Source organism: Coptis chinensis, chromosome 8, assembly GCF_015680905.1.
Source record: "Coptis chinensis isolate HL-2020 chromosome 8, ASM1568090v1, whole genome shotgun sequence".
Lineage (NCBI taxonomy): Eukaryota > Viridiplantae > Streptophyta > Magnoliopsida > Ranunculales > Ranunculaceae > Coptis > Coptis chinensis.
In genome coordinates, this window is record NC_141463.1 from 13,959,010 (window position 1) to 14,030,500 (window position 71,491).

Genomic DNA, 71,491 nt, shown 5'->3' on the forward strand with positions numbered 1-71,491 from the left:
TAGATCCATTTGTTCCTCCTAAATTCGCTCCCGAAACAGATAGTGAATTGGTACATGAATCAGATGATAGTCCTGAAGTTCCCGATATGATACTATCAGAGCCAATGATGATCTCCGATGAGCAAGATTGGCGTCTTCCTTATATCCACTATTGGCAAGTTTCTCGCTTCGCGCGGAACCAAAACTCATTTGAAAGAATCAAACGCGATGCATGGAAGTTTTGGTGATATCATTCTTGCATCGACGGAAGTTTGCAATTATATCGCAAAGGCTCAGACTTAAACCCTATGTTGCGATGCCTCTCAAAACAGGAAGGACTTCAAATTTTGGAAGAGATTCACTCCGGCTTATGCGGAAGCCACTCCAAGGGACGAAGTTTAGCTCATAAGGCTATAACACAGGGCTATTGGTGGCCAAAGATACAACAGGATGCAAAACACCTATCTGAGAGGTGTGAGCCATGCCAAAAGCACGACAATATGAGTAAACTCCCTGTTACTGAGTTGCATCCAATGCTAAGCCCATGGCCATTTGCCAAATGGGGTTTAGACATTATTGGCCCTTTACCTAAAGCTCCAGGTAGTATACGATTCCTTCTTGTGGCAACCGATTACTTTACCAAATGGGTAGAAGCAAAGCCTTTAGTCCAAATCCATGCTTCCAACGTCAAAATGTTTTTATGGAGAAATATTGTTTGTCGTTTTGGCATCCCTGCGGCACTTGTATCAGATAATGGTAAACAATTTGATGTTGAAGAAATTCGTCAGTTCTGTGCTAATTTGAAAATACGGCATAACTTCTCCGCACCTTATCATCCGCAAGCCAATGGGCAGGCCGAAGCCATCAATAAGGTGATTTTGGCCAACCTAAAGAGGCGTTTGACTGGCGTCAAAGGAAATTGGGTCAAGGAGTTGCCAGCTGTCTTGTGGGCTTATAGGACAACGCCAAAATATTCAAATGCATTATCACCTTTTAACCTTGCATATGGTGCTGAAGCAGTCTTACCTACATAACTGATTTCCAGTACATCTCGGTCAGTTGCGGTTGAAACAGGTTCCAATGACACTACTTTGGCTCAGTCAAAAGCTCTTATTGATGAGGTTCGCTCTGAGGGACTACAACAACTTATTAAGTATCAAGCTGACATGAAACGGAACTACGACAAGAAGATCCGTCCTAAGTCTTTTGCTCCTGAAGACTGGGTTCTCTGTAGAAACCCAAAGCTTATAGAATCAGGAAAGTTTGGGGAAAATTGGCAAGGACCCTACATCATAGATCGTCCAGCATCTAAGGGGTCATATTTCCTCCGTACTATTTCTGGAAGAATGATAGAGAAGCCATGGAATGCTTACCACCTTCGCAAGTTTTACCCTTAGGAAATTTTTTGCATTTTTTACATTACTCCATCAATAACAAATCTATCCATCTATGTAGTTCATTCTATTTTATCCATCAATAAAGACATTCAACTTCCATTCTCTTAGTTTGGTTGTCATTTTACATTACTCTATTCTTCTGTACTCTTACTTTCAACAATGTCATTCATTAACGTTCATTCCAGAAAGGTCATCCATATTATGCCTTCTACGGTCAAAGTAAGTCGCATTCATGCCTACTTGACGGAAATCCGAGTCAATAAGATGGTTATTCTTGCTCGAAACAATTATTGCAATACTCCCAAATTACAATATCCGTGCACATTCCACTACTAAGGCAACGACGTTGTTTTGGTCCCAATACAAGGGTGACACCCTTGCATCCGTGACAATTCCAACGGTTGTCGGGGCCTTGCCCTCACGCGTTAAATTTACAACTATTTTGACACCTGAATCGCTACGTTCATTGAGGGGACGATCATGTCCCTTTGCATTTCAATAACTTTAAATAGTAATTTTGTATTGGGAGGTTTATTTCTCTACATGGGGCGTCTCATTCTTTTACATTCATAAATCAACAACACTAAGTTTTATGCGGGTATGTTATCTGACATCACAATGATATTCAATAGCCAACACATACTTTATTTTTATTTTCATAAAAAGAATTTTTAGCTCTATGGTATTACATACTCACAATCACATGATCGTAGGTTTGGGAAAATCTAATGGTTCCTTCCCAACTTTTCGCATATACAACTCATACAAATCTTTGTAATTCATCTTCTCACGTTCTAGTTCATCACCCGTTTCTATTAAAGTCTCTATCAATTGTCTTATAGACGATTCACAGTGTGCCATTTGCACATGATCTTGGCCGAGCCGCTCGTTTAAATCTGTCATTCGCTTGTTATTTTTCTCTACCTCTTTTTACGCACGTTTAAGTTCCTGATCTTTGGTCGCCATGAGTGACTTCAATTCTATCACATCTGTTTTTAAGTGTTTGTGTTCCTCCATTATCTCACAGGCTTTCCCAAATTCTTCGTATGATCTCTCCTCTGCTTCTTCCGTCCGCTCGGTTAAGTTTTTGTTTTCGTTTTCTAACTCTCTGATGGTTCCGCTTAACGCTTTGTTTGCCTCTTCCAATTTTTGGTTGAGTATCTTCACTTTCTCTATTTCTTCTAAGGCATTGACTTCATTCGGAACGATATTTTTCTTCGCGACTTTTTCATGAATTTCTTTGGCCCGTACTACCGCCGTTTTAACCTGCGGCGAAAAATATCTGATTTCATCATTTTTCAGACTTAAACACAAGTTTGCAATAACTGATATAAAATACTATCATACCTGGTTCATACTATCAAAAATTATTGACCTTTGCTTCTGTCATATTCTCCGATGTTAAGCCATATTAAGTCCGCGGTTTTGATATTTTTATCCCTCCATTGGCGTGGTCCATGGCGAGACCTTCGCTTCATCTTCCAGACTTGACAATCTCTGTTTCATCTACCAATTTCATCGGATTAGTGTTGGACACAAATTTCTTTACCGTCCTAACGCAATAGTAAAATTTAACGGTCAACTTACTGTTAACAGATTCTGTGGTTTTCCTCCATGAGTAGTATTACCCCTGACAGTACTTGCCAGTGGTGGTTGGATTTTTTGCTCCTGCATTTTGTTTTGCCGTTTGTTTTCTTTCACCAACTTTGTGTTCTTATTTGCACTATCTTTTGTAAGTATCAATTGTTTTCGTTTTCTTTTCCCGCCATTCTTTTCTGTATATACCAAACCAAAATGAGATATTACATTTCACCACACTTTTACATATCTATGTTTTCTACGGTACATACCTTTTCCTCTTGATGTTGCGTATGTATTATATTTCGTCGGGATGTTTGGTGCATTGTAGTCTTGTCCCTCGAGGCATCATACATTGTAACGTTTGGTTGTCTCTCTTTGTCTTCGTTAAGCCCGTTTTCTTGTAGCACATCTTCTTTTGTACACCCGCTTTTTGGCTTGGCAAACTCAAGACTAGTTCTCGTTGTTGTGTTAACTCCGTTCCATCTTCTTTTTTTCACTATCGCTATCGCGCTGCCAAATATTGCATTTTGAGACTCTTACTCTTCTTCGCCATTTCACTATGTGTCTCCTTGGACCTATTGGGCCGTTGTTCGATACCCCATAATGTCGGAAATCAACGATATCATCAAAGTAGCTCGGATCTACCAATCTTTTCGTCGAGCATTCATGAAAGAAGAAACGAAGATTGTTCTCCACTTCCTTGTCCATTTTTAATGCGGTAGTGTGTTTCGCGTTCTCTGTTTGAATCCTTGAATTCAACTTCAAATTTTATGTACCCTTTTGTTCGCACTTTAAATGGCTTTTCATAAGTGGTACAGAAATCTATCCCAACGAAGATTTTTTGGGAGCCCGTTTGAACCTTGAATTCAACTTAAATTTTTATTTTGTATGGCGGTATCAACACGAAGATTTCTTCGAAAAGATTAACCAAAGCGATATTGGCGGTTGTCCGGTGCTATTTGCCACCACTCCAATAATTGTGCAATTTTTTGCTTTCAACGGAATTGCATTCCCGCAATTTAATTGTGTGTGTAAGCCATTACTACTTCATCTTCTTCGACTTTTCGTTTCAAATTCATTACACTTCATCTATCTTAAATTTCGAGTCCTAGTATTTTCGTATTTCCTTAAGCGACCATCGACGGCGGTTCCGTGTAGTCATTTGTATATCGTCACCCTCTTTCCACCTCACTAAGTCTGCGATCGTCATCGAGTTTTCTTCTCGAGTATTTTTCGCCCGTATAGTACGGTAGTTGTACCTGCAAAAATAAAATAAAAATAAAATAAAATAAAATAAAATAAAAAAAAAAAAATCGGGTCAGATTGCTCGAAAATCGGGTTCACTGAGTCCACAAGGACGAACCAGGCCAACTCAATGGGACACATGTACGGTGCCCTTCCTTAGAGGGCGTTTCACCGTATCATGTTTTTTTCTAAATCTTCCGAATGCGCCAAGCCAGATTATGTAACAGCGGTTACGATGCCCTTCCTTAGAAGCATTGCACCGTATCATATTTGATTTATCTTGGTTTGCATAGCAGCGCCATCAATTTCACCATCTCAGTCCGTCTTCCACAGCAGCTCTTGATGAAGTTCAATACAAAAACCAACGTAAGTATTTTTTGTCACCACCATCTGTTCCATGCGGAGGACATCATGAGGAAAGGGTTCAAAAGTTCAAAGCAATGAAACAACAACAACAGCATAACGCGCAAAGTTTACTTACCACAGTATAATTGAAATCCAAGATGACCTGAAAGGTGGATGTTTGATGGATGCGGCTGTTTTTTTTTCGGAGTAATGGTCTACAGAGGGACATCACTTTGCAAACAAACTCACTAGATTTCAAACGCTTGAGACCGGAATCAAGATGACCATCAGCACCACCATGCGATATTTGATCGTATTTGATCGTGCATTGATCTGAAATCTAGATCACGTGTGTACCTCGTTCACGCTAAACTTCATGGCGAGAGCACGTCATTATGAGGCACGAACAACTCTCTACCACCAAAGGACCGTATAATAATCAAACACAGTACTAACCTTTTTTCGTCTTCGAAACCAGCGACGACACCGTATGGAAACTCGATGATCCCTGTCACAATGGTGTACTCGTAAAACGGTGGTGTTTACTGGTTTTGGTTAAGGTTTTTCTCACGTTCCTTCTGTTTATATTCTTTCTCTTTTCCTGATTTTGTGCTGGTTCAGTATTTCAGTCGATGTATAATTCTACCATCCAAACCGACTTAAGATGGGAGACTCGATGATAAGCATTATCCAATCCGGATTTACTTGTGGAGTCCTAATTTTCTATGGTGTTTTCACGTGCACCTCTTCTAGTTATTTTGGAACAAATTTTTGACTCTTGTACATTTTTTGAATTCCAATTATTCCGTTCACAATAATTCGCAAATTTTTCTCAACAGTTTTCAACGGTATAATCCAAGTATCGTTATTCCGTTGGCACGCATCGTCGAATTCAAATTTCGTATTATTACGTGACGCGGTCGGTACAGTTTTCGCCAATCGAATTTTTTTTGCAATTTTATTTCTGTGCATCTTTTGTTTTTTCTGTGCATTTTCGGACATCTTTTATTTAACTACGTCATTGCGTCCCGTACACGTTAATTTGACATTATTTCGTTTCCGATAATTCACGAATTTTTTCCGATTATCCATTTTCCTATCGTTTACGTTCACACGACATTTTATTATACATTTCGCTTACTATTTTCGTATTCCATTTTTTCCTTGCTTTTTCTTCTCTTCTTTGCCATGTGAACTTTGTTCGCATGACAAAGAGGGGGCGGTGTTTCGACCCCCACATACGTGGCAGACGTTCATTAGTAGGGGTCTCCATTTTATTCGTTTAATCAACAGGGCTAAAGCCCAATTTGCAATGGCATGGATCAATCTACAGGCACATTAACTCATGTGGCTAAGAACCTTAGCCACATGGCTTACCACTAATGTACGTTGATTTATGTCCAGATTCATTTATTATCAAAGAGATAGTTATCAATTGACAGTTATATTATATCACAATTACTCAAGATACAAGATTACTTGAGTTACAAGGACTCTTTAGTCTACCTCTATAAATACTACATTATTTTTCATAAGGAACTACGTGGAAACTTGATCCCTAGATAATAGATCTTGGGTACGTAGGCAGCCATTATATTAGTTTAGTTTCATCTCCCCCAACATCAAATTCCTCTGTTTCTTAGTGCACTCTTTACCATTGCTCTCGTTGTGTTGAAGCAGTTTATTGCCGAAACAGTTACGTAGTGCAAGGTGCATGGTACTCATGTAATGCAAAAAATGACATCTGTACTCGAAATGTTGATGAAATTTTATTCATATTGACCTATATATCTGGAGAAAAACTTATTGATAAAATCGCTTTAGGAAAGTTGTATTCCAAGGTTGGGGAAGCATGTCACCGAGCTGAGTTTTGATCCAGTACGCTCCGTTTCTAACAGCTCTGTCAACTATGTATGGTCCCTCCTAAGTTGGGTCGAGTTTGGATGGTGCTAAAGTCTTTTTGAGGACTAGGTCGCCAGCTTGGAAGGATTTTGGGACGACCTTCTTGTTGTATGATCGTTGGATTGTCGGGTGGTACCGAGCTAGGGATATTGCAGCTGTTTCTCTTCGCTCTTCTAGGAGATTGACTTCTTTGGCTAAGATGTTGTCATTGTCTCCCGATTCGACGATGTCTGAGCGTGTAGTTGTGATTAGGAGCTCTGATGGTATTACTGCTTCTGTTCCGAAGCAAAGTATGAAAGGAGACTCGTTGGTACTAACTCTGGTTGTTGCTCTGTATACCCATAGAATGTTCTCGAGCTGCTCTGGCCATTGGCTTTTCTTGCTCTCTAATTTTTTTTGGAGATTTTCATTGATGGCTTTGTTTGTGGCCTCTGCTTGGCCATTGCTTTGTGCATATCTAGGTGTAGAAAATGCTTGAGTGATGCGCCATTTTTGTAGAAAAGTCTTGACTTGTGTGCCAGCAAATTGGATTCCGTTGTCCATGACAAGAGTGTTGGGTAGACCAAATCTTGTGATGATATTGGTCTATATGAAGTTGATGACATTGACTTTCTTGACTTGGACTAGTGGGATTACTTTAACCCATTTGGTGAAGTAATTTGTGGTTGCTAGGACGTATTTGAGCCCTATTTTCTTTTGTGGGATGAATGGTCCCATGATGTCTAGCCCCCACATGTGGAAAGGCCATGGGCTGGCAATATTGATTAATTCCCTTGCTGGACTTAGGTGGTTGTGGCCAAATGTTTGACATTGGTAGCATTTAAGAATGTACCTTTTTGCCTCGATATGCATGCCTGGCCAATAATACCCTTAGGCTATTGCTTTATGTGCTAGAGATCTTTCTCCTGCATAGTTGCCACATTCACCTTTGTGGATTTCATCGAAAATGAGCTAGCCTTCATGCGGAGTTATGCACCTTAGGTGGGGTCCTCCTACGGATTTGCGGAATAATCATCCGATGATTACTATATATCTTGGGGCTTGGAATTGTATTGCACGAGCATTCTTTGCCTATGCCGGGAGCTCACCCTGTGAAATGTACTTCAGGAATGGGCCTATCCAAGATTGAGTGATTTCTTCTTCTGATGAGGGCTAAAAGTCAGTGAGGCTGTTGACACTTTTTTTTTGGTATGTGGGTCTTTCCAGGATGTCAATGTAGAGTGTGTTGGGGCAAACCTCTTGTGCCTTTGAGGCTAAGAAAGCTAGACTGTCAGCATGTCTGTTATCTTCCCTGGGAATGTGCTCCAATGAGAATGTTGTGAACGATCTGATGAGGTCATTGACAACCTGAGCGTACTTTGCAAGGTTTGCTCCATTCGTGACATATTCTTTGGTGATCTGCTTGACGATTAGCTTGGAGTCGTTGTAAGTTTTAAGCTTTGGGACTTGTAGTTGCTGTGCCATGCGGAGGCCTATGATCAATGCTTCGTACTCTGCTTCATTGTTAGACATTGCGAAATCGATCTTGATTGATTTTTGTAGCTGGGTGCCTTCTAGTGAAGTTAACACAGCCCCCAGTCCACTGCCGTTGTTGTTGCACGCTCCATCTACTTAAAGGTGTCATGTGTCTGGGGTGGCTGGTTGATGGAGTGAAGTGATTGGCTCGGGTTCCCAGTTGATGTCTTCAACGGGAAAGTCCGCAAGGAAATCAACAACGACCTGTCCTTTGCGTGACGTTCTAGGAACAAACTCTATGTGGTGCTCTCCGAACTCTTCAGCCCACTTTGCCATTTAAGCAGTTTTGTTGTTGGAACTTAATACTTGTTTGCTGTGAGATTGGAAGTAAGGTCGGAACTTCCGAGCTGAGTAGAGTAAAGAAAGCATCGTTTTCTTTATCGGAGAATAGTGCTTTTCTGAATCTGCCAACGTCTTGCTGGTGAAGTAGACTGGCTTTTCGACTCCTTCGTGTTCACGAAAAAGAACTGAGCTGATTGCAAAGTTGGTTGTTACAAGGTAAAGCCCTAGTGTTTCTCCTTCCTCTGGTTTGAACAGGACGGGCGGCGTTGATAAGTAAGCTTTCAAGTCGGTAAAGGCTTTGTGGCATTCGTCTGTCCATGTGAATGTTGCGCCTTTTTTGAGTATTTGCAGGAATGGTCTGCATTTGTCAGATGCTCGTGAGATAATCTATTGAGTGCTAAAACCATGCCTGATAACTTGTGAATTTGTTGCTTTGTAGTTGGTGTTGGCATTTCAAGGAGAGCTCGTATTTGTTCTGGATTTGCTTCAATGCGCCTTTGTGAAACAAGGTAACCTAAGAATTTTCCCGAGGCTACTCCGAATATGCATTTTGCTGGGTTGAGCTTCATCTTGTTTTGGCGAAGTCGTTCAAATGCTTCTTGCATGTGGGAGATGTGATCGCCCGCCTTTTCGCTTTTGACCATCATGTCGTCTATGTAGACCTCCATAGTGTCTCATAGCAAGTCTTTGAATAGTTTGGTGACCAATCTTTGGTAGGTCGCACCGGCGTTCTTCAAGCCGAATGGTAGGACATTATAACAGAACATTCCTTGCTCAGTTATGAAGGATGTCTTTTTCTGGTCTTCTTCTGCAAGCGGTATTTGTATCCATTGTATGCGTCCATAAATGATAAAAGCTTGTGGCCGCACGTTTGATCTACAAGTATGTCGATCCTTGGTAGGGGAAGTTGTTCTTTGGGTAGTGCTTGTTGACGTTGGTGAAATCTATGCAAAGTCGTACCTAACCGTTCTTCTTTGGAATGGCTACAATGTTGGCTAGCCAGGTCCGATACTCGACTTCTTTGATGAATCCAACATTCTTGAGCTTTTCTATCTCTTCATTGATGGCTTTTTGAAATTTGAGTGCTAGTTTCCTAGGTTGTTTGATAAGCTTGACGGTTAGATCTACATTTAACTTGTGGCAAGCGACCTGAGGATCGATTCCTGGCATATCGATATACGACCAAGTAAAAACATCTTTATTGAGAGATAGAAATTTGACAAGTTGCTCCTTGAGCTTGGGGTCTAAATCAGCCCCTACATAAACAAACTTTGGGTCATCATCTGTGCCCAGATTGACTTTTTCTCCTGGTTCTATTTGAGCTTATTTCCCTTTGAGTTTGTTTGTTGCAATTGCTGGAGGGCTTGATGCTTAGGGTTCTTGCTTCTTTGAGACGTCTTTGTGTTCGACGACCTGAGGCTTGGGTAGGTCGTTGTGCTAACGTGGTTGGATCGGTGAGCTTCTAGTTGGTTACTTTTGAGCTCCATGATGCCTTAGGGTCCGGAGAACCGTAGGACTTAGTGCAATGTTGATGGAATTGCTTGGATCTTGTGAATCCATCTGCGTCCTAGGATGGCAGTGTAGGATGACTTGACATCTATCACACTAAAGCGTGTTGAAGTTTTGACCATGTCTTCCTTTTCGCCAATGAAGACTGGTAGGATAACGTCTCTGATGGCATCTGTGCGATCTCCGTTGAACCCATAGAGTGGTGCATTTGATTCTATCATCACCGAGTCTGGCAGGTGCATGTCTTTATAAGTTTGATAGAAAAGTATGTCACACGAGCTGCCCGGATCGATGAGGACTCTTTTGACTGTCCACCCGTTGATTTTGACGTGCATTACCAGGGCATCATTGTGGGGTAGGCACACCTTGTCTAGATCCTCTTCAGTGAATGAAATTGTTGTTGTTGTTTGAGGGTTGATGGGATTTATCATCTTAGCTTTGTGGGAGAGGTGATTAATTTCTTGAAGCGCTCCAACTCGTCGGCACTTTTCATGACCTGAGGTTTCGTCATTGGAGGTGTCTGTAATCATGTTGATTACCTTTTCCTCATCATGGTCGGAGGAGTGTTGTCTCCTGTTCATGGCTGCGACTCCTACTTCTGTGTCGCTTGGCGTCTAACTTATGCTTGAGGTCGCTGTCTGGCAGGAACTCTTTCAATTTGCCCTCTTCGACCAAGTCTTGGAGGTAGTGCTTCAGGCTCCAACAATCATTGGTGTCATGGTGGTGGAGTTTGTGGAAATGGCAGTATGGACATTCTGGAATGGCGATCACCTTGTTGATGTTGGGCTTGAAGTATGGTGCTGCATATATCTTCTTCAGGATCTGGCTTGGCGTCCTGGAAAAGTTGGAGAATTCCTTCTTTGTGTAAGAGGGTTTGTGGGAGCTGGAGCTCTTGTTGTTGTTGTTGTTCCTAGAATAGTGGATGCTTTGCTTGGGCTCTTGTTTGTCGCTCACCGCGAGGACTTTTTTGCCCTTGCGCTGGGCCAACCATTCCTCAGACTTGATGTACTTGTCTATTCTATGGTATAGGTCGTCTAAGCGTTCCGGTTTGTTTCGCATTTGCTAGGTCGGAGTCATCCAGGAGAGCGTTGGTGAATGCAGAAGTTGCAAAGCTGTCCTTTAGGCCTGGCTCCATTGAGAGGAGCTCCTTTTTGAAACGCCCTAGGAAGACGCGGATCATCTCGCCATGTGTTTGCTTGAGCTGAAACAGGGAGTCCAGGTCAGCTTGTTTCTTCCTGTTGTGGATGAACTCTGATGCGAACGACTCAGCTAGTTTGTCAAAGTTGCTAATTGAATCAGGAGTGAGCGTGTAAAACCATTCCAAAGCTCCGTCTTTCAGGCTGGTTGGAAAGAGTTTGCACTTCAAGTAGTCGTACTCTGTATTGCTGTATAGGGTGAGGATCTGGGTGAAACGAGCTACGTGCTGGTCTGGACACGAGCTGTCATCGTACAGCGGGAACTTTGGCTGGATAAACTCTGAGGGAGGCTATTTGTCTCTGATTTCAGTTGTGAATGGTGGCGCCTTGTACGTTTGGAGGATCTTCTGAGCGATCTGGAGTGCGCTGGCTTTGTCATTCGACTTCTCCAATCTTTGTTCGAAGTCTTCTAACCTTTTGTTGGTGGTGGTGGTAAGGGTTGTGACGACGTTGTTCTCCACTGCGTCTGGAGTGCCATTGTTGTTGTTAGAGGTGGCTTGTTCTCGCATCGTCTGGTTCTCTTGTTGCAATGTGAGGAAGGCTTCTTGGAGCGTCTTCATCTGTTCTGCCAACATTTGAAGTGAGGGGTCCATGGCGGTCTTTCTGACCAGCTTCGTGGGCTTGAGAAAAGAATGGTTGTTCTTTTCTTAAGGAAATGAACCGGCAGACGGCGCCAATGTAGATGTTTGCTATTCACTTGAAAATGACCTGATGATTTGTGTGGTAGGGAATGGCTGCACTCTTCTTGGGATAAGAGTTGCCTACGTATCAAGTTTCTAGGGGTCAACTTGAATCAAGCCTTACGTAGTTCATCTCTCTCTATTTATAGATGTTTGAGCTGACCTTCCATATTTGCTCTGGACCGTAATGAAGTGTAGATCCACCTTGTGTGCTATCTTGATGGTTCGTCATTACTCTGCTGTTACAAAGTTAATGTCTCCTTGATTGTGGTGTTGATTGAGCTCCAAGATTGCGCTAGTTGATTTTCTTCCATAAATGGTTGTAATTGATGTTGTGGACGACCTGGGTGTTGGGTCGTGGGTACGATCTGATGGCGTGGGATGAGCTAAAGGGGATAACCTGGTATGTAGACACGTGTACTGTAGTGTGGAGCGGATGATACTTACAATGCACTAACCTCAACTTAAGCTGTTATGGCTTTGATACCAAAGAAAAAGAGAGATCAAGTAAAACACCTGATTAATGCGGAAGTGATATTTAAAATACCATTAAAACAAAGGGTATTAGGAAGTCTCATATTATTATAAGAACAAAGATTCTAGTAAAGTCATAAAGTTCTGAAGAAAATTAAGATTATAAATCTTATCCTGTGGATTAATCTTGAATTTTCTTATCTTCAAGAGATTTTTATAATCTTGTGGTAGTGTAGAACACTGACCATTATTCATAACTTTATGTAGAAGCAAACCAGGAAGTATCTACATCAGATGTTGTTTATACTTTATGTTTGTCTACTTTCCATCATTTTATGGGACCTGACGGTATGATTGCTGAGAAGAACAGAGAACTTCTCCAAAATCTTAGATGTTCATCCCTATCTTATTTTAGATGGTATAAGGATGTGTTTTTAACCAAAGTACTTCAATTACATGATGCTAATAATAAGCATTGGAAATCTAAATTTATTGATGGTCTCCCTAACTTCTTTGCAGAAAAGGTTAGGAAAAAGCTTAGAGACCTAAATGGAGGATCTAATATCCCTTATGATTCTCATACATATGGGAGTCTTATTAATCATGTCATTCAGGAAGGTCTTATCCTTTGTAATGATTTAAAGCTGCAACATCAACTTAAAAAGCTGAATCTTTCTGGCAAGAAAGAGTTAGGAGAATTTTGTGAGCAATTTTCTTATGATATTCCTCCTGAGAGGAAGACGAAGATTTCTTCTCATCAAACCCAGAGACCTTACAAAAGAAAATATTCTCGTAAGAATAAAAAGACTTTCAATCAAAATTGGAAATCTAATAAGGAGTTTTACAATAATCCACATAACAACAATAATGTTACTTGTTTGAAATAATGTGGAAAGATTAGTCATTATGCCAATAGGTGCCAAACCAAACAGAAACTTAATAATTTAGAGATTGATGAAGATCTTAAATTACAATTAAGTTAATTATTACTTAGTACTAGTTCATCTTCTGAATCAGAAAATGAATATAATGATCCTTATTCTAGTTCTTTAGATAAGGAATCACCATGTCAATGTAACATGTTGCAATCAAAATGTGATAGCATGGAAGCTATCTTACAGATGAATGGTTTGACTATTAATGTTTTAGCCTCTGATCAGCAGTCTGTTTTAGATCTTATAGATACTATTACAAATCCTGAAACTAAGCTAAAGTTAATTAAAACTTGCTTTAAATCAGTAAAGGATGATATTGTTGATCCCTCTGAAGGGTACAATCTTAAAGAGGTTTTTGATTGCCTAGGAAAAAATAAACCTAGTTATTCAAAACCACTCTTTTCTCCTGACCTGAAAACTGAGGTCTAGAATCTTAACCAGGAGATAATTCAATTAAAACAAAAAGTGTTACAGATTGAGAAACACCAATTTGAGGAAGTTACAGAAGAAAAGTAAGATAAAAAGACTTTCAACACTACAATTTTATTGCCATTATATTTTCCAGAAAATGGAATTTTTTATAACTTTGATTATTAACAAAGAATATATTCTTACTGATTATATTGCTTTAGTTGATAATAGTGCAGATATGAATTGCATCCAAGAAGGATTGATTCCTCAAAAATATTTTGAAACTACTACTCAAACTATGACCAGTGCTAGTGGTAGTAAAATAGCTATTCAACATAAATTAACTAAGGTTGCTATTAGTAAAAATAAGGTTAATATGTCTCTATCCTTTTTATTAATAAAAAATCTTACCCAGCAAATTATACTGGGAACCCCTTTTCTAAATACCATTTTTTCTATTAATAAAATTAATAAATATGGTATTTACACTAATTTCGATAATCACCCTTTGGTTTTCAAATTTATTTCTACTTCTTTGCAGGACATGAAGAGCCAAGATTGTGAAAAATAATTCACAAACAGATGTTTCTATGAGTATCCAAATATTTTGGAAATGACATACTCTTCATTATTATTTAGAGAATATTTCTCTGGGATTATATCCTATGCATCTAAGACATAATTTAATGTCTTTTACAGAATCCAAAATGCTCCATTCATTGGAGAATCCATTATATGGACAGCCCTCAAAGCAACCACCAGTGGCCTTTGAATCCTTGCAAGATGCTGCTGATGTTGGAAATACCAACAACTTTGAGGACAATATAGGCCTCCCTAACTGGGATTATTCCCAGGAGCCTATTAGTCAACCTAACAGCAACAACAAGGGTAAAACCTTAAAGTCTGATTATATCAGCACCATTGCGAGTTCTTCGTATAATCTTTTTAGAAAGTCTAACAGTACTGGTAAAAGAAAAGTATGATTTGATAATCTAGAGTTACCTTATGTCTATGATAACAGACATAAGTTCTTTACACATCAGAAGTTTCACAGCTTTCAGAAGTCCATTTTGGACAATGTTATTAATTATTTTGACCAGAATGATAAAAAAGAGTCTTATCCAGACCCTCAAGATTACTGCTAAATATTTTAGCAAGACTAACCAGAATGCAATTAAAACTTGGTATGATCTCACAAGTAAGTTTAATAGATCTCGTGATTTGAAGAGATCCCTTGATTGCGTTTCTTGGAGTACTCTCTCCAGAGACTTTGTAGAATCCTTTTGGAATAAAGCCAAAATATCCCTTCCATCACCTTTACCAAGAATTATACAGAATCTCCTCCCTTCATATTATCATAAATGGATTCAAAATTGGAACTCAATTATTTTGGGGACTTGTCCGTTAATTATTAAAGGCATTGCTCATATCACAGCATGCATCCAAATTTGCATGTGTTTCTCCCTAGTTCATTTTGGTAGTATTTCAGGCGGTTAGATATGTATCTAATTGATGAACTATTAGAAATATGATTTATCAAAAATTAAACCATCACAATCAGTCCAGCGGTATCTTTGGGAGTAGAAGCTGACACCAAAACATTCTTGGCTTTTCCTCTTGTTCAAGCTATAGATAATGCTATAATGAAATGGCATTCTGATGTTTACTATGAATTTACCACAGCATGTCCAGAATATACAGAATATGAAACTTATCCTTCAGTCCATTTGGTCCAAATTTATAGACAAAGACCAGCTGATATTTCAAAGGTTTTTTCCCTTTCGGAAGCACAAGAGAAGTTTCATACTATTACGACTGAAGACAGATTCAAAGAGATGGCAAATATTTGTGCTATTGGTCTTCAACAGATTAAATGGTCTATCAGATATAGTTATGCACAAAAGAATCCAAGGTTCACACTTTTATCTGAATCTGATAGATTTCTTATCCGAACAGAATCATTAGATAATTCTAATAGAACCAGATTCTATGAAAAGTTAGGCCAAAAAAGTTCTTTGGCACTTAGCCCAGCTGCTCTAGAGACTTGGCAACTTATTAATGAATAAGGCCCTTATGAATTCATTACTCATCTAGGTGGCTTTACTTCAGACTCAGAACTTGAAGAAGGAAAATAAGATTTCAATTCCCAAATTGATGAGCTGTTAAGCAATAAACTTGGCACTCCTGATCCTATTTGATCATATTAGCAGACATCATGGCCCATGATAAGGACCAGAAATAGACTCAGCATTATTTTCCTTTGGATTCTTAACCTTACAGCTGGAATCAAAACAAGTAATGCTTTGTCTAAACAAAGGCATCCTACCTTTTGCTTTTCTCAAAAGCCAAAAGTTGAATAGGATTTTAGTATTATAAGGATTCTTATCCTTTCAAGCCAGAAGTAAAAGACAAGTATGCCTTGTCATGGTGGCCCAGTAGACTGCAACTACTTTAGCACACGTAGCCACTTCATGTGCGGACTCCAAATTATATTTTGAGATCCGACTAGTATATAAGGGATACTTTACCCTTGTTGAGGAACATCTTTCATTTTAACTTTGAATTTTCTTTTTGTTTGAGTGATAAGTGTGCTTTCTTTTCTCCCCCCTGTAATATAATTCCACAAATATAAATAAAAGTTCAGTTTATATCAAGTGTTCTTGCTGCTGACTGATCACTTCCGCATTAATCAGGTGTTTTATATGATCTCTCTTTTTCTTTGGTATCAGAGCCATGACAATTTAAATTGTGGTTAGTGCATTAACGGTGAGGAAATATTTTACAATTATATTTAATTGTTTTATTTCCTAAGAAATATGCAAGTAAGTGATAGCCCCGATATGATTAAGGAAAAAGGCATGAGGGTTACTCTTAAAGACTACTTGCTAAAGGTTCGGTTTTCCGACCACAAGATTATCCGCTTGGATCCTAAAATATTGTTGACTCTTCCTTACCAGTATTATAAATAGTATCTTGTTAAAGATGATATTATGATTACTTAATTTCATTCTCTATGATACAAGACTATTGGGTTAAGCAATAGATCATTGTTATTTCTTTCGTTTATGATGGTAACTCTGGGACATCACCCAAGTCGCGTAGGTATATGCAGTGACGTTTAGCAAGATATGCATTTTAGGCCGTTCGCTCCCCGTAAAGCGTTGACAGATGTGGTTTTACTATTATAAACACTTAAGACTTTATTTTAATTTTACTATTTATAATACTTGGTGAAGAAGACGATATATCAATGATTACATCATGAATAGTTTTAATACTGTTTGGTATGATTTTAATTCATTATACTCTACCTGTTTTTGCACTAACACCTCAACACCCATGACACAGTCATCAAATGATGATTTGAGTTCAATTTAGAACACAGAATTAATTGAGTATGATCTCGACACGCAGGATAAAATGAACAAATGGATGATTCCTAATATGGATCCCAAAACCATATATAGATATGGTAACTGGATTGAAAAATTGACCAGTAAAATTACTGTAAAAACTATGGAACAAATTATTAGTTTACATTCCATGAGTAATAATTTGTATCTTTTAAGTCCTCATGATTTATATCCTTATAAGAAAAATTATAAATTTATTCATGTAAGATTAATACAGATTTGGGTATGAATGCTTGTATTCAAGCAACCCTCAGAGATGCAAGATGTCTCAATTATTTACCATCCCTTATGGGAGCAGTAGAGACTAGTCTTTGTCATGGACCAGTCTATTTTGATGTCTATCCTCATTTAAGTTTATCTTTATCGGATAGAAATCTTTATGATTCTTTATCATTACAAATTCAGGCTAAAGGTTACAACTTTTTACCTGGATTTGAAGTGATTGGAATTACTTACAGAATTCACTATAAGGTGTTACAAACTTTAACTCCTAATGCAATGAATAAATCTACACCAGGAAAAACTGTGTTAATAGATACAAATCTTTTAACTTCTAGTGTAGCAACCCCTAGGATGATTCCTTAGAGTGAAATCCAATTTCCTGATTCATGGACTTGCAGAAACGCTGTTCAACCATAGACAATCATTAATAATGATTTAGATCAAATAATTAATCTACTGAAGGTGAAGTTATATTAAACTTTAAGAAACCTTTTGTTAGTAGAAGTTTGTCTTCGAGATCCTCTTATAAGATCTCCATACCACAATCTTCTAGGCATTCAGTTTCTGAAGCTGAATATATATCTCAATATAATCAATCTGTAGAAGAGATTTGTATCTCTAATCAACAAATACCACATGGTATCTATACACATAAAGCTAGGGAATCTCCTACAACTTCATAAATGGAATTTGTTTTATAATTGATTACACATCTACTGAAACAAATCAATTTTATAAATTAAAATATGAAGAGTTGAGTAAATATTTTTCTCCTATAGAGTTGCAACTTATGGTTCAAGCTTATAATGATTATTTTCAATGGTACTAGAAGAATCATACTACTCTTGCAAAATGGTTTTGCCTTAAGTATCAGAATAATAATATTCTTAATTCTAGAGTTAATCGTGCTACTTTACAAAAGGATATTAGTGATTATTTAAAATCAAAAGAACAGGTAAAATTTAAGTTACTTGATAAGATGATTAATTTACCTAATAAAGAGGTAAGACTTAATCAAGTACAGGAAAATATTATTTCTCAACCAGTAATTTCTGGGGTAAAAAAAAATATTACTATTAAAAAATATACTTTTACCCTGTAGACAATTAAATTGGTGTCTTAGAATTTCATCAAAAGAAGTGGACTACTTCTAATGAAAAGGAGATGACAGCTGTTCATCCTCCAACAACACCTTTAAGGCTGAAAGATAGTCTCGACACTGTGGCTTATATCAAAATACAAGATGATCTTAATAAATCTATTCGAACAGATGATGTTTATAAAATTTGTAAACAAAATAATTATACTAATTTATGTTTACAAACTATTGGATCTCAATTAATTAGAATTGAGAATAATGTCGAAAATATCCTTAAGCATATCCCAAGGATAGATCCTAATAAAATTAAGGATAAAGAACATTTAAAGAATATTTCTTTAAAACAGTATGGTCATATCAGACCATCTATTCAACCTTTGGATATTCCAAATTTTAAGTTGGATCAATCATCCTCCAAAAATGATTTCATTGAAAAATTATATGGTCAATTAAGTAAATTGAACCTTAATACACTATCTCAAGAATCTAATTCTGACGATGACATTAAGCCAAATGATATTTTTGATATTGAAGCAAATTTTGTTTCTCTTAATATTAACAAAATAACATATGATAAGAATACTCATAAGATGGGACATGCGAGTCATAGTAGGAATTATTATCCTCATCCCACTCCCCAAGATATTCTTTACGAAGAAGTTTATTTTAATGACCAAGTATCTTATCATGCTAAAACTATTTATACTTGGAATATTAATGCTAAATCAGAATATCAAATTTATCACATTTTACAGGAGATGCTCATGTATGCGAGTGTTTGCAAAGCTCATGGTAATACAGATGCTGATGTTTGTAAGTTTATATGCCATGGTTTTGTGGGAACCTTAAAAGGTTGTTAGGATAATGTTCTCACTAATGAGCAAAGATATGAGATCTTTAATAGTTTAACTTAGAAGCAAACCAGGAAATAATTCAATTAAAACAAATTATTTGTGTCATAATTAGTACATGCCACATGTTATTTAGATTTTAAGGAGTTTGAATCAAATTATAAGTGACATGTGGTATTTGAGTTCTGAAATTCCAAGTGATTTTTAGAGGAACACCAGATCTAATATTAATGTATTCAATTATATCTAGTATATATCAGGAAAAGTAGGTTAATATGAGTCGGGAACAAATATTGTTTTTCCGATTTTATCGAAAACTATTAGGCTACATCCAAACAAGAAACATTAGTTTAATCTAAATCCTTCCTTTTACTGTGATGGTTACAGTAGATATGTGAATGTAAGGACACACATTCTGATAAAGCCACAAAAGTTTGGCTTGATGTTTCCTCAAATGTTCAATCATAATACTCATCATATATTCTAGATAAAACTTTTGGTGTGGATGCTGTTTAGATTGCTGGATCCTTTTAGTGTTTTCTGGAGTCCATATTCTCTAAGATGTTAAATTGTAGTACTTCGACCTCCCATTACGTTAAATTAATTGGTTGTCTAATATTTTCTCCATGGTAGTTAGAGGGCCTTTATTAATCTTTCATTAGACATGAGTTGTATAGATTATGGTTTCAACAGCTGCTCACCTACTATTCATGTATCGGCAAACCATTGCCTGTGCTTTTTTATATATTTTATTCTTCAGGAAATATGTAATTTTGTTTTTGGCTTTTGCAACTTGGCACTGAGGAGGCTAAGAACTTCAGAGAAAGGAACATTTTCCTTGTTTTACATCCAAATAAAGCAATTCAACAAAGAATTCAAGAACAGCCAAAAAGAAAGGAAAAATCAATAACAGATGAAGTCTCAAAAAAAAAAGAGTAGAAGATGAAGTCTCAACTAATGTCTGACCTCTCAGCCTTTATTTGTTGTATGATGTTTTTTATTCTTATTTTAAAAATACCTGATAGGGTAAAGATTAAGCAATCTGTGTATATAATTATTGTGATGCAATGTAATATCGGGATAATTGTAACAGAAGCAGTGCTTTCAAAATCAATAGTCGAGACTCAAGAGTGCCCACTTATTGTTCCTCTAATTACTCATTCATCTATGTTGAGAGAACTATCTATGTTGGATTGCTACACTGGAAGTCTGGAACATACCCAAGCATGGAAATGATTTTCGTTATTGAATATTTATCAAACCTTCAACACATGCTGGGGACAAAAACTGATTCTTGTCTAACATATGAGGTCTCCGATTATTTAAACTATTGTCTTTTTTATATAAACATAAGGGAGGGGTTCTAGGGACATATTTTATCTGACATGTAAACAAACTCAAAATTGTTAGGATATACTATCAAAAAAAAAAAAAATCGTTAGGATATTTATAAGTTTTGGATTAGGCTAATTTTTTGTAGATATGATCTCCTAACTATTCTAAACATTGTAACAAATAATCAAAAAAATAAAAATAAAAAAATCCAAACTTGCCAAATGTAGTTAACAATTTGCAAAATTTGGCTAATTGTAGACCGTTCATTTTCACCATTTTTTATACTATATTTGGCAAGTTTTGAAATTTTTATTTTTTTGATTATTTGTGACAATGTTGAGAATAGTTATGAGATTATATCTACAAAAAATTAGCCTAATCCAAAATTTATAAATGTCCTAACGATTTTTGTTTGCTTACATGTCAAGCTAAAATATGTCCCTAGAACCCCTCCCTAAACATAAATGGTTGCTTGGGGTGGGATGTGAGGATAGTTTAGGCAGAGTTTGCTATGTTTTTCACTTTTTCATTTGAACGAGAAGCCCAATCAACAAAGGTGCAGTTGATTTGATTGAAAACCATTGGGTTTGACTTTTCTTTCTGAAAGGTGGTGGTGTCTTTACATCGGGTGGTGGTTGACTTCAAGCTCTAAAGTTCTATTGATGCTACATGAAGCCATGTAATACGTGTCCTTTTTTGGTTGGTCTAACACTAAGCGTATGTTTAAATTAAATTAATCCTTAATAGCTGTAGAAGTCGAACACCAGAAAGAACAAACAGCAGCAACCTTTTCAGTATAACAGAAAATTTATGAAGGACAAAGAACTAAAGCTTTCCCCAACCCCAATTATTTTAGCAAACATCCAATACCGCACCCCCAAAAATTTTACAACTACAGTGAGAATATAATTAACAAAAAAAAATAGTATGAAAAAAAAAACTAATAAAAAACATTCCAATAAACCAATATTTTTTTTTACTCTCTTTTTGCCTTTACAAAATTATCATTTATCATTTATTTTGAGTCCAAAACCATTAAAGAGAGACAAATGTGTCTTGAATGTTTAATGAGTTAATGAGACTAAAACAAATAGTCAAAGGCCCAAAACCTAACCAGTTAGTTCCTATAATTTTAATCACATATAACAAACCCGTAAGCTCTCCCTCTCAATCTCTCCCTGCGTTCTTTCACTCTCAATTCTTAAACAAGCGTCAGACCTCAACCCAAAAAAAACAAAACAAAAAACAAATTCAGAAAGGACTTGCGGCACAGCTTGTTACACGTTTGTTCCTAATTATTTGTAAAACTCGTTATCATTATCAATCAAATTTCCACTTAAAAAAAAAAAAAAAAAAAAAAACAAGATAATTTTTACTTTAAATATTAATCTTTTATAGTTTTCTCTACATGATAGTAAGGTTATATAGACTTATAGCATTATAGAAAGTTAACAATTTGTTAAATTATTGTAGACTTGTGGACTAGATTGTGTAGATATATATAGACATTTTTTTTTTAATATGATACGATTATTTCATTTTCTTGTTTTGTCACTCTTGCTCTCCATTTCTTCTGCAACTTCACCATATATAGAAACTCCTTTCTCTACATGCTTTTATTTCTCTCTTTTTACCCACTCATTTATTTACTCCTCCGATCCCTTTACTCAACCACCACCCTTCCATCCCATTTACTTTTCACCCTCCTCCAACACAACACAAAAACTCGGTTTCACTTCATTTTCTCTTATTCTTTCAATTTTTCATTTTCAAGACAAAAAAAGGAGAGAGCAAACAATGGTCGAGCTTCTAAAGTATGTAGCAAAGAGAACAAGACGTGGGTTGGATCATTATTATAGTGAGTTGTCAAAAGCAAATAAGAAGAAACAAGGTGGTACTCCTGCTGGATCATCACATGGTGATACTATTGAGTTGTCGGATGATGATGAAGAAGTTTGGAAGAAGAAAAAGAAAGGTGGTGGGTGTAACACCTCTATTTTTATTAATGTTCAAAATTAATTATTTCACAAAATTTAATATATTATCGACTATGTCTTAAGTTGACTATTAAATTGAAGTGAATATGTATGTTTGACTTTTTGAAAAAAAAAAGAGAAAAAATAGTTTGTTTATTTTGAAAATGGTTTAATAGGAAAGTTTTTAAGTTTTAAAATAATGTGTGTATATATATAGGGTCAGGCTACCTTAACATCTTATTTTGACACATTATCTTGACATCCAGTGGCGGAGTCAAGGGTGGGCAAATGCACACCCTTAACTTTCCCAAAAAAAAAAAAATACAAATTATATACTTAATTACTTATGTGCATTGGTTTGTTTTTTTCAAAGGTGTTCGTAAAACTTTGTTATGGTGCTACCCAAATGTGATGTTTGGATGTCACTTGATTTAATTAAGATTTACTAATTGGGTTGGACTCTTACTAACTTTAAAGCACCTTAGCAAAACTTCTAATTAATTAGAAATAAAATAAAATTTTCATTTTTCCTACTCAAAAATTTGTCAAGTGTGGCTTGTGTGTCATTGATTTATTGAAAAACTATAATCTTTCGTAAGTTCTTTCGTAATCTCTAAACAACTGTTGAAAAAGTATTTTAAGTTTTGCATATTGTAAAGAATCGACTTCGGAATCGTATATGAGATTAGTAGTTGAATTAATTCCTAGTAACATATATTGAGAATGAGATATTTAAAAGTATTGATGATGAGGCGATTATGCATCGCTTTCAGAAAATGGGTACTCTTCATAGAAACTAGTAATTTTTTTGTTTGATTTCGAGCTTTTAAAAAACTTCATTTTTTTGGATAATTAATATACACGTGTTTGGATTTTTCAATTTTTGGTGTTAAGAATTTTGAGTTGCTTTTCTATGTTAATTTGCCCACCCTGAACTAAAATTTTGGCTCTGCCACTGTTGACATCCACAACTTACACAATGAACTAAGGGCTGATTTTCTGGGAATATGTTCTCCATACAATATAATAGATATCATCTCCAAAAAATCTTCATTTTTCCTACTCAAAAATTTGTCAAGTGTGGCTTGTGTGTCATTGATTTATTGAAAAAATCTAATATTTCGTAAGTTCTCTCGTAATCTCTAAACATTAACTATTGAAAAAGTATTTTAAGTTTTGCATATTGTAAAGAATTGACTTTGGAATCGTATATGAGATTAGTAGTTAAATTAATGCCTAGAAACATATATTGAGAATGAGATATTTAAAAGTGTTGATGATGAGGCGATTATGCATCGCTTTCAGAAAATGGGTACTCATCGTGGACACTTGTAATTTTTTTGTTTGATTTCGAGCTTTTGAAAAACTTCACTTTTTGGATAATTAATATGCACATGTTTGGAATTTTCAATTTTTGGTGTTAAGAATTTTGAGTTGCTTTTTTATGTTAATTTGCCCACCCTGAACTAAAATTTTGGCTCTGTCACTGTTGACATCCACAACTTACACAATGAACTAAGGGCTGATTTTCTGGGAATATGTTCTCCATACAATATAATAGAGATCATCTCCACAAAATCTTCATTTTTCATACTCAAAAATTTGTCAAGTGTGGCTTATGTGTCATTGATTTATTGAAAAACTCTAATCTTTCGTAAGTTCTCTCATAATCTCTAAACATTAACTGTTGAAAAAGTATTTTAAGTTTTGCATATTGTAAAGAATTGACTTCGGAATCGTATATGAGATTAGTAGTTGAATTAATGCCTAGTAACATATATTGAGAATGAGATATTTAAAAGTGTTGATGATGAGGCAATTATGCATCGCTTTTAGAAAATGGGTACTCATCGTGAAAACTTGTAATTTTTTTTGTTTGATTTCGAGCTTTTGGAAAACTTTATTTTTTGGATAAATAATATACACGTGTTTGTAATTTTTAATTTTTGGTGTTAAGAATGTTGAGTTGCTTTTCTATGCTAATTTGTCCACCCTGAACTAAAATCTTGGCTTTGCCACTGTTGACATCCACAACTTACACAATGAACTAAGGGCTGATTTTCTAGGAATATATTCTCCATACAATATGATAGAGATCATCTCCACAAAATCTTCATTTTTCCTACTCAAAAATTTGTCAAGTGTGGCTTGTGTGTCATTGATTTATTGAAAAACTCTAATCTTTCGTAAGTTCTCTCGTAATCTCTAAACATTAATTGTTGAAAAAGTATTTTAAGTTTTGCATATTGTAAATAATCGACTTCGGAATCGTATGTGAGATTTGTAGTTGAATTAATGCCTAGTAACATATATTGAGAATGAGATATTTAAAAGTGTTGATGATGAGGCGTATACATCGCTTTCAGAAAATGGGTACTCGTCGTGGAAACTTGTAATTTTTTTGTTTGATTTTGAGCTTTTGGAAAACTTCATTTTTTGGATAATTAATATACACGTGTTTGTAATTTTCAATTTTTAGTGTTGAGAATTTTGAGTTGCTTTTCTATGTTAATTTGCCCACCCTAAACTAAAATCTTAGCTTTGCCACTGTTGACATCCACAACTTACACAATGAACTAAGGGCTGATTTTCTAGGAATATGTTCTCCATACACTATAATAGAGATCATCTCCACAAAATATCAAAACATTTGAACATGTCTAATCTTGTCAAAAGTTGTGTTTAAGTTCGATATTTATCTAACAGTCTACAATTTTATAACTATTTTTAATAAAACTAAACATATCCAATTAATTAAGACGAGTTTTGGTGGAGATTCTATCAATGGTAGGAAGATCTTTTCTATAAAAAAAATCAACCCTTAGTTTAATATGCAAGTTCATTTATAGGTTTTGGATGTCAAAATAATGTGTCTAAATAAGATGTCAAATTAAAGTAGCCTTCCCACATATATGGGGTAGGTTCCGTTTACAACACTTCTTATACAACGTTTTATACAATACCCCCACCGAACCCTTCAAGATATTTTAAGGGCTAATTTTTTGTAGATAAGATGTTCTCACCATGGATATAATCTCCACAAAAAATTGGGTCCTTTGAACATTTCTAAGTTTGCCAAAAAAAAGTTACAAAATCGATATTTCTAGACCGTTGATAAAAATTCATAGGTTGAGAGCAATTTTTCTCATGGTTAGGAGTTTCCAAATGAGCTGAATTTTTGTGGAGATGATCTTCATGGTGTGGAGATCATATCTACAAGGAATCCAGGCTTAATTCATATTTTCAAAGGGTATTGTATAAAACGTTGTATAAAAAGTGTTGTAAACGGAACCTACCCCTATATATATATATATATATAGAAAATTGAACTACGGAAATGACATACGCATTCCAAAAGCGAACTTGCACATTGAACTAAGGGCTGATTTTTTATAGAGATGACTTACCTAGCTACCATGGATAGTATCTCCACAAAAAATAAGCTCAATTGGATGTCTCTAGTGGTGTCAAAATATATATATAACAATGAAGCCCTCATGCTTTGATGGGGCCGGTCGGTCGGGCCAATACTTAAATCTCGAAGCCTTTACCCGCCCTCAAGATCGAGAGAGCTTGAAGGGATATTTTGAGGGCCAATTTTTGAGGGGCGAATACTATGCTATACATTTGATTTACAAAATAAATTTAGAAACATTAGTTAAAAAATGATAAAATCGAATGCACTTCACAATTAAACCTTCAAACTACTAAAAACTTGTTAAAGTTGTATTAGTCAATTAAGATCAATTAAATTCATTTCATAAAATATTATAATGAAATTATAAGGTTGGCAAACTTAATAGATAAACGCGTTTTTTTAAGTGATTTTTAGCATATTAATGTTAAAATGATATATATTGTAAATCTTTTTATTAAAATATATGTAATAAATGTTGAGGGCCTAATGAACTTAAGGGAGGGCTTAAGTTTGAAGTCTAGGAGATTACCCTCCCCTCAAAGGCTTGATTTTTATAGAGACCATGTGAGGGCCTCATTTTGAGGGCTTTTATCTCCTATGGGCCGATTCGGGCGGAGGCGGGCTAAGGGTTTGAGGGCCATTTTGACACCCCTAGATGTCTCTAGTCTTGGCAAAAAGGTGTTTCAATTATGGACCAACAAATAAATTTCTAACTTGGATTCAATTTTTGGTTGGGTTAGACGTGTTCAAAGGAGCCAATTTTTTGTGGAGATGGTCTCCATGTTGTGGAGATCACATCCCCAGAAAATCAGCTTTTAGTTCATTGTGTAAGTAGGTAGGATTGCATATGTCATTTTCATATGTCAATTCTGTATGTCGACGTAGCTAGCCCGAAATATATATTGTGTTTTTTGGGCGCGACTACCACACGTGGCCCATGCCAGAAAATTTTTACAAAGTCGTACCTAATTGGCTGGAAATGATTATGTGGCGAGAAAATGCAAAGCCTAGGATTGGGATGAAAAAGTGAAAAACCACCTCCCTTTTTTCTCTCTCTTCCATCACTTCTTTTTCTTTTCCCTTCGGTCTTTTCATATTTTCTCTTCGGCTGAAAACCACCATTGTCATTTACATGTATTTGGAATGAACTATCATCCATCAAGGAGAAACAAAAGTTTCATTGTCTTCTTCACAAAAAATTGGCTCTATTACTCATAGTTCGTGATTCCGAACGAAACTCCGGAATTCCGCCAGGAATTTCAGTTTTTCAAAAAAACGGAATTCCAAATATAGAGTCGAAATATCCGAAATTCCGAATGTAACAAGGGTCGAAATTTAATGAATTTCGGTTTTTGAATTTGTCGGAATTCCAAAAATTCCGAAATTCTGAACTATGCTATTACTTGAGCTCTTTATCACCATATTCACTGTCAAAATTTTATTTTTCTTCATTTTCTTAACTAATTTACAAAAAACAATAAGTCTTCTCAAGCTAATTTGTATGATTGATATCGAATTATTAAACCCAAATTTGACAAGTTGCAGTATAGATGTGGATTGAACAAACCAAATCAATTTTAAGTCCAAACCCAATTCAATTGCAACAAATCGAGTTTATTTTTTATACAAAAAACCAATCTGAAAAAAATATATATAAACTTGAACCCTGACACCAAATCCTAATCAACGAATCAAAATTTATTTGAATTTTAAATGGTTTAGTTCTTTGACTTTAAAAATTCCATTACCAATGATATTTACACTCTTCATGTGATATCAAATTCTGGTTAATTTCAATTCTTAACTTGGCATAAGTGCTTAATCATTGAACGAGTGATCGGTAATGACTACAATCATTTTAATCCATGGAATAAGTTATTTGGGTTGATTAATTTGAGGGAACAAATCCTAACTTGTTGGCATAGCGAACTCTTCGGTCGGGTTCAAAAGTCACATTAAATTCCACTTTGTTAGTGACCATTTGTTTAGCTCTCCCCTTAACCTCTCTCTACTTCGATCCTCTCTCTCTCAATTCTCTATCTTCTCCACTTCCGCTACATTCACACCCACTGCATAGCAGTAAATCTAATAAATATATATTATAGAAAAATACAACACCAATTTATCTAGATGGAACCCATTGCATAACAGTAAATCTAGTAAATATATATTATAGAAATACAACACCAATTTACCTAGATGACTAGATTAATACATACATTCACATTTACATAAGAAAAAAAAAAAAACTCCTATAACTTATAACTTGGAGTCTCTAAAAAAAATCTAAATATTCATATGCAATTCTCACTTCACCATATATTGTTTATTTTTATTAAATTAATAAAAATGGAAATGAAAGTGACAGCTGTGGGATTTGAACCCACGCCCTTTCGGACCAGAGCCTAAATCTGGCGCCTTAGACCACTCGGCCAAACTGTCTACTTATTATTAAATTGTCGCATGTATATTATATTTTCTACTCCTTTTAATCGGATGACTAAATTCGTGGACTTAATGCCTAACTGCCCGTATGGCCGTATGTGCCTATGTGGTATCGCTGGCTAGTGTATTTTGGGCAATTACATAAACAACGAGTCCAGTCCATGCAACATAGGTGTTGTTTTAGCTAAAAGAAAACATAGGTGTTGTATTCAAGTACACTTAAAATCCAAATACGGTAGTGTAAAACCGGAAAATCCAAACTCAAAATCAAAGTCAAAGACACTGAACTGAACTTAGGTGTTTGGGATAAAAAAAAGTCAAAGTTGAACATAAAACCCTAACAAAATGTGTCAATACAGCATTGGTGTGGTATTCAAGTCTAGTTATCGAAAAAACGAAGTGCAGGCATTCAAGTACACTTAAAGTCCAAAGTGAAAACTGTAAACTGAAACTCAAAAACTCGAATTGAAAGACACTGAACTGAACTAATAATCCCAAACATAAAATAATAATAAGAAACAAGAAGAAGAAGGAAAGAGAGGGGATGGCAAATGTGAGGGCAGAAGAGGAGGGTATTTCAGTACATTCACCTTGTCAAGCTCCACCTTCTTCAGCTTCCTCTCTTCCCAAGGTTTCACTCTTTGACTTAGTTTTTCATTTTGTTTGACTTGACCTTTTAATTGTTTGTTTGGTTTTTGTGTTTGTAGGAACAGTCAGAGGTTGATTTAGAACTGAAATTGTTAGAAGCTCTTGAAATTTATCCTCCCAACAAATTACAAGGTAATTTACATTATACAATTCTTAAATAACTTTACTTTTACTAACTTTATAGAAAGAGGGTGTGTTTGTTTACTTTTTTTCGGGAAATATCGAGGGGTAAAACATTCCTTGGAAAGCTGGATTTGGATAGATAACCACTGTTATAGAATTCTGAAATATAGCTCAAGTTTTAAATTGTATAGCAAGGAACACAATTGAACAAGTTAAAAAACCGCAATTAATTGTAAGTTTCCCAAGACAAAGAAAAGATTTGTTGTCATATTTTTTTTTTGGACACTCTTTGGGACCCTAAAGCCATTTGAAAGACAATGCATAGATATTTTACTTCACCTTTTTGTTTTCTGATATAGAAGCAAATGGAAGGAATTTTACTTCTTCTGCAGTGTGGGTTATTTACTTCGTCTTTTGGCTTCCTTTGATTTTTCGACATTTTTTTTCTTGCTGTGTAAAACTTGTGCATGGAATTATAGTGACAAAATGAAATATTGAAGTTTAAGATTTAGCTGAAGTCTGTGATTTTTGTACTGAGGAACTTCACTATCTTCTAGACCGCCTTTTTTCTTATTTGAATTTTGTTCAAAAAATTTCGTCAGAATCTAAAATAACCTGACAGCACTTTACAACTCTTACCTATCCATTATATAAAGAAAATACCCCTTCATTTTCTGCTTGATCAACTCTCCATGAAATTTGTGGGTTGAGGCAAGGGTATACTCTGTCCAAACTTTGTTTTGTTATCAGGCTGAGGTAGACTCTTGAGCTGGTTAAATAGTCGTCATTAGTTGGATAACTTCTGGGAAACTTTTGATTGGTCATTAGTTGTTTCACCGATAGTTTGATGATCACATGCTGGTGTACGTAGAAAACAAATCCCAGCTTCAATTGCTTACTGGTCTCTTGTGCTGCTAGGAGAAAATCACCAATTTTGAAATTGCCTATGCAAAAGCTAGGGGTTTGGGGTGGAGCTATAGAAAACACTTCCTGCGGCGTCCTTAATTACTAACAGTTTAGATTTTGTTGACTTGTATCAACTCCTTGATACAAAAATTAATTAAATTTATGCAAGCGTGCAAAACATTAACTGTTGAAACTTCTAACAGAAGTAGACTAGTAGGCGAAGTGGTGAAGTGGTGAAGAAGAGATAAGGGTTTAGAAGCTAATGAAAATTCCTTTCCCCTTGCCATGTGCTGTATAGGGGAGCATTTTTTTAGTTGTCAGTTTGTTAGTAGTGTTGGACTCGACTCTACAATCTTAACACCCTGAGGGCCTTCAAAACATAGCTCTCACATATTAGAGTATCCAGTTTTTCTGGTAAAGCAAGTGAAGCACTACAGTCAGTCTTTGACCGAAAAAAAGGTCTCCTCACTGGTAATATTTTGGCCAAGGGGAATTGTAATTTTCCTTGAGTTTACATCCTAGGATTTTAAGGATGAAACGTGTCTATATTGTAGCCCTAATAGGCTACAAGCTAAGTCTTAATTTGCCTTGAATTATTATTTTAAAAATTATAGTCGAATAGGTGAAAGGAAAGTTAAGTAGTATATTTGTTTGCTGTAGATTGGTGGTTGCTCTTCTGCACTTTTATTTTAAAACACGAATTATCTTTATCATCTCTTTCGTTCGGCAGGTATACATCGCCACTTTGTTCTTTATGGTTTAATGGAATACTTGAGGAGGAGGTTAGTTCACCGTACTCCATTTGATTTTTTTCAGACTTACACCAGAGGTTGTATGTTTGCTGCTTTTGCATTCCCTGATCTTCGGAGACTTATTTGGCAGCTTTGATCGGCACTTCTCTTCTGATGAGGTTTTGCAATTGCTGGATCGTTTCTACAACTTAGAGATGTTGGTATGTTTTTTCCTTGTTTTTTTTGCCTCTGACTGGCCATTCGTACTTCTGCACATAAGTTTTGTGGATTCTGAGTTTCTGACTATACGTGTATCTATTTTTTGTCAACATTCAGAAACCGGATGATGAGGAGCTGGAACTTCTAAATCAGGAGGAAGTTTTTTCGTTGCCACAAAGCTTCTTTGTCAAGGAAGAGTCTTAAACCTTAGTCCATATGTAGATGTTAACTCTCGAACCTACATATGTGTAGTCTTAAAGCCGTAAATATAGATGTGATTTCTCTATTTATGTTAAAATTATTTGTAAACAACATTTCTTTTGTTGTTAGATCAGTTTTTGATTAGTGCAGATTATGAGGGGCAATTATAGATCCTTTAATTTTTAGAAGCCAAGTTTTGGATATTAAGAACTCAATGTGGACTTTGCGTATTTCAGCAACATCTAATCTATAAATTATAAACAACTAAGTGCACTCAAAGTAGGGAGCGGAAATCCCCCCCTGCTCGGGGATGGTTTCTGTAAGCTAAGCAGGAACTATTGGTAGGGAAAGCTGAACTATCCAAACGGACTGATGACATGTTATCTTGTGCATGCGATTGCCTTCTTTGAATCATACATAAAAGGCTCATTAGAAGCAGGTGTAGGGATCCCAAATCATTTTAATAAAAAGCACTCTAGAACTTTCTGAAATTTTCTGAGCCTACAACACCTTCTAGCATTCCTCTTTTTAGTATGAGGATTTTCACAAGAGTTTGACTTGTAAATGCTAATGGCATTCTCACTGGTTCACTCCTTTTGAATGTATCGTGTGGGATTATGAAAGTGTCATTTGGTGAATATGTTTAATTCATTTCTGAGTATGTAGAGTCTGTCGCCATATACTTTCCATGGTAGAACTATGAGAAAGTCTATTTTTTCCAAGGAATCTGAATTCGACCGTTGAGCACTACAGCCCCCACCACATGGCTCCACCTCAAACGGAACTCTCAAACTCTTCTTTAAAGAAAGGCGCACCCTTCACTTTCTTTCTATCTGCACTACAAGTCTACAATGGACAACAAATTACTCCAAACACAACTTTTAAACCAAACTGCACTAATGGAGAAAACACCACCCAGTCAGACTTTGAAACCTGATCAATCTCCAAGTTCTCTTGAAAATTCCAGTAAAAATGGTATCCCAGATCCTCTTAAAGTTCCCATAGCTTTTAAGTACCCTGAAAGGTAATATACATCTTGTATTATTCAAACATAATTTAATATAGTTCTTTCATGATTGGTATGGTTTGATTGTTACTTATGATTGATTTTGATGCATTTGGTAGGTATAGAAGTCCAACTGATCAAATGGTATCTCCCGTTTCTAAAGGTCTTCTTGCAAGAAGAAAAAAATTGAATTCAGTTTTACCTCCAACCAAAACTCCCTCCAAGGTATAACTCCTTCTATGTGGCCAGTTATGATACATTGATCCTTGTTCTTATGTGATCTCTTTATGATTCTGACTAACTTTTCCTTCAGATAGCTTATGTTTCTTTACCAAAAAAAGAGATAGCTTATATTTGGAGATACTTTTTGTACTTGCAGTTTCAAGACCAGTGCTCTCAAGGCGTAGGTCTTTTTCAAAGTTGATCATGCCCAATGAGCATCAGAATCAGATGGTCGCCGGTTTTGCTACATTTTTTTTACTTTTATCTTGTGTTACTGTGCATCTTTCCAATCTCTGTCTCGCCCTACATGCAGAAATTAAATGTTATTGTTGGTTTATATTTAAGATACAAAATTCATTTATAAGGGAATCTTTTGTATCTTCTCTAAAATAACGGTGAGATTTGTGAATAGAAAAAAGATGAATAAGATGCTCTGCTCTCTAGTACTCCCTCTGCTGTGTCTGCTCACACTTTGTTAATGTATTGGAAAATATGGAACCGAAGAGGGTTAACTCGAGGAGACACACAATAGGCCTTCTTTGATAGCCCTTTGTGAGTGAAGTGGCCCTAGGGATCCTATATGTTATGCTGCCAGGCTTTACATGACTAGAGACCTCAAAACGGAGAATGAAAAAACAGATGCAAATAATTTTTCCAGAAATATAAGGGAAATGAAAAAGAAAGAAATGCAAATAGCATCAGAACTGACAAAGATATATGACTATATAGCAACAATGGGCTTGACCAAAATGCTTGCTAGCTTCACTCTAATCGAACTTCATACCATTGGATTGAACCAACATCTCCATCGATCTCAAGTTCGCAGACAGACTTTACAAGATGAGAAACAGCATCATCAATCGTCCTATATCTAGCAAGGTCTGGTGGCAAGGTACTTCCAGGCCAGTTTTCTAGCCAATTTTTCAGTCTTGACTTCAGTTCTTCCTCAGAGACGAATTCCTCGTTCTTTCCAGGTTCTATTAGAACATATGTATCAGTCTGTACATTTGACCTTCTCCTCCTTATTGCATAGACCTGTTCTTCCCAAACACGAATTTCACATTGTAAGGATTGTCTGCATTTTGCGACTGGTACTGATCAGGCTGAATGGATTGTGATAATACTATCTAGTTCTGACTCTTGGGAAAAGTAATTCGAATGATTAATATTAGTGCACAAGACGTAACATAATAAATCCTTTGCAATGATCTTCATGCTCAATTCTTTCTCTTAATAGATCTCTCTATGAAAAGTAGGAAAAACTTCAATATATTGAACAATTTCATAAAATGGAAAACAGGGAAATCTATGATTTGAAGTTCAACAAGAGAAATAATGGACTGGTGGTGTAAAGCTGAGGAGTCATGTTTACCTGATGCTCTTGCTGTTGTATTCTAGGATAAAATGGATACCTTGTATAGCCATTTTTACCTATTCCTCTCGGTTGGAAATGCGTAGTTCCACTAAAAGATCTTGTTGATTGTTTGCCTGGTAAAGACAAAACAGAAGGCAATCTATTTTTGCTTTAGTAGGCTTTCAATCTACAAGAATAGTTAGACTTATGTAACGCAAGTTTACCCTATGCTTGAATTCCCTGGAAATTCACAAAACTTTCCTGGTTAGAAATCTAACTAGAACAGGGGTGGTTCAAGAACTTGGTAAGTTATTACGCTCTTCAGAACTATCACCAAAGAGGATGCCAGTTCAGTTAAGTAAAACTATTGATTCCATCCAAGATATAAAGATATAAAACTGATTCATGAGCAGAGGTTTATTTCGCCTTGTTGGATGATCTACAAATACTTGTAGTGATATCAACCAAAAACTACAACATCAATTACTGGTGTTGTCTTCCCATGATGCAATCCAATATTATTAATATTTTGTCCGTGTCAAGAAAAACCAGGTCCATGGGATGCCTACTCTACTCTTAAACAGAACATCTTATGCACTTATAATTAGAACGAACAGTTATCTTTGAAGTTTTTGCATTACGGTTGTGTTTGCACTGTGAGGCACATAATAAGTTCAACACATTGTATATTGAAATTAGCTAATTTGCGAATATGGTTCAATCAATACTTAATTATAACCAAATCATGCATAAAGCAATTTGAGTAACAAACTTACAGTTGAAGCAGTGAATTCCAGGATTCAATAAACTAGCCGCTCCTTCCCTTGAAATCGGATTCCTTGATATTTGCAGCATGTTATGTCCACAACCAATTAAGTTTGTGTGACTGAGAGTGTATGTGCTATTATGTACTTTATTTATCAGTTATCTACAAAATGGTACCTTAGCCTCTGGTCTATGGGTCCCGACCAAGTGAGCCAACATGGCTCGACCGAGCCATGCTGATATATATATGACGCGCGAGTTAGTTAAGTTAGTTAAGAATGGCGCGTAGATAACAATATCAAAGAAAGAGAGTGAGACAAAAATGGCGAAATCATCGCTCTACCATTCTCAAACCCCAAGAAACAAGAACCAACAAAACTGGCCTTTCTTTTCTTTTCATTTTCATTATCATTATCATCCACTCCTTTTCTTCCTCTCTTTTACTTCTTTGTTTTCGACAAAAACTTTGGTTTTACTCTGTTTTTTTTTTTTTTTACAGAAACCCCACCTTGTATTTCCATCTTAAGTTCAAGGTAGGTTGGTTTCTCTTTCTTCTTTGAAAACTAATAAGAATCATTGCTGGAGATATGAAAAGTTGATGGCCGTTCAGGTAACTCTCTTTCATTTTCATTTATATGAGCTTATAATATCTAAATATGTTAAATTTGATGGTCTAAATGAAAATTGCTTTGATGGGTAGCATTGTTTTTCGTATATTACTAATGTTGATTCAGTTGTTTAGGATGTTTGAGAAACTTTTGTTCCCAGTGTGTTGAACATGAAGAGGGAATTGTTTACATTCGATTAATTGCAAAATTATAAGATTGAGTTAATCAAATTGGTAGCATAATGCGTGAACAGATGCCTATTTAGGTGGAAAAAGAGGGGGAAGAAAGAAATTTGCATGTTTAGGTGTCAAGATTAGAATGTCAGAGGACAATTAGCTAGAATCTATACATGTTTTGTGTTTTCTTACATTTTAAGCGCGTCTTCCTCTGATCCATAGAATCATTTCTCTGTCGTTTTGGTGGTTTTGTTTTAATTTTTTATTTTCGCCATGATATCATAGTGTTGCTTATTGGGGAACGATTAGATTCTTAGCATCCTCTTTCAGTTGTGGGCCTTGTGTAGCCATTCCTAGTGGCTATCTCATACTTTGTGCTAAGTCGATGTTATGCCATTTGCCAGGGGAAACACCGCTCCTTGGATTCTGTTGGTGGGATGGCTGTTAGTTTAGTACTACGTAGTGTACGCATTCAGGCATTTGATGGTCAAGCCCCTGCTCTGGTTCATTAATCTCATCAGAAATTGAGCCACAAGGGCTGCGGGAGGGAACACTTTCAAGATACATAGGTGATAGATCGTGAAATCTCTTGGCCTTGTAATGCTGTACCATCCACCCAATCTATCTGCCGACCACTTTCACATGCACGTGGAATGTATTGTCATAATGTTGATGCTTCCAGTCTTGAGAGCCATGGCAAAATTGATGGTTACATACCAAGTACTGACTGCGATGTTTTTTTTTTTTTTTTTTTTGACCCCCACCGGTTTATATTGCAAAAGGGTAAACCTTACAAATCTCCCTAAGAGTTTGATCATTAAAAGGAGGTACACATAGACGCAAATCGACAGACTATAAGCCTAACACACCTGAGATCACTAGATATAAACCGTAAACTGCGATGTTAGTGTTAAAATAAACTGTAAACTTAAAGTGTGCTGTCAAGCGGGGAAGAGGAGGGAGCATAGGACACACCTTGCCAATTGGCCCTAGATATACATAGATAGAAGTCTCACCTAGCTCCCTATTACTCAAGCGTAAATGGTGATCCTAGAGCCTAGCCCGTTACCTTCTATAGAGTTGCGTTTGATTTCCCTCGATGTCAGTATCATGAGAAAGTTTCTCTCTCTAAAGACCTCTGGGAATATTGTTCGTGTACGGTCCGATCAATCTGAATTGGCATGATTTTCTATTTTATTGCTGCATGCCGGAAACAATGCTAACTCGGACATATTTGGATAACATGGTTTCGATTTCTTTTTTTTCCCCTTTTGTTATATATTCTGTCACTTGCATTGTACTCATTTTTCTGTTAAACAGACCATTTAAGCATTTATAATGAGTAACAAATGTATAGCAGAAACACAAAATTGCTAGACTTCAGGTTGTATGTGCTATCATTACTTGAGCAATTTATGCATTCCATGTGTAACTCTTATATTTTTCATCTTCTCTCCAGCATTTGTTTCTATAGAATGAGATAGTATTGGAGGTCTGAATCTGGAACTTGGATAGGGAAAGTCTAGTTATGGAATTTGAACAAGGTGGTGGGAGTACCAAGAATTTACAAACGTCTCCAGTTGTTACCGAAAGTGAAGACGATCTTTTTGGTCTGGGGAAAATGTCAAGTACAACTGTGGGATCTAAAAATGGCGGTGCAAGTAACAATAATTCACAGACACTTGCAGACGCTAAAGTCGTTGAAGATGATCTGCTTGGATTGTCAAAAAAGTCTGACCCCCCTTCTCCTTCATCGTTGTCTTCATCTTCATCTGCTTCAGACTCTTCATTTGATGAAAATTTTTTCTTGATGGATGAAAGTGAACCTCGAAAGTCCAATGTAGGGCCTAACAGCCTTCTCCAACTTGATGACGATCCTTATTTTGGTTTGAAAGAGAGCGAGAAGGATGTCCCTTCTAGCACCTCGCATGCATTAGTTTCATCCAATCCACCAACACCTCGACCTAGAACTCCATCCGGTGTTTCTGTTCGAACTTCTGCATGTAGTTCGCCAAGTAATTCGACAAAACAATCTCCTAAAGTCCAAGTGATGGAGCGGACAGAAGAACCAGATCCATATAGGATTCCTGCTACAGTGTTTACAAGAACCAAGTCCACAGCACCAGTGGAATGGAGTGTGGCATCGAATGAATCTTTGTTCAGCATCCATATGGGAAATAACAGTTTCTCCAGAGATCAAATATTTCTTTTGAGCAAGTCCGAAGAATTGGGAAGGACGGAAGATATGTTTAAGTTCCCAAACGATGCAAACAATTTTTCAAACCCAGCTACTGCAGTAGCAAACAGTGACAAAAAGACTCCAAGCATGGAAGTTGCTGAAGTGGCAGCTGAAACCATGAAAGAGGTAATAAGGGAGAATGCAGAAGATCGTAACAAGAGCAAGCCCTTTCCTGAAGGGATCCGTCGTTCTACTAGCATTTCTCATCATTCTGAAGGGAGTGGAGCCAGCACCATGTCGTTTGCATTTCCAATGTAAGGCCTATCACTTGTTGCTTCAGTGTATAGTCGTAGGCACACACACACATCTGAAGAAAGCATGTAAAGACGTGTGCAAGACACATTTACATGTGGTAAATGCACGTGGAGATGTGCAAGAGTCAGCATGGTGAAGGGGCATGCCGCATGCCAACATATGTTATGTTGAAATTTGATTTTGTGGATTAATTGACAGAGAAGAGTGTTGGCATGAGTAAAGCTTGATTGATAGATTTGGCGTAATAGTTTTCGGTATGACGTCATGGTGTGTAATTCTGTATCATCCACTATGATTGAACTAGTCTTCTTTTGGTACGTTTGCAGATTGACAAAGGACGGAACAAAAGGTAACTCGGTGAAAGCGGAGACTGAGAAACAGCAACAGCAGCAGCAGTCACAGCATCAGCCACCTAGTGCTACTCAGAATTCAACTGGGACTAACTGGTTATGTTGCTTTACTTGTAGATTCTGTCGATGAGAAGGCAATAAGAACATGTGCTCTCTTTGCTTCCATCAAGAATTTTCAGACAAACACCTGACTAACATAGCTGTAGCTTTTTCTTAGTGTTATTTGCTAACGATTGGGGGTTCATAGAGAAGTTTGATGAAGGTTCCTGTCCCTCACTATGTTAACGGTGGATCAAACTGATTTCCTCTCCATCTAGTTTTCAGATGCGGTTCTTTTGTGCACGTTTTGCGTGGCTCAGTTTTATATGAGGCTTGGATAGTTGATACGGATAGTTTTGATTTACAAAGGAAAAGAGGAATTGAGGGAGGTTATGATTGAGAAATCCCTTCATTTCTTTACAGTTATTCCGTATGAAATTGTCAGTTGTACGCCTTTTCTAGATACATGATAAAAGATAGTAGTTCTGCCTTTTAAGAGTTTTTAACCCTCTCTACTGTTTTTCAATTTTTTTTTTGTATTCATGTTTGTCACTTAATTTTAACTGATTGGACAAGTGTCTAGTTATAGATCTTAATGGATGACATGGGCATACTTCCTACTGCGCGCAATGTGCAAGAAGTTAGAACTTGCATGGCTGCTCCAGAGTATTTTATGCTGGCCTGGGGTTCTGGTATTCATTCAAACATTCGATTAACAGTCTGCTTTTTGTGTAATAGATTGCTCGAGGTTAACTTAATATTTACTCAATCCTTAAGGGTGTACCAGAATCTCTTTGAGATAAAATTATCTGGTGATGCATTTAGATGTAGACGATTTTGTAGTGTATATATATATATATATATATATGGGGTAGGTTCCGTTTACAACACTTTTTATACAACGTTTTATACAATACCCCTTAAAAATATGAATTAAGCCTTGATTCCTTGTAGATATGATCTCCACACCATGGAGATCATCTCCACAAAAATTCAGCTCATTTAAAAATTCATAATCATGAGAAATATTGTTCTCAACCTATGAATTTTTATCAACGGTCCAGAAATATCGATTTTGTAACTTTTTTTTGGCAAACTTAGAAATGTTCAAAGAACCCAATTTTTTGTGGAGATCACATCCATGATGAGAACATCTTATCTACAAAATATTAGCCTTTAAAACATCTTGAAGGGTCCGGTGGGAGGTATTGTATAAAACGTTGTATAAAAAGTGTTGTAAACGGAACCTACTATATATATATATATATATATATATATATATATATATATATATATATATATATATATATATATATATATATATATTTTAATTGGTGGTGCTGTCGCTGAGGAGATGCAGAAATTTGATCTTCTGATATTACCACCTCCATTGTGTTCAGTTCTTCAGCATTTGAGATATTAGTTGCAATAAAATGAGAGACCAGTGTGCATCACACCTCTTAAGACAATTGTACATTTGTACCTGGGGAGAGTGGTGACGTTCTCAACCAAAATATAGAAGTTTAGGCCAAGGTTTTCTCAGCAACCAGTAGTTCTTTTCTTTTGTCAGTATCTTTAGCAACATTTCCTGGATTATTTGTCCCTCATGAAGTTTCATTTGGAGTTATCCCTCACATGAGGAGAGAAACCGGAGCCGGACGTAAACGGGCAAACTCGACATCCCGAAGTCGAGGCCAGCCAAGGCAGAAGAGGGCGCCAAGGCCAGAACTCCAAGAACATAGGCTGACCCAGCTCAAAGTGGCTCGCCAGCGTTCAGTGTTCAGTCTTGGTAGCGACTCGGCGCAGAGAGTGAAGGCCAGCGCTCAGGAGTCTATTTTTCGTGGGCTTGCTACAAGATCCGCGAATTTGGTTTTTGGAGATAAAAACAAAAATCAAGGTTTTGGAAAACCTAACCTACTGAGAACCAAACAAGTCGAGGAAGGATTGGAATCCGGATCAAAAAACAAAGAGAGAACCTTTCTGAGATACAACCCCAGAAAGAGATAAGAGTGATCTAGTAAGGTGAGAGGTGAAAAGGAGAGATTGTAATCTTCCTTCCCATTTTATTAAGAACCGGCTCTTGTGGAAGTAGGCATCATTGGCGAACCACGGTAAATCTTTGTGTTGTGGTTTGTTGCTTTTCTTTTTACATTATTATTTGTTGTTAATAGTTGTTTAGCGAGTTGGGCATGTTAGTATAGGTAGTTTGTGATATTTGAGATTTATCCGGAGTTGAAGTGTGTTCATACAAGTTATCCGTGGTAGTGGGGAACCGATTGGTATTGGTGTAATCCCCAACAAGTGGTATCGAGCAGTTAGAATAGCCTCAGGGTGTTATCCGAATCTTGGTGAGAAGGTGGTGTTTGTGAAATTCCCGAGAGAAGATTTGAGGTTAAATAACTTGTAGAGATGGACCATTCCGTGAACACTCGTATGATGAGTCCGAATAGGAAGAACTACACCATCCGGAAAGCCAAGATGGAAGACTTGCTATACCGCAAGGACTTGGCACTTCCCATTGAGAATGAGGGAGTAAAACCGTAAAAGACCGATGAGGCCGAAAGTGGAAAAAGCTTGACGTAAAAGCGATTGGATACATTCGACGTTGGATTGACGACGGTGTCTTTCACCATGTAGCCCAAGAGACTACGACCTTCGATCTATGGAAGAAACTTCGAAGACCTTTATGAGAGGAAGTCGGGTGGAAACAAAGTGCTAGTCGTTAAGAAGTTTGCGCAACCACCACGAAGTACCAAGAAGGTTCTTCAATGTCTGAGCATCTTAATGAAGTACAGAATATCATCAATCAGATGCATTTGATGAAGATCAATTTGGGAGACGAAGTTGAGGCTTTGTTTCTATTAGGCTCTACCCGAAAGTTGGGAGACATTAGCGTTTTCTACATGGAGCATCCAAGGATGGAATTGTTACCATGGAGATGGCTACCACGTCTTTGTTGAATGAGGAGACTAGAAGGAGTGCAAGAAGCAGCTCTTCTCACTCAGAGGTCCTTTTCACAGAGAAACGGGGGAGAGGTCGGGCGAGAAAACCATCTCGTTCTAGAGGTGATGACGTAAGTAAATCTAGGGGTGAAGCTAGAACTCCTAAAGGCAGAGAGGCAATGTTACTATTGTGCCACCAAAGGCCACTTCGGATATGAGTGCGAGAACGAAGAGGGATGAGAAGAATAAGCGCGGTACATGAAGACATGGTGCGAGGAACGGAAACACAGGTGAGAGATACTACCGCACTAGTCGATGACCTAGTGGGAATAGGTCGATTGTGGTGTGTCTTTGCCCTGAAAGTACCTCATGTCCGGGATCTGAGTGGGTGATAGATACTGAGGAGCATCCTATCACGTCCACACCGCGAGGGGATTCTTCACTACTACGGTTGTGGTGAATATGGTGAAGTGAGGATGGGTAACAGTGGAGTCTCGAAGATTATAGGCATTGGAGATGTTCATGTAGAAACCAATGTCGGCTACACCTTGACACTCAAGGATGTAAGACATGTCCCTGACATACGGTTAAGCCTAATTTCGGCTGGGAAATTAGATGATGATGGCTTTGTAAACTCGTTTGGTAGCGGGGTATGGAACCGCTGGCGAGAGGTTCCATTGTAGCGCCGGAGGAAAGAAAACTTGCTCTCTTTACAAAACAAAGGCTAGTTTGTGTAAAGCGTATTTAACGAATCGTGAAGAAGAAGCTTCATCGAATCGGCGGCACAAGAGACTGTGTCACATGGGCATAAAAGGGATGGAAGTTCTTGCTAAGCAAAAGGCCATGCCAGACATTAAAGGTACACATTTAAGTACATGTACTCATTGTTTGGTAGGAAAGCAACACAGGGTGTCTTTCCAAAGATTCGATCTCACGAAAGGACAATCGTCCTTGAACTAGTGCAATACGGACTTATGTGGTCCTATGAGAGTGAAGTCCCACCAGGGAGCTTCGTACTTCTTGACATTCATTGATGATGCGTCAAGAAAGATATGGGCCTATAGTCTGAAGACCAAGGATGAAGTACTTGGCGTGTTTGAGAAATTCCACAGCATGGTGGAAAGAGAGACTGGGAAGTTGTTGAAGTGTATTCGCTCAGATAATGGGGGTGAGTACATTGGGCCATTTGAAGAGTATTGCCAGAGTCATGGGATTCGTCATGAGCGCACCGTTCCCAAGACAACCGAAATGAGAATGGAATAGCAGAGAGAATGAACCGTACCATTGTAGAGGATAAGATGCATGCTATCTCACTCTAAGCTACCTAGAAGCTCTTGGGTAGAAGCAATGCGCATACCGTGCATGTGATCAACTGTCACCACCGACAAAGCCTCCGAATAGTGATTATCCGGAGAGTATGGTCGGCAGAGATGTTGATTATGGATACTTGAGGGTATTTGGGTGCGGGGCATTTGTGCATATTCGAAGGATGAGAGATCCAAGCTTGATGACAAAGCCAAGCAGTGCATTTTTCTGGGTTATGGAGATGAAAAGTTTGGTTACAAACTCTATGATCCGATTAACAAGAAGGTAATCCGAAGTCGAGATGTTGTGTTCTTAGAAGACCAAACCATAGCAGATTTTGAGGAGGGTGAGAAGCTACAAGCTTTCACCAATGATCTTGTTGATTGAACCGAAGTTCCTACCGTGGAGCGTCGCGAGAAGGCATTGAGAATGCGAGAGAACCATGAGTTTGAAGCTTCGTGATGAGAATCCTATTGCTTATGATGGGATAGAACCTATTGGTATAGAAGATGCGGATGAGATGCATGAACCACTACCGAGCAAGCGAAGTGCATCCTCCCGAGGCACCGGCCAGATGGGGCAAGGAGGTCCGACAGAGAGACTAGCTTCAACCGGTATCCACCACATGCGTGCGTGCTACTATCGGATGGTGGAGAACCTATGTACTATCAAAGAGGCACTTGAAGGTACGACAAAGAAAAATGGTTGAAGGCCATGCATGACGAGATGGATTCTTTGCATAAGAATCACACTTATGAAGTTAGTTGAGAAACCCACGGGGAGAAAAGTTCTCAAGAATAAGTGGATATACAAAGTCAAGCATAGGGAGAACAATCCTCACCCAAGGCACAAAGCTCGCTTTGTTGTGAAGGGATTCGGTCAAAGGAAAGGGATTGACTTTGATGAGATTTTCTCTCTGTAGTGAAGATGACTTCTATCAGGGTGGTATTGGGTATGGCCGCAAGTATGAACCTAGAGGTTGAGCAAATGCCTAGATGTTAAGACAGCTTTTCTTCATGGAGACCTTGAAGAAGATGTCTACATGGACCGACCCGAGGAGGGGTTTGAGGTCAAAGGCAAGGAGCACCTAGTATGCAAGCCGATAAAGAGCTTGTATGGGTTGAAGCAAGCACCGAGACGATTGGTACATAAAGTTTGACTCCTTTATGGTGAAGCAAGGATACAAGAAGTCCGCTTCCGATCATTGTCGTTTGTTGAGAGATTTCGGATGGGGATTTCATTGTGCTATTCTTTGTATGTGGATGATATGTTGATAGTTGGCCCAAACATCAACAAGATATCAAGTGAAGAAAGACTTGAGTAAGTCCTTTGAGATGAAGGATTTGGGTCAAGCAAAGCAGATACTTGGGATCGCGGATCACTTTCGTGACGAAAAGAGTGGAAAGTTGTGGCTTTTCAAGAAAGCTACATTGAGAAGGTGTTGAAGAGATTCAACATGGATCGCCGAAAGCGGTCGGTTGTCCGCTTGGTGGCCGGCCCGCATGACCAAAGAGATGTGTCCTAAGGGTGAGCATGAGCAGAGTCGGATGGAAAAGATTCCTTATGCATCATGATGGGCGGTTTGATGTATGCCATGGTGTGTACTAGACCGGACATTGCTTTTCGCCGTTGGGGTGGTAAGCGATTTCATCAAACCGGGTAAAGAGCATTGGGAAGGTGTTAAGTGGATATTGAGATATCTCAAAGGCACTTCCAAATCATGTTTGTGCTTTGGTGGAAGTAAGCCCTTACTTGAAGGCTACACCGATGCGGACATGGCGGTGATGTTGACTCGATGAAGTCCACCTCCGGTTATCCGGTTACTTTTGTGGGGAGCGGTTTCTTGGCAATCTAAGTTGCAAAAGTGTGTTGCCCCTCTCCACTACTGAAGCGAGTATATTGCGCCATCGAAGTGTTGCAAAGAGTTGCTATGGATGAAGAGGTTCTTCGACTAAATGGGGCTAAAAGCGTAAAGCGGTTTGTAGTTCTATGTGATCGAGGCGCCATCCACTTGAGCAAGAATCCGAGTTTTCATTCTAGATCCAAGCACATACACGCGTTATCATTGGATTAGAGAAGTACTTTCGAAGACAAGCATTTGTGTATCGAGAAGATCCATACCGACAAGAACGGGTGGGATATGATGACCAAAGTCTTACCGAAGGTAAGTTTGATGTTTGTTGTGCTATTGCGGAATGGCAAAACACTCCTCTGCTGATTTGGCAATTGCATGGAGGTAGCCCCCTCACCGTTCGAGGGGAGATTGTCGAGTTATCCCTCACATGAGGAGAGAATTTTGGAGCTGGACGAAACGGGCAAACTCGACATCCGAAGTTAGCCGCCACCGCCGAGCTCCGATAACATAGAGGCGACCACCTCAAAGTGGCCAGCAAAGCGCCGATGTCAGTCTTGGTAGCGACTTCGCTCCAGAGAGTGGCGAGTCTATTTTTCGTGGGCTTGCTACAAGATCCGCGAATTTGGTTTTGGAGATAAAACCAAAAATCAAGGTTTTGGAAAACCTAACCTAATGTAACCAAACAAGTCGGAAGGATTGGAATCCGGACTAAAACAAAGAGAGAGAACCTTTACTGAGATACAAACCACAGAAAGAGATAAGAGTGATCTAGTAAGGTGAGAGATTGAAAGGAGAGATTGTAATCTTCCTTCCCATTTTATTAAGAACCGGCTCTTGTGGAAGTAGGCATCATTGGCGAACCACGGTAAATCTTTGTGTTGTGGTTTGTTGCTTTTTACGCTTTTACATTATTATCGTTGTTAATAGTTGTTTTAGCGAGTTGGGCATGTTAGTATAGGTAGTTTGTGATATTTGAGATTTATCTGGAGTTGAAGTGTGTTCATACAAGTTATCTGTGTAGTGGGGGAACCGATTGGTATTGGTGTAATCCCCAACAGTTTCCTCCTCAATTTCTTCTGTCTTTTGTCAAGAGAACCAGTTCTCATCTTTTGGATTAATCCTCTTTTAAAATCTGCAGGGATTTCTCAGCTACTACTTTGGAGCTCTGGCTAGTATGTAGAATAAAAGTTCTGGGAACGATGACTCGGTAGGGTTTTGTAGATTAAGGTACATGACTTATTCACATTCTTCTAGGATTTGGTGTAATCTGACTTTTCATTTAGTAAAGACATTCTCAGATTACCTAGATTTTCCTTCTGACCATTGAAGAGCGACTTCTTACTTAGATCGATCAGTGATTGGGTGGGCTTACATTAGACAATCCCATTAAGGGAAGGCCTGGTTCATTTAACTAGTAGTCTCTCCCGTGGTTGAAGACCATTACAGATGAGTAATTTCTGGATGAACATATGGTATTCGAGGAGGTCGATTGAATATTATGTCTATCTAATACACATTGCCTTCTGAGGCTTGTTGAGGTATGTGTCCAAGATTGTTAGTTTATCATTTGTAATATGGTTCCTTAACTCCCCAGAAGTAGGATTGACATCAGTTCTGTTCCCTGGCTGATGGATCTCAGAGTTAGAACTTATAGTTGTTTTTAGTTTGGACAACTGCAAATAAATTGCATTCTTGAAATGCACACTGTTAACGTTGTAATTGTATGTGAGTTCCGCTTCAATCTTTGCTAGTTACCTAGAACCCTCGTATTAGTCGGGTTACATATGCCTAGAATTTGACTTCTGTTTTGAGTCTTAAGAATTGCATTTTCTGCTTCAGCCTTTGTGTGTGCATCCGTAGATCTGTGTGGGTTTGACGGGGACTGGGACATCATCGTCGCACTCTCCATGCAAAATGAATGGATTGAGCATACCTTCACAAAGATGAATCTAAACTTATAATGGACAAGATGCAATGCAATATTTGTATGTCAAAGGAGAAAATCCGATTTCATTGATTTTGTCTGTTCATCTGTAAAACATTTTTTACATCAATCTCTATTCTCTTTCTATATCCTTCTATATTCCTCTACAAAAATTAGTAACCAGAGACCTTTATATGTAATCCCTTTGGGGCCCGAACTCTTGGGAACTTCTCTAAAGTTTCACCACCAACTTCTTCCCATCTGCAAAATTAAACCAAGAAATGGGAATAAGGTTCAGAAGAAAACAAGTTTAACAAGAAAAAGTATGCTACTGAAACTCAAATCTAGCTTAAAAAACACCACGATCTACAATCACGGGCACTTTAGTGTCCTAACAAACAAACGAGAAACAAGGTGAGACAACTTCATAAACCACGATAATGCTGCGAGTCTGTGACTTGTTGCAGCTGTTGGTGACAAAAGGCTAATTGCTAATAAATGTTGGACTTAAGGGGGAAGAGAGGTAAACATCCTCATAATTGCTAACCTGTATCTTGTCAAAAAGTAATGAAGGAAAGTAGAGATCTCTGCTATCCCCGACTCCTTCCCTGGACATAGCCTAATTCCTCCTCCAAATAACATAAAATGATTGTGATACTCCAAGCTCTTATCCTGTAGATAAAGTAGTTCATTGTATTAGTTACCTATATAAATCACCATCCAAAATGTAATATATTTGAAAAGTTCACAATGGCATTACAAAATGGAAGAAACAAGTAATAGACTGTTTTTCTACTTTTCGGATCAAATAAATACACATAACCAGTTATAAATATCATCACTAACCTCCCATCTCCATGGATTGAAGGTAAGAGGCTCTGGATATAGAAGGGGGTCATAATTTGCCTCCCTCATGTAGACATAGATTCTCCACCCTTTTGGTATTAAGTATCCTGAAAGAGACAACAGATTATAAATACTTGTCGATTACTTAAAAACTTCAGTAATATAAAAACTTTAGTAATATTAGGTAAACATTATATTTGTAGAAGGACCTTAATCATATATTAAAGCAGGTTCCCTCAATCAAATTCAATAAACAAGAAATTGGACCGACTTGTTGAGCTTATCCTTTGTAATTTACAGCTAAAACTCGAAGTACTAAATATTAAAAAAGGTTGAAGAGGAAGAAAGTGCGTATAATATATGAATATGTTCAAAAGAGTTCTGCCTCTGTTGGAATGCTTTAAATTAGATGAGTAGTACTAGCATGTTCAGGCAATCATGCCTCATGGTAATTGGCCTAGGCTCCACTCAGGATGAGACTGAAGTCCCTTGCATGTTTTTTCCCTTTTTATACAAATCCATAAACAAGAACCTCCAAACCAGATATGATTTTACCATCTTCATTTATTAAAATAACAGGAAGTTTAAGTATTTATAACCTACCATTCAGTTCCATATCATGAGTTGTTTTCCTTAGCACGCCATTAACAATCGTAGCTAGTCTCATGGTCTCCAAAATAACCTGCATCAAGAACAGAGACTAGTTAACTTCTAGTTTAGTTTGAACTAACCAGACTACTAAGCTAGTTGTTTTCTTTAGATTGCTTACAGCACGAGTAAACTTCATTGATTTGTAGTCGTTCCAATCAATTGGGTCACCTGGTGCCTTTCTTTTTCTGATTTCGAAATGCTCTTCCTAACATAGCCAAAAGCCAGATAAAGATAAGGAAACCGACGAAAGAGTGCATTCTGAAATCTAAAAGACTAATCTAAAAAACTACGAACTCACCCTGATTCTTTGTAGAGCTTTGGGATTATCATGGAGGTGTTTCACGGCCATCATCGTAGTTGTTGAGACAGTCTCATAACTCGAATACATGATTGTTATCATTATATCCATTATCACTTCATCGCTCAAATGTTGTCCTGAATCTTCCATTCTCATCAGGCAACCAAGCATGTCATGTTGAACACTTGACGAAGCTCTTCTTTCCTCAATAGTTTTTCTCAAGATGCTAAGCATATTCTTCCTTGCCTGAATCGAACAACATCATTACTAATGGATCCAAAAATTCCATGTAAAAACAATAAAAGTCTTATTATTAATCCCAGGTACTGAAGGAACATGAGGAAAGAGCGTAAAATGGTTGACTGGTGTATACCTGGAGGCCCCCACTGTAACTAGTTCCTGGAAGGTCAATAGGCAGTGAGATTACTCCTTGTACCAGTTTATCGAACTCAGGCTTCAAGGCTTCAGAGTAAGCTTCAATACCTATCTGTTTGTGTGCCGATAAAAGTGCCATCTGAAATCAGATAAGTAATGTCAATTAAAACAGGGAAAACCTAGTTTAGATTTCCACAATGGAGTGCCTTTACATGCTTCTATTCTTGAGATGGAATCTTTTGTTCTCTAGGATTTAAACTAACCTCTTTGGTCTTTTCTTGGATATCAACAGTCCTTCCATCCCAGTTGCTAAGCTGGGATCTCATAAATTCATCAAGCCTTGGAAGAAGTTGTTCTCTGATCATGGTGGGGCTGACAATGGCAAGTAAGGTTCCTCTCAAGGACTTGTGTGCTGAGCCATGAACTCCTCCAATGTTGGATTCCCCTAAGATATCCACCATGGACTGAGGGTATCCAGGGACAAGACCTTTTCCTTCATTTAAGAGTATGTATTTGTTGAACTCTGGATCCATGGAAACAACTACAGGGGATCCCAGTAAGTGGGATTTGAAGAATTTTCCAAACCTGTAATGAAAGAAAAAGAATACCAATGAACACAACATACATATATTAGATAAAAGACTATAAATGTGTTCTTAGATTTTAAGCTATATAGCATGTATAACTTCGCGTAATGGAGATGTCTTTAATAAAATTCAGATGCTGGTGGAATCTATGAGAAAGCAACAGCAAGTATGGGTTTCGTGCTTAATCAAGGGAGATGAAAAAACAAAACATTTTTCGCAAGTGTCTTTAGAACTCTGTGAATTGTGATTGTGATGCGCATGAAATTTATTCAAATTACAAAAGGTACCTTTCTTTCAAGGTTACAACATCTTAAATCAACAGGAACATGCAGGTTCGAACTTCTGACGATGATAAAATCTTTTTTTTAAAAGCAAAAGGGACAAACCACCAATGATCTCATACTGAAAACAATCAACATCTTGAATCAGAGAAAACTACCAAGTTGCTTAACATGCACCTTTGTATCTAAAGTACTCTGCATCAAGGTACAAAGAGAAAGGATACATATGCAACAGTTAAAAGAAACACCTTTTTCATGACAATCAACTTGAAAAGTAGAGCTTCTAACACACTAAACAAGTAAACATGACATAAAAACACCATGACCAGAACCCAAAACACTCTTATAAACAGATGAAATCTCTTACACAGATTATATAACCAAGAGAAGAAGTTAAAAAGAAGAAAAAAGTACCAAAGACTCACCTTGCTCTCTGATTCTTCATGTAGCTAGGTCCTTGTTTAAGAAACTCTGTTGTCTCTCCAAAAACAGGCCAACCCATTGTTCCTGGAGGCAAACCTTTCTTTCTATACCTCATTTCATTCCATCTCAACAAAGCAGTTGAGATGCACAGACCCAAAACCACCACAGAAACCAGTAGCAAAACTGCCATTGATGAAGAAGTTTCAAGTTCCAATAAGTTACAAGTTCAAACCCACTTCAAAAAAAAAAAAAGGCAGGAAAGCTGTATATGAAATGGGTTGCTCTTGCTCACATTCAAATCAGTCAGAATTCAGTAGTAGTATATATAGGCCTGTGCACTGCCTTTATGTAGAGTAGAGAGGCCCCAAAGTCCACCTCTAAATGCTGAGTCTAAAATAAGGAAAGAATGTAGTAAATGCTTTTTTTTCTGGTAGAATCTTATTAGGATTTATGATCTTACTCAAATAGTCAAATATCATAAAGCCATTAATCTTCCAAAAGGAGATAGGATGAAAATTTCCAAAACTATACGTCTATACCCAAAATGAAAATGTTCCAAGAACAAAATTTATCCGAAATCGATCACGGAATCAAATCGAACCCCGCCAGGCGCCAACATCATTGAGTTGTTACTGATCTCATTTAAAAACATGTTTGCCACCAAAAACAAATATAAAAAGTTAAATCTATCACGGCGGATGAACCGTATGTTTTTATGGTAATTTTCACATAAAGGCACCTAAAACTATTGACTTTTAAGTCCTTCCTACTAAAAGAGTTGCCTGATTTCAGGCTTTGAGCTCCTTAATCTGGTGGTCGCCAAACACTGAAACACCTCTCAATCCCCAAAATCTTGTCAACGAAATAGTCTTAAAATCTTGTATTTAATACCCAATCTCAAAATTTTAAAGTGTTATCAAACAGAGGAAGAATCATAGGACATTTCAGTCTTGACCCTTGATAGACCACATTTTAGGAAAGCTAATCAAGGATTTTTAATTTCAAATTATTTAATTTAAGCAAGGATTGAATGCAAAAAAAAAAAAAAACCACACCATTAAGATAAACAATTTTCTTCTTCCAAAATAAAGAGAAATGGACATATTTGCGAGGAGAAAAAGGGCTCATTTTGCTCATGTTTCAAATTTCAATACAGTTCCACTTTTTTAATGTAGTGATCATGTACTTTAATGTAATCTTAGAGCATTTCCAATGCAAACAACTTTTTTTCACCTCCATGTAGGACTATTTATCCTCTTTGTTATCTTTGTGGTAAAAAATAAGAAAAAGTTGCCAAACATCCCATCTTAAGTTTAAAAAAAACCGAAAAAAAAAGTTGAAAAAACACGCGAGACGTAATGTTTCATTCCGTTCGGAAAAAAAAAATCGAAAAAAATGCGAAACGGAATAAAAAATTCCGTCAGATCAGTCAGAAAAAAAAAAAAAAAAAACAAAAAAACAAAAAAACAAAACAAAAAACAACAACAACAACAACAACAACGAACAAAATTTTAAAAAAAAAAAAACACACAAGACGGAATAAAACATTACGTCTGAAGCTCACAACTTAGTGAAAATCTCAATAGCAAGTGGTACTCTCGTTGTGACTTAGTTACAAGTCAGTGACTTTGTCTCCCTTACACTCGGCAAAAAAAATTTGGTATTCAAAAGTGAAAACTCTCAATTTCTATTTATAGTGATTTGCATTGGGAATACTCTTATTACCACTTTAAATTTTGACAGTGTAAATAAAAGATAGCTCCGGTAAAAAATAATGTACTGGTTACTGGTAAAGTGTTTAGTAACAAGTTACAACTATATATATATATATATATATATATATATATTTATTTATTTATTTATTTTCGATATTATACAACAACAAACTGTCCTAAACAACAATATATATAGGATATCTATAAAGGGATCCCATCTATAAAACTACCCTAAACATTCTATTGAATAACAATACTACCACTAGATCACCAAAGTGTATTCGCTCATGGTACAACTATATTAAAACCATACATCATTCTAAATTCCAATAAAAACTATTGGAAGCATGATCTATAGCATATTTGCAGAGGTAGTTGCATTTGCATTACGGTTAAAGCATTTTAATGATTCTTGCATTGGATTATATGAGAAATATTAGAAAAGGGCCACCACTAACGTATCAATTGCAGTTGAGAATAGCACATGGTTACCACCCCACAGGAGATAGAAGAAACTCAAAGAAAGTACCCACACTCGCAGACCTTCACATGCCTTTAGACAAACCATTGCTAACAAACAAATGTCTTTGGTTACCATGTGACAGAAAGATAAATAACTTTTAGAGAAAATTTGTTTCCTTTAGAACTGCAAGTATGTAACTTGGAGAAACGTTTTCTGCAATTGAGATTTGAGAGTATGCTGATGATCATACTAGCTTCGTAGGAATCTGTACTAAGAAATTTGGTCATATGAAAGGAATCTAATGTGACTAAATCGAAGATAGTGTCGAACTTTCAAATCAGTAGAACTAAAATTTTAGAGGAAGAATGATCTGAAAGTTTGACACAACATGCAATATGATCATTGGCGTATTGTCTACTGTGTCGTGTACTCCGTGTGAGAAACTGGTTATAATGACCTAGGCTTGTTTTACAAAACGTACTGGAATAGTATGGTTGTGTTTCCTATGACCTTGGCACAATACGTACTGCAATAGTATATAAAATGATCGATCACTTTGGGGACAATACAACACTGTCCTCATATAATTAACAGTCTATAACTTAATTGTTCACATAATTAGACCTCGTTAATTTTGAGGTGAAAATGGGGATGAGTTGAGGACTTGATAGGAGTTTCACCACCAAAGTGTGTGGTTTTGATATGGCTGTAAGGTTTTCACTGGATTTTCATAATTTTTTTTGTAGAAGAATATTGTAAGATTGGCTTATCTCCACTGTCAAGACATCAATTGTAGGAAATAAAATTCCAAAACAAAATTTAAAATGTATTTTACAATCAATTAGTGATAATTTTGACTAGTCCCTACACTCAACTTTTGATTTAAGACTTTTTTTACTTTTATTGAATATGGTTTGTCTTGAATCTTGATTCTGGATATGTCATAAATGGTAGTCTGGCTGGAGACTTTGAAGTTTGAGAGATGGACCAGATCCATGGAGAGATCCTTAGATGGGGATTGGATCGGAGTACTGGATAACTGGACACAAAAGATGCACGACAGCAACTCAATAACTATGAAGAATGAAACGCCATTTTCTACTATTGTTGTAGAGTTGTAGCATCAGTGTCTTGTTTTACAAACTAGAGTTAGTTAGGAATGGGCGTTACTAGTTGCATTTGGGGTGACTCCTGTTTTCGAAAATAATAGGGATACCCCCCCCCCCGTTGCAAATTAAGATCCAATGGTAATATTTTTTCACAAGAAAAATAAAAATAAAAAAATAAAACAAAAACTGTAGCCGTTGGATATTTCAAGTTGCAACTGAGGGTATCCCATTTTTATTTTATTTTTTTAAATGAGGGGTCATTCCTAACTAACCCTATAAACTAACTACGCTTAATTAGCTAGGCTAAGTTTAGCACATGTTGCTCGACAAAATGGGTTCGTGGTAGCAATTCCATTCGTAGATTGTGAAACTTCGAACATAGCATATATAATGAAATGATAATATGTGAGGAAATTAAGGTTGATCCAATTAGAACTTTGAGTTTGTTGTTGTTTTTGTTATTGGAAACGGTAGAAATAAAAGTAAATATTATAAAGGTTGATCCAGATTGATTGATGGTTTTATGACTTATCAGTATATGCTAGTTTTGAAATTGGCCCAAATCCTCATTTTCAGGGTAAAATCACCCTTGAGAATGTTCCGGTTTCGAAATCACCCATTATGACAGATTCTAAGCGAAAATAACTGAAAAAAACATATTTGACTCTAAAATAACCTGCAATGACAAATAATATTGACCGGGCTATTTTTCTTACAATAATACTCCGATGGGTATATGCACAATCATTGTGCGTCACCCAATCTTGACATGCAAAAATAATAAGAAAGAATAAATTAATATAACAAGACATATGTGCATGTATATATGCACGCTGAAATATTGTATTTGCATACGACAATATGTATGCACAAAGATTGTGCATAATATGATAATATACCTCAATAGGTATGGAGAGGTATGTACAATAATATTTGTGCATACCTATTTTAGGTATTCATACAAATATATGAATACCTAAAATAGGTATGTACACTGATTGTTGTGCACAATGAATTTGCATACCTATTTTAGGTTTTCAAACTAAATGATTGTGCATATTGAACAAGTCATTTTGGTCAAGCAGTGCTGTTTATTTTATTTTATTTTTTACATAAGGCGCACCGTTTGTTTGTTTGTTTGTTTGTTTATTATTATTATTATTATTATTATTATTATTCTTAACGTAAAGGTAAACTTAACCTTTTACTATCACGGTCTTTTTGGGTGATTTTAAAAAACAGCTAGTTTTATGAGTGATTTAAGCCGGATTTTTATCATTTTCAGTTACTCCATCTCTCTTAATGCAGAGAAAAAATTCACTCATTGGCGCTTAGGAGAGAAAAGTCTCCTAAGCACCCATCCACCATCTTTTAAATAATAATTAACTCTAATTAATTAAAATCTAACTAAATATTTATTTTATTCTCTCTTAAAATCATTATATATATTTTTTTTCTATACAAATATTTTTTTTCTTTGTTTTTCCAAAAAAAAAAATCTACAATGAAAATTTTGGTAAAACCCAAAAAAAATCTTGTATAATAAAATAAAAAAGTACTCTAACATTTATGAAAAAAAATCATTTAGATTTTATCATAATTATTATAAAAAAAACGTAAATGCAATTACAAATCACAACTTTATTACAATCCAAAATACCGATGACAATAGCCAATAAAAAATAAAATTGAGAAATTCGCATTGTAATTGAATGAATGAGAACCTCTTGAAAAATTTGCAACATAAAATTAAAAATTTATTTGTATATTTTTGAATTTTGAATTGAAAATTAATATTTTATTTTATTTTTATAGAAACACAAAGAAATAAGAGATTTGTGAAGAAAAAATGGAATGATTTTGAGAGAGAATAAAATAAATATTTAGTTAGATTTAATTTAATTAGACACTAGAGTTAATCAATATTTAAAAAATAGTGGATGTGTAGTCAGTGGCGAAGCTAGGGGGTCCAGGGTACGCCCTGGCTCACCCTCAACTTTTCGAAAAAAAAATATAGTATCAGTCTAACCAGAAACCCAAACAAAAGAACACTCCACTTCTCCTCCCTAACTCCCTTCTCAATTATTCTACTAAAATGTTTATACTCTTATTGATTTTTTGTGGAGTAACTAGGTAAGGCTCACATTATTTAATTTCTTGTCTTCTTTTTTATCTTTTTGTAATGATTTCTAGACCATATTATTTAATGGCAATTCTTATTTAATTTCTTGTCGTGAATTCACTAAATACTTAGGTTTGCAACTGTAAGGGCAATTTGTCAGTTGTCTATTCTAGGTCCATTTCTAGTTGTATTTAGGAGTTTTTTAGGGGAGTCAATGTGTTCTAATGTTAATTATGGTTGTCATTATTGCAACTGCCGATTGAGACCTGAGGTGTGTTTAATTAAATGGTGGAGTTTATTTTTTTAGTCAATAGAGGTTGTGTTAGGGACTTAGAGATGAGTTTTTATGGAAGATGCAAAATCCCATCATATTGGTGTTCCTTATGAAGATTGAAGATGTTCCAACCCATGTTAGGGTGTTGAAAAATAATGACTGTAAATAGGTCCTTATGTGGATATGATGACTTTTGGTCAAAGGTTGTGGAAATGGACTCGTTATTCGTTAGTGAAACTGGTAAATTCCGTATGTGATCTTGGTTAATGGGACGTTTAGTAGCTGTTTCTATAGGTGTTCAAGAAGGAATTTGCACTGTGATCTTGTTCTACTCGTGTTTTTTATTATATATATATATTTGTTTAGTGGTGGGTTTTAAAATGTTAAAATGCTCATATTGAGATCTTTTACTTTTGCAACAATGCTCTGCTTGCCAGTCCCCGCCTCAAGTTTCTGCAGAGGGTTGCATACCTTAGCGTTGGCATTTACCCGTTCACTTCAATATTCCTTGTTGTCTACTATTTTCTACCGGCTATTGCCCTCTTCTCTGGACATTACATTTTAGCAGTGGCGGAGCCAGGAATTTGAGTAAGGGTGAGCCACCCAGACAACCAAACATACAAAAAAATAATAATAACTAATTTCTTTTAACTAATAATTCAAACTTAACCCAACTAGAAAACAAGTATATTTCGAACATCAAATATCATATAAAATGATACAATAGGAATATTGGATCAAGAGTCTCTAAAATGTAATGTCCAGAGAAGAGGGCAAGAGCCGATAGAAAACAGTAGACAATTAGACAACAAGGAATATTGAAGTGAACGGGTAAATGCCAACGCTAAAGTATGCAACCCTCTGTAGAAACTTGAGACGGGGACTGGCAAGCAGAGCATTATTGCAAAAGTAAAAGATATCAATATGAGCATTTTAACATTTTAAAACCCACCACTAAACAAATATATATACATAATGAAAACACTAGTAGAACAAGATCACAGTGCAAATTCCTTTGAACACCTACAGAAACAACTACTAAACGTCCCATTAACCAAGATCATATCACATACGGAGTTTACCAGTTTCACTAACAAATAACGAGTCCATTTTCACAACCTTTGACCAAAAGTCATCATATCCACATAAGGACCTATTTACAGTCATTATTTTCCAATACCCTAGCATGGGTTGGAACATCTTCAATCTTCATAAGGAACACCAATATGATAGGATCTTGCATCTTCCATAAAAACTCATCTCTAAGTCCCTAACACAACCTCTATTGACTAAAAAAATAAACTCCACCATTTAATTAAACACACCTCAGGTCTCAGTCGGCAGTCGCAATAATGATAGCCATAATTAACACTAGAACACATTGACTCCCCTCAAAAACTCCTAAATACAACCAGAAATGGACCTAGAATAGACAACCGACAAATTGCCCTTACAGTTGCAAACCTAAGTATTTAGTGAATTCACGACAAGAAATTAAATAAAAATTGTCATTAAATAATATGGTCTAGGAATCAGTATAAAAAAATAAAAAAGAAGACAAGAAATTAAATAATGTGAGCCTTACCTAGTTACTCCACAAAAAATCAAGAAGAGTATAAACATTTTAGTAGAATAATTGAGAAGGGAGTTAGGGAGGAGAAGTGGAGTGTTCTTTTGTTTGGGTTTCTGGTTAGACTGATACTATATTTTTTTTTTCGAAAAGTTGAGGGTGAGCCAGGGCGTACCCTGGACCCCCCTAGCTCTGCCACTGCATTTTAGAGACTCTTGATCCAATGTTCCTATTGTATCATTTTATAAGATATTTGATGTTCGAAATATACTTGTTTTCTGGTTGGGTTAAGTTTGAATTATTAGTTAAAAGAAATTAGTTATTATTATTTTGTTGTATGTTTGGTTGTCTGGGTGGCTCACCCTTACTCAAATTCCTGGCTCCGCCACTGTGTGTAGTGAATGAGTGATTAGGAGACTTTTCGTTCCTAAGCGCTTAGGAGTGAATTTGTTCTCATTAATTAATGCATGGTAAGGTCTTGCTTGCTGCGGGAGGTTCTAGATTTTATCTTTGCTTTATTAATTTATTTTGATGTGGATGTTAAAATCAGAAAATTAATTTAAGAGAGTCTGTTAAGAATTTTTCGACTCCTAAGAGAAGGATAATATTTTTAGTTTTTACACCCAAATTTGACCAAAACCAAAATTTGACACATGTTTAACCACTTTTGGAAGCAATGGACAAAAATACCCTACTTAATTATTTGCAACTACTTCTACCATATGTGAAACAACAAATTTCCTCTCTCATAATCTCTTAAAAAAATCATAAATTTTAAATGTATTTAAGTTATTTTGAAACTCAACATTTTAAAACATATATTTAAGTTATTTACTCATGCGAGACTTCTAGGCCATTTGACAGTACTTTATGGAGCAATACACCATTACCTTTTGCTATTATGAGTGGCCTATATTCAATACATCACTCTCTTTCTCTCCTAGGCACACTAGTTTTATTCTTTATAAATCTAAATTCTATTCAAATCCAAAATCCACTGTTCTTGTTCTGGTAGTTATTTTATCTACATATAGTTATCTTATTCTGGTAGCTATCTTATTTACAGATAGTTATTTTGGAAGGGTGAAAAAGTGAATAAATCATATTAAAAAATAACAAATGGCGGCCTGGTAAAATATTTACACGGATAAAAACAATACAGCAGTATTAAAACCCAAAAAAATTATTAATCGGGATTTTGAGTTGTGTTTTTTTTAAATGAAACTCTAGCCCAATTTCTTAATGTTAAAAATAGGCGGCAACGACTTCATAATCCATGTAGGATTGCACTTTAAGGCCAATAAAGGTAGGCTCGACCCTGGTTCTCAACCACCTAACCAACGACATTTATTGAGATAATTTAAAAAAAAAAGACTTATCCTATTTAGTTTTGTTTTTTTTGTTGTATTGGTGTTTGCCTAGGTACAATTGTGCAAATGCCATATTGGACGTCCAAGAAAATACTGTCGACAAAATTTGGAGTACACGAAACTTTTAAGAACTATATAATTCATACATAATTTCTTTTAATTTTCAAGAAAATATTGGAATAGTAAGTCAATACATTGTTGAATACTGACTGATAAAGACACATATAAGAAAGAAAAAAGAAAAGTGGAATAATAATTGAAGATCTTTTATCAAGAAAGGGATGTGTATACATTAAGATCTTGGATGGTAGGTTGAAGGGAGTGCACGGATGTAAAAAAGGATGCATACGGCAGGCAACTAGACAACTAATAAGCGGGAGCTTATAAATGCAAATCTATAGATATATAGATCAGAGAGAATTAAAGAGAAGGAAAGAAAAGAATGTCCACCCAACAAACACATGGCTTTCATTGCATAATAATAAACTCTCTTTTGTGCGTGTGTGTGATTGATCATTGATGTATATACATCACCAGAACCCCATTTGCACGAGGGTCTCTCTTTTGTTCTTTTCTACCTTGCCACTTTGCCAGACAGGTACTCTTCCTTTCCCAACATTATATTATTTAGATTCTTATAAATAATTGATGATCCCCACGTACCCACAACTATTTATCAAAAACAGAATATATGAAAAAAAAATAAAACTGGATATATAGTTATATACACCAAGTTACACATATATCCCTACATTATGTGTATACATCTGTTTTATGATCACTTCATAAAACTATGGCCCTACTGCTTGCTCTCTCTTCCCACCAACCACATAAATTGTAAGTATGTAACTACATGGTTGTGAGTGACATCCAAAGTGGCCCCTTGTACTGGGAAGCTCTTTTTGCCTCGAGAGGGTCATTTTGGCAAAATAACATCCAAAATCACTATGCATCGGGGAGAATAATGACGAGTGCACGTTGGTCACAATTGTCACAAACACTTGTATAAGCTTAGACTTTTTTAAAATACACATACAAGGCCGTGGATCAAGATATTGAAAACATCAAACCTGCACTATATCATGTTTTGGGCATACACAATAATTTGTCCATACAAACAAAATTTCAATCAAAAGGTCGATTTTAAGAATGCATGTGGCATGAAAGAAATATGGTATATATACCGAGACTCTATAATTAGGGGTGGAACTTGGATCGGGTTAGTCCAAGCCCGATAGATTAAAATATGATTTTGGTTGGTCTTGGGCTAACATGTCAAACCCATAGTCTAGATTTGGTTTTGTAAAATCAAAACCCAACTCGATTTAGAGTTGGACTCGGGTTAGAATATCAAAAATCCAAGCCCATGTACATATATATACGAATATCTTTCAATCATTCTATTTTTTATTTTTGTAAAAAATAATATTGAGAATCTCTATTTTAGATAAAATAATGTAATCAATAAGATTAGTTTCTTTTTCAAATAATCAAATCTCTTTGATTTCATTAGAAAATTTCAATTTTAGTGTTTTTTATCTCATAATTTCAAAATAAGTTCAACAAGTTTGACCAACCTGACATAATCCGATCCAACCCAAATTGATTGAGCTAGGATTTGGACTGAAAATTTAAAGACCAACTAGAGTTTGGTCCCGGACTCGGACTCGGATTGAAACATTTAAAACTCGGATTGGACTCGAGTTATGCCTCAACTCGACCCAACCTGCCCGAGTTCCACCCCTATCTATAACCCATGTACAAAGGGTACAATGTAGATGCAAAGTTTTATTTATGCGAAAGATGCTAGCTCAGCCATTTATACAGTATTTAAGTATTAACTACTACTAAGCAGTGTTGAAGGTGTAACCTTGCTTCTAGGTTCTGAACATGCGCCATTCACAACGAGAGTAAGTTAATTAAGGAAAGTAGTTGTGATTCAATAAAGATTCACTGGCAATGGCTGCAATAGCATTGATGGTACATCTTTATGCCGAACATGTGCTACTGTATAGATAGATTTGTAGTCTACAATTAAGAATGATGTAAACAAGTCGGAGGTGAGAACGATTTGTAGTGTGGTACATGTGAGTAGAATTCAATATCTTAAATGGCCCTAGGTACGGATTCCCGGATCTATTAGTTAAACTCCAGTCCAATGTTCACTAGAACTGTGGTCCTAACAAATCCCTCCCCTCCATCCCTCCCAAAATAAAAATAATGTACTACAATGATCAATATGTAGTAAAATTGTGAAAATGAGTTATCTACCTCTTTGATCTGAAAACTTCACTCCGAGTCCGAGTGAACTGAAACGGGATGGCTTTCGAAAAATATATATAGTGAAACAAGATTTTAGGCTGTTCTGATGGATGGGGGACTTTGAAGAAAATGACAACACGGATCCCAATTCCTATCCAACCATTGGCCCACAATAAATGAGAAAACAAGTCAGAAGAGTGTGACTGAGGTTGACCCTCTTATCCCTTTTGGCAGAGAAGTAATAAAGAGAAAAGGAAGTGTTGTTCAGTTCCGTATGATTGAGATCTAGTCTGACGTATGCACGTGTGGTTCGTCGTACCCAACGTGCACTCGTCTTTATTCTCCCCAACTTTTTTGATTGATTGGTTTTTTGGCTGTTTCTGTTTTTCTATTATATTCCTTTTGTGACTGACTGAAGAAGTCAAATAAACATAAAAATGAGGTAAGTTACCGTGTAAGATTATATACAGTTTAATCTTTATTTTTCAGGGGAAATTGACAATTGGGGGGTTCAAGGAGTATGGACATATTTCATTTTAACACCACCTCTGCAAACTCAAAATCGTTACGATATTTATAAGTTTTGGATTAGACTATTTTTTTTATAAATATAATTTTTTAACTATTTTAAATATTGTTATAAATAATTAAAAAAATAAAATAAATTTCAAACTTACCAAATATAATTAACTATTTATAAAATTTGGCTAATTGTAGACCATTTCATTTTCACCAATTTTGATACTATATTTGGCAAGTTTAATTTTTTTTGATATTTTTGATTATTTGTGACAATGTTTAGAATAGTTAGGAAATCATATCTACAAAAAATTAGCCTAATCCAAAATTTATTAATATTGTAACGATTTTGAGTTTATTTACGTGTTAAGATAAGATATGCCTTCGAACCCCTCCCAATTGACAATTATTTGCCACAGATTCTCACCTTCGATTTTATGATCAAGAAATTGGTCCCAAAGCCCATTTTCAAGTGAAAATCACTTTCAAAACTAGTGTTTTTTTTAATCACTCTCTAAGAGCAAATTTTGGGTGAAAATAACTTGAAAAACTAATTTTTGAGTGAAAATAACCCTTATAGACAAATGGCCCGGATTTGAAATAATTATTTTCCGATTTTACCATTTCTTTCGTTTTGTTATAAACAATGATTATTCATACCATAATAGGTGAATGTACCTCACACAATACCTATATTGAGGTATGAACATTGATTGTCCATATTCTAAATAGGTATAAACAATGATTGTTCATAGCTCATATTGATGTATGAACAGTAATTGCTTATATCCCAAATATGTATGAATGAATGTTCATACTATAATAAGTGTTTTTATTGATCATACATTATGTTGAGGTATGAGCATTGATTGTTCATACTCAAAATAGGTATAAACAATAATTATTCATATAAACAATGAACAATGATTGTTCATAGCTCATGTTGAGGTATAAACGTGAGGTATGAACAATGAACAATGAACAATGATTGTTCATACCCCAGATATATATCAACAATCAACAATGATTGTTCAAATGAACAATGAGTGTTCATAGCTCATGTTAAGGTATGAACAACGATTGTTCATAACCCAAATAGGTATAAACACTTATTGTTCATACTATATACACCGGGTCATTTCGGTTGGGCCAGCCCGTTTATTATTTCGTACAAGGAGTATACTTGACCTTTCATCTACCTGAGTCGTTTTTAATTTCGCGTCAAGGGCATACTTGACCTTTCATCTATCCGACTTTTGTGAGTGATTAAAAAAAAAGTGTTCTCTAGAGTTACTTTTTCCCTCGGTCTGTCCTGGAGAGTCACTTTCTGTTTTCTGATTTTGTGTCGGTTTATTTATAATAAAAACTAGAAAGTAGTCTCGTGCACATGCAACACGACTCTTTTAAAAAATTATTCAACAATCATAACTATACATATAGAATTTTCCTAACAAATCGTGATTCCAATTTTCATCGTTAACCCATTTTAATTTTCTAACAAATTGTTTTAATTAAGTTTTAAATACCCGTTTTAATTTTCCAACAAATTGTTTTAAAAACCTGTTTTTTAATTGGGATAGGGATCCGTTTTAATAGTTGACTTAATTTAGAAGTGTGATTTTCGTTTTAATAGGGGCAGAATTTCAATTTTAATTAGATATGCTATATTTTTTCTTTTTAATAAGAGAATAATTCTCGTTTTAATAAGATAATGATTTTCGTTTTAATTAGAAGTGTTATTTTTCTAATAGAGAAGAAATTCCCATTTTAATAGAAAAATAATTCCTGTTTTAATTAGAAGTGCTTAGAATTTCTTTTTCAATAGTAAATAAATTCCCATTTTAATAGGAGATAATAATATGAAATTTTAATAGAGCTCGAAAAATACCATTTGTGTTGGGTTTTTAGCTGCGAGACAAAGACCACAAATTTAGCTTAGTTTATCACACTAGCCAAATTTAAAAGCCTTCTAGCAACCCCATTAGAATGGTTATTTGGTTTTTGGGCAACCCATATAATACTCCATTGGACTTGCTCTAAAATTTGGTAATCAAAATTTTAAGAGAGGATCTTTTGACATTCTGCAAATGAATCTAACCGTTTAAAGCTTCCACAGCTGGATTCCTGTTGTATGGAATTTTCTGGTGAAACCAGTATAGTCAAGGCGCAAAGAGGCGCACGCTAAGGTACGATGCACACTTTAGTGCCTCGCCTTGACCAAGGTGCGGGAGGTAACATAAGGCGCGAGTTTTTGTGCCTTTTGTTGAGGCGCGAGGCGCACAAGGTGTACGCCTTATTAATTTTTACAGTTTTTTTGTTTTTTTTTTACAGTTTTTGTTATATGTAACACATTTACACTCGATCCAATTGTTGTATGGTACAAGAAATTATACAAATTTAGTAAGTTTCATTTTAGAGTACACTCTAAACTTTATTTTGACTAGTTTTTGTTACATTGTATGGATTGAGAGAAGACACAAAGATGAATTAAATGAAGTTTTACGAGATTCTAAAATATGAATCACGTGTTTTATTTAATGAACAACTCATTTGGCTCAATTCGATTGGTTCATTATTTTGGTTTATTGAAGTTGAGCTAGATTGTATTGAGAGATACAAGTTTTATTTTGCTATTTACTTATTGCTTAAGATTTTTCTTTTAAATTACTACAATGGTTTCATGTTTACAATCACATAAAATTAATTTTTAAGTTTGGCTAAACAAATCATTGATAATTCATGTTATATTTAATATTTATTTTATTTTTTATTTAATATATCTATTTTTTTATTACTACGCGCCTCACTTCAATCAGGCATGCGCCACGCCTTGTACCTAAGGCACAATGAGAATGTTGTTGCACCTTAGGTGCGCTTTAACGCCTTGACTACACTGAGCGAAACTACCTACCTAGCCATTGATTGAATCACTCCCTTCTCTCATTCATATCGACTTGTTTAGTTGTTTGATACCATTTTTTTTAAATAAATAATCAAGATAGGCTCAAATTTTGCAGACAAAAAGTTATTCGTATTCCTTATCCAAAAATAAGTTCAAATAATTTCGTCATGGAAATTATTAAGTAGACTATCTAAGTGGTCAATATTATTAGGTGGAGGGCTTTAGTACTTATCTTCAAGCTATGTGATTTAATTGCAAATCTGCGAACATCAAACAACAACAGAGTAGTAGTAGCAGTAGCATTGAACTAAGTTTCAACATTAATGGAATCAAATACGAAAAATCATAAACTAAATAGGAATTATCTCAAGCAACTTCAGTACTGAGTTATCTCTACACAAAATTGAAGTTCCAAAACTACCCGTTCCAGATACTTGATTGTACAACGACCAAATCAACAAATGTCCTAATTACTCTTTCTATGTCCAAGTACAGTTTTGGTTTTTCAGATTTTTTATCGTTATTTTTCAAGCAGCAGCTGGACATGAATCTAAAAGAATATGGACAGTATGATTTATGTAAACCTTTACAAGCTAGAACGGGTACATTAGCACGGATCGTTGGAATCTCTATAAGTATTTCTAAATACTAGGTAGTATGTATAAAGTGGAAGAGATGAACAAAGTGTGTTCTCTCCACTTTAGTGCATTGTAGATAGTTCCATATTGGTTATCCACCACTAGTTGTGACCGACCTACCTCTATAAATATAGGGGCTGTGCTTCCATAGAAGATAGAATTGATCAGAAAGAGAAACAGAAACTATAACCTATCCTATTTTTCTTCTTTTCTTCCTAAAGCCGCCAGAGAGAGTTATATTGATGGGTGAATTTATAAATTTATATTTCCTTAATATTATGCCAAACTTTCTAATATATTGTTTTATCTAATATCTATAATGTGTTTTCTATTTTGAAAAATAATTATGACACTGGGCAAGATCAACCATACCTTCGATCTACAATACAAATGATTGCTTTTATGTTCCTTACGACAGATTGCATGCCGACATAAAAATTGGCCGCCCGCCTCTTGCGTTAGAGGAGAAGCAAACTATATTTGTTATTTTGTTCAAATCTATTGGGCTGGAGTCGCACCACTTGGCTAAGGATTAGTTCTTAGATAATCTGAAGTGATGCGTGTGCCTGATTGATGGCTAAGTTTTTATTATCTCGCGGAACATACGAGTGAAATAACTACATACACATCCAAAAATGAATTTGGACTGAATTAATCTCTTAATTCTCAATTGATCCAAGTCTTTTAATCATTTGTGACCGTGACTACTTAAGCATGTTCCGCACATACGCAATCCACCCTCAAGGATGCTCAGAAAATTTTCTTTACTATTAACAACTTTTCCTTGATAAGTTAGGTAAGACTGGTTTAAAGTCGTTGATCATGTCATGCTTTGGTACTGTGCTGTCATTTGTCATAGAGCACACGAATGTCAACAAATAACGGACTAATGAGTGAGACTTCCTGTGTTTTATTGTTTACACTTTTTTTTTTCTTTGTTCTGCATGAATATGGAGGTACCTCCACTGGAATTTTACATTTGCAATTAGACTCAAGTTCAGAATTTGCGAAAATTCCAACAATATGAAAGCCCGTAATTGTCATCAATATCCAACATTTTTCGATACTAATCATCCTTTCCACTTTCCAGTGCTCTTCTGTAAGGCAAAAACAAAAAGTTCCATCGCAAAATTCATGACTTTTTTTAGACCTTTTCTCCTAAGATTTTTAGTTCATCAGTTCATGTTGCTAGGCCTTTTGTCTTAAGATTATAAGTTCATGTTGTCGATTCTAGTATTAGAAGAGCTTAGAGGATCAAATTTCAAATTGAATTTGAGTGCATAATGTTTGAGTACTGTATTTGCTTTGGGGATGATTCTTATTATAATGGGCAACTGAAGCCCTACATATAGTATATATATACTTGTTGGGCTGGGCCCTTAAGTACGTCTCATTGGGTTCTACACTTCCACTCAAACTGTCGAACACTTAACAGAAAAAAGAAAAACCTTTTCCTCCTCCTATATTGACTTCGGATGATTACATATTGAAACAAACAATATAGAAAGTTTGCCCCAAAGCTACGGAAAACTTGACATTCCATATAAAAATGAGTTCAGATCACCACTTAGTACTTAAAATAAAAGACTTAGATAAACTCAGTTACGCCTTGAACATAGTAGTCCAAGGTGTGTGCTTCCAAGCAACATGTTACAAAAAGAATCTATATCTTTGGTTGGTTCCACCCTACATGTTCAAGCACCCACCCATGTGGTTAAGGTCCCCATAACAGTTGTTTCGATGTTTAGATCTTGTCTTTGTTGTTGTTCTTTGTTTTAGATTTATTTTCTCTTTCAACCTTTTCTTCAACTTACAGCAAGTAATCTCATGTTATAAGGATTTTAAAACCAAGAGTCCTATCTTCTTTTCGGCCTTACACATGTTGGGTGATCCTTAGCTTAGCGGGCTTATTTTATTGCGATCTTTCCACACAAAAAAGCTGGCCTTATGATCTATCCGATCCAACAACATTGTTCATCACCTGTAGAACTACTGAGCTAGTTGGTTTGTGTAGGCGTATAATTTTTTTTGATAAGTGAAATTTCTATTAATTGGAGCAAGAAAGTGAATTTAAGGAAGCCCTACATATGAATACATCACTCATAAGGGAGGTTCTCATATACACTGATACACACGGTGGCACACAGTACACAGTATCAATAGATACTAAGATACACTAACATCAATCTGACTCCCTATTATATACGCCCAACTGTTGAAAAGCCATGTCCTCCCGCTACATGGCAGATGAAATGATGACACTATTAGAGAAATAACAAAAGCCGCCATTGGCGTCCTTAATCTGTGGTGTTTTAACTTTCAAGACGTCTATATTTTAAGCTCGATCTCTTGCAAAAATGCAATTTTCTTTATTATTTGGGGCTTGGGCAACATGATTTAGCTCGCAATCACTCGATTAACTCGTGGTCAGGTTCCCACGTACCGTTTTGCTGCTTGGAACTTTGGAAGCTAGGTTGCTGGTGATATAGTCTGGAATTTATATTCAACTAGTGTGAGTTCAATATTTGGTTTTGGCGAGCTTTGCACTTTACTTCATCATTTTGTAATTGGTATTTTTGTAAAGGTTCATCCTCCACTGGATGTATGATTTTAATAAACTGTAGATTTTCATCAAAAACCAAAAAAACAAATAGCTCGCAATACTTGGTACGTATGATTTAAACCCAGGTGCTAAAATGGGCTGTCCTCCGGGTCCACAGTTACCCCCCTGATGCCCGTCCACTGAAACCAGCAGTTTCAGAAAACCAGGCCCAGGGGCTCCAGCCTCCAGGAGAGTTGAAAGCGAGTCTCGGGTTCCGATTAGTGCGGTCAACTACAAGAAATGACCAGCATATAATTATCATAACCAGTGCATATTGTTTATTTTTTGATAAAGATAACCAGCGCATATTGTAAGTGTTCGACATTCAGTGTACTAACTGTAATGCAAGATTGCAAGTGCAATCCACTAGTTTTTATATTACCGGAAAAAAAAAAATCCACTAGTTTTTATTACATAATTATTTAACAAGCACGTGCAATCCATTAAATTTGATAATTATTCAACGCGAGCGTCATCATAAATCATGAAGTAAATGGATTCCGACAGTCAGTCTCACACATTAGTGTCTACATAATGCAGATAAAGCACAATATGCCCCAGTCTAATAGATCTGGTAACTTTGACCTATAGTTTAGTAGGATCTTAAATACTTAATTAAAATTTTACCTAATAGAATCCCAGATCTTGTTAACAAATAAACGACTAATGTGAACAAAAGAATACTAGAAGATTAAGTGCAACAAATTCAAAAGAGGACAAGAAGATAAGCCCTAACTAGTAGATCAAGACAAGAAAAAGATTTTGACTGACATAATTAATCAAGCGCTAGCTTAAACAAAGCTTAGCAGTTTATCTAATCAAACTTTTCATTATCTTAGTAAGTTAGTGTAGGGCATGTGAGCTGATAGGTTAAGCAGCATCTGGCACATGAAAAAAGGATTAAAGTTTAACTTTTATTTTCATGGGGCAAACCAGAGCATGATTACCATATATAAAATAGTATCACAACTCACAAGGGGGTAATGAAATAGCCAAATATTGCTATAGCCCTCATAGGCATTCGATGTTGACTTTGTATTTAGTGGGTGCTATAGGTTTGTAGTGTGACCTATAGGTTTAATTAACTAACTATAGAAATGTTTTTCTAGAGCAAGAGGTGCTGGCAAATTCAAACGTCTCAATAAAAAAACAAACAATAATAAAAAAACAAACAATAATTTTAGGAAGACGGGAAATTATGCCTATTTTAGTGACTGGGCTGACGTGGCTCTACTCTCTCACGTGTACTTACAAAGGCAGAAACTCAACGAAAAGCAAGAACAACTCTAACTTTTTCCCCTTTCTCTTTTGTCCATATCTCCGATCACCGGCATTTCAAGCTCACATGCAAGGACTGGAAAAGAAAACAACTAAATCAATTATTCTACATTTCCATGAAATAAAGTTGAGATCAAATTTCAAAACTTATTTCATCTAACTCATTAAACATGTCTTTCATTGTTTTAATTCGTTATATAAGAAAGATTTTCTTGTTGTTAAAGGAGTTTTTGAATATACAATAAGATTTTCTTGAAGGAGTTTTTTTCAATCTTCCATCCATTGAACTACTTCGCATTCGATTTTTCGATTCCAAAAAAAGATGTGCAAAGCCGCAAAGAGTTCGAGTAAATTTGTCGAATTGATGGAATTGTTATGCCAATTATTTTCTCCATTGCCTACTCATATTGGTTTTTGCTTTGTGATATGATTTAAAGAAGATGACTATTAGAAAAAATTTGTTTACAGATTAGAAAAAAATTGACAGCGTTCCACCTATAATTTGAACTAAAGCATCTAATATGGGAGAAATATAACAGAGCCTGTTCAAATATAACATTGCAACACAACTTGTTCATCTGATACATATTATACCATTGACCTTAAAACAAACACAGTCTTGCAGCCCATAATTTTTTTTATAATACTAACAGTCTAGAAAAATGGCTCCCACTGAAACAAAAAAGGACAAAGGGTCAAAACATAAGCTACAACATGTCTAATTGCTTATTATTCAGGATTAAAGCTTTAACATATAAAAAATGGGTAGTAATATGCTCACTCAAAGTTGGCAGCATTTGAGAAGCCTATGCCATTTGTGCCATGGGAGAAGCTTCTTCTAGCATCGAGTCCCTGAAAATTGGAACTACATACTCGGGGTGCCTGGTACATTTAGGAAGCCCAAGCCATTTTTGCCATTGGAAAAAATTCTTCTAGCATCAAGTCCTTGGTAATTGGAACTGCTAAGGGTGCCTTGTACATTTAGGAAGCCCATGCCATTTGTGCCATTGGAGAAGTTTAGTCTAGCATCGAGTCTTTGGAAATTGGAGCTACTTGGGGTGCCTGGTACATTTAGGAAGGCCATGCCATTTGTTCCATTGGAGAAGCTTCTTCTAGCGCCGAGTCCCATAAAATTGGTGCTACTAGGGATGCCTAGTACATTTGGTTCCCGCGAAACACTGCCTGGAACATTTGGTACCTACAAACAAGGTAATGTTGAAGGTTGTTATCTGTTAAATCCAAGAAAATATACCTTAAAATAGTTTACAATATCAAAAAGAGATACTCTAAGGTTTCTGAGATTGATAAACTATTTTTTGAAATAATAGAAAGAAGTCAAGGGGTATGATAACAGTCATAACACAAAGATAAAGAAGAGTTACACCCCTGTAAATAACTTCATAACAAGAAATCTTTTCAAATTAAAATGTTAGAAAGGCATGGGAATTGGTTGGAAGTGTGCTTAGGCAGAGAAAAGTGCAGGCCATATGAGATTATAAAATGTAGATTAGAAAACAAAAGTAACATGTAGCCTAACATACACTACCAACTAAAAGGAGAAAATGAAGTAAATCACACAAACTAGCATATTGAGATTGAACGAATCATGTGTCCTGTATTTTTTTGAACCATGTATTGCGTAACTACTTTGAGAAGCCTACACAATGAAAACAGAAAGTGACACTAGGTATGACCAATACAGACTAAACATTGACATTTCTTTAAATTAAAAAAACTAACCTTTTCCAAATTAATGGTATTGATAGAATGAAAATTTAAGCTTTTACTCCTACTAAGCTAATTATACTAGGAAGAAGTAAACTATAATTTGTATGTCTTTTTATATCAAAGTTCTACTCTCAATTATCATATAATAAAACTAGAGTAAGAATTCGTTCCACTCCTAATTGCATTAGATAATAACTAATTCCACTAATGAAGAACAATTAAACATCATGAGAGTAATGATTTAAAATAGAACTAATATGGTAAAAACTAATATTGAATATATTCTAAATTAAACTATGTCAATTAAATATTAAGATGTGAATATAAAGAAGGAATTAGGGAGATTTGAAATCCACATTGATTAATCCATAATATGCTAATATAGAGTTTGTTGCAACCTTAATTTTTATGTTTTCACACAAAGTTCAATATAAAGGTTATGTATTTTTATCCATAATTATTCATGGTATTTCTAGCCAACTAATAATTAGCATGAGAAGAAGTTGAAACTCATTTTCATGGTGAATGAACTATTCTCTAGTCTAGGTTTATTTTAATTATTGCTAAATAGAAAACCCTAGAATTGAAGCTTTTTTGTCACACCCCAAATTTTCAGACAATATTTAAAACAATTATATTCAATTATCTGGAAACCCGGGGTGAAACAAAACCCAAAACCCTGTTATCAAACACGATATATACAAAACTAAAATCAAAAGAAAACTAAAAGGAACAATCCTTAAATCACATTATTAAACTACAAAGAAACTAACCAACTCTATTACATCTGTCCCAAAACAAAACCGTACCCTTTAGAAAATCTTAAACCAGAAGACTCCAAGAGCAACTCCAAATCACGTGTTCTTATCCAATGTACTCCACCATCTATGTTCCCAAGAACACACCCACGTTGCAAAACAAAGCAAACATGAGTCAACAAATTGAAATTGCTGGTATGAGTAGACTAACAACAAAATATATATAATAATATTTCAAATTAATAAATATAACATTACCAACCATTTCAACTTGGAAGACAATATAGTTTCGTTTTCCAAAACGGCGTATAGTTTCTTTCCAAGTAAGATTTCACCCCCAATATACAAATTTCAAGAATCTCATATAACAGTACTTATCATTCCCACTTTCCAAAATAACTTACAACATAAATACCACTTACATTCCATTTATTAAATGCACATATGATAACCTAATTAAATATGAGTTTGGTATACCTTACCTTTAAGCCAAACCATACGTCGTCTTAGGGTAGGATATTTACGTCCCTACAGAAAAGATTAATAGATCCTACCCTACTGTAAAACAGAGTTAGACATCACAATAAAATGATTTATTTCAGCCAGTCCAATTTCTATTCATAACCAAACCTCATTTAAGAC

General features: G+C 35.9%; 5 protein-coding genes, 1 long non-coding RNA gene and 1 other non-coding gene across 9 annotated transcripts; 4 read left to right on the forward strand and 3 right to left on the reverse strand.

The window, feature by feature from the left end:
- Positions 1–28,127: 28,127 nt before the first annotated feature.
- TRNAL-UAG (transfer RNA leucine (anticodon UAG)) lies at positions 28,128–28,207 on the reverse strand. Its single transcript has one exon. It is a non-coding gene; the product is annotated as a tRNA-Leu (tRNA).
- A 328-nt stretch (positions 28,208–28,535) lies between these two features.
- Positions 28,536–31,253, forward strand: LOC147480087 (chromatin modification-like protein). 2 transcript variants are annotated; one of them, XM_086575600.1, is made up of 5 exons: positions 28,536–28,841; positions 28,918–28,990; positions 30,618–30,669; positions 30,770–30,839; positions 30,955–31,253. In XM_086575600.1, the coding sequence occupies exons 1-5, from the start codon at positions 28,755–28,757 to the stop codon at positions 31,039–31,041; spliced, it is 369 nt and encodes a 122-aa protein (XP_086431726.1). In that variant the 5' UTR covers positions 28,536–28,754; the 3' UTR covers positions 31,042–31,253. The 2 variants fall into 2 exon arrangements, with proteins under 2 accessions (XP_086431726.1, XP_086431725.1); XM_086575599.1 differs by lacking the exon at positions 30,618–30,669 and adding an exon at positions 30,548–30,617 and having other exon boundaries at positions 28,611–28,841; positions 30,704–30,839.
- Positions 31,254–31,799: 546 nt separating this feature from the next.
- On the forward strand, positions 31,800–32,716 carry LOC147480088 (hydroxyproline-rich glycoprotein family protein). The gene is made up of 3 exons (XM_086575601.1): positions 31,800–32,062; positions 32,164–32,269; positions 32,424–32,716. Exons 1-3 carry the CDS (start codon positions 31,890–31,892, stop codon positions 32,466–32,468), a joined length of 324 nt encoding a protein of 107 aa, XP_086431727.1. The 5' UTR covers positions 31,800–31,889; the 3' UTR covers positions 32,469–32,716.
- A 178-nt stretch (positions 32,717–32,894) lies between these two features.
- CRR7 (chlororespiratory reduction 7) lies at positions 32,895–34,552 on the reverse strand. The gene is made up of 3 exons (XM_086575598.1): positions 34,397–34,552; positions 33,639–33,754; positions 32,895–33,301 (listed from the first exon to the last, which is right to left on the reverse strand). The coding sequence occupies exons 1-3, from the start codon at positions 34,473–34,475 to the stop codon at positions 33,029–33,031; spliced, it is 468 nt and encodes a 155-aa protein (XP_086431724.1). The 5' UTR covers positions 34,476–34,552; the 3' UTR covers positions 32,895–33,028.
- Positions 34,553–34,680: 128 nt separating this feature from the next.
- Positions 34,681–38,542, forward strand: LOC147480090 (uncharacterized). Of its 2 annotated transcripts, XM_086575596.1 has the most exons (4): positions 34,828–34,995; positions 35,574–35,738; positions 36,629–37,662; positions 37,990–38,542. In XM_086575596.1, the coding sequence occupies exons 3-4, from the start codon at positions 36,698–36,700 to the stop codon at positions 38,141–38,143; spliced, it is 1,119 nt and encodes a 372-aa protein (XP_086431722.1). In that variant the 5' UTR covers positions 34,828–34,995; positions 35,574–35,738; positions 36,629–36,697; the 3' UTR covers positions 38,144–38,542. The 2 variants fall into 2 exon arrangements, with proteins under 2 accessions (XP_086431723.1, XP_086431722.1); XM_086575597.1 differs by lacking the exon at positions 35,574–35,738 and having other exon boundaries at positions 34,681–34,995.
- An 82-nt stretch (positions 38,543–38,624) lies between these two features.
- Positions 38,625–46,120, forward strand: LOC147480091 (uncharacterized). Its single transcript, XR_015203566.1, has 3 exons — positions 38,625–38,744; positions 45,293–45,381; positions 45,994–46,120. It is a non-coding gene; the product is annotated as an uncharacterized LOC147480091 (long non-coding RNA).
- Positions 46,121–46,136: 16 nt separating this feature from the next.
- On the reverse strand, positions 46,137–49,921 carry LOC147480092 (cytochrome P450 85A-like). Its single transcript, XM_086575595.1, has 9 exons — positions 49,542–49,921; positions 48,512–48,833; positions 48,247–48,387; positions 47,874–48,119; positions 47,694–47,780; positions 47,528–47,606; positions 46,925–47,031; positions 46,626–46,750; positions 46,137–46,339 (listed from the first exon to the last, which is right to left on the reverse strand). Exons 1-9 carry the CDS (start codon positions 49,727–49,729, stop codon positions 46,252–46,254), a joined length of 1,383 nt encoding a protein of 460 aa, XP_086431721.1. The 5' UTR covers positions 49,730–49,921; the 3' UTR covers positions 46,137–46,251.
- Positions 49,922–71,491: the final 21,570 nt, after the last annotated feature.

Excerpts from the sequence above, each read along its gene's own strand:
- LOC147480087 (XM_086575599.1), top strand. The coding sequence starts at position 28,755 with ATGGCAAATGTGAGGGCAGAAGAGGAGGGTATTTCAGTACATTCACCT. Across the intron at positions 28,842-28,917 it reads CAGCTTCCTCTCTTCCCAAG|GAACAGTCAGAGGTTGATTT; the intron begins GTTTCACTCTTT and ends TTGTGTTTGTAG. Across the intron at positions 30,840-30,954 it reads TCTACAACTTAGAGATGTTG|AAACCGGATGATGAGGAGCT; the intron begins GTATGTTTTTTC and ends GTCAACATTCAG.
- LOC147480088 (XM_086575601.1), top strand. The coding sequence starts at position 31,890 with ATGGACAACAAATTACTCCAAACACAACTTTTAAACCAAACTGCACTA. Across the intron at positions 32,063-32,163 it reads GCTTTTAAGTACCCTGAAAG|GTATAGAAGTCCAACTGATC; the intron begins GTAATATACATC and ends TGCATTTGGTAG. Across the intron at positions 32,270-32,423 it reads CAACCAAAACTCCCTCCAAG|TTTCAAGACCAGTGCTCTCA; the intron begins GTATAACTCCTT and ends TTGTACTTGCAG.
- CRR7 (XM_086575598.1), bottom strand. The coding sequence starts at position 34,475 with ATGCTGCAAATATCAAGGAATCCGATTTCAAGGGAAGGAGCGGCTAGT. Across the intron at positions 33,755-34,396 it reads TGGAATTCACTGCTTCAACT|GCAAACAATCAACAAGATCT; the intron begins GTAAGTTTGTTA and ends TGTCTTTACCAG. Across the intron at positions 33,302-33,638 it reads TACAACAGCAAGAGCATCAG|GTCTATGCAATAAGGAGGAG; the intron begins GTAAACATGACT and ends TGGGAAGAACAG.
- LOC147480090 (XM_086575597.1), top strand. The coding sequence starts at position 36,698 with ATGGAATTTGAACAAGGTGGTGGGAGTACCAAGAATTTACAAACGTCT. Across the intron at positions 37,663-37,989 it reads ATGTCGTTTGCATTTCCAAT|ATTGACAAAGGACGGAACAA; the intron begins GTAAGGCCTATC and ends GTACGTTTGCAG.
- LOC147480092 (XM_086575595.1), bottom strand. The coding sequence starts at position 49,729 with ATGGCAGTTTTGCTACTGGTTTCTGTGGTGGTTTTGGGTCTGTGCATC. Across the intron at positions 47,032-47,527 it reads TCATGATATGGAACTGAATG|GATACTTAATACCAAAAGGG; the intron begins GTAGGTTATAAA and ends TGTCTCTTTCAG. Across the intron at positions 46,340-46,625 it reads TACTTTTTGACAAGATACAG|ATGGGAAGAAGTTGGTGGTG; the intron begins GTTAGCAATTAT and ends TTAATTTTGCAG.